At 41.9% G+C, this 71642-nt stretch overlaps 1 protein-coding gene and 1 non-coding gene across 5 annotated transcripts; one reads left to right on the top strand and one right to left on the bottom strand.

Annotated features, from left to right (window-relative positions):
• Positions 1-34753: 34753 nt before the first annotated feature.
• DDX6 (DEAD-box helicase 6) lies at positions 34754-71348 on the top strand. 4 transcript variants are annotated; one of them, XM_019811379.3, is made up of 14 exons: positions 34754-34777; positions 38133-38606; positions 42987-43050; positions 44379-44483; positions 52698-52827; positions 54470-54616; positions 55726-55820; positions 57735-57857; positions 58343-58471; positions 59957-60073; positions 61456-61519; positions 64620-64721; positions 65498-65707; positions 66943-71348. In XM_019811379.3, the coding sequence occupies exons 2-13, from the start codon at positions 38407-38409 to the stop codon at positions 65671-65673; spliced, it is 1452 nt and encodes a 483-aa protein (XP_019666938.1). In that variant the 5' UTR covers positions 34754-34777; positions 38133-38406; the 3' UTR covers positions 65674-65707; positions 66943-71348. The 4 variants fall into 4 exon arrangements, with proteins under 4 accessions (XP_019666938.1, XP_044894320.1, XP_023094941.1 ...); XM_045038385.1 differs by having other exon boundaries at positions 34755-34777; positions 65498-65680; XM_023239173.2 differs by lacking the exon at positions 34754-34777 and adding an exon at positions 35235-35321.
• Positions 62414-62498, bottom strand: TRNAR-GCG. Its single transcript has one exon. It is a non-coding gene; the product is annotated as a tRNA-Arg (tRNA).
• Positions 71349-71642: the final 294 nt, after the last annotated feature.

The following is a 71642-nucleotide window of genomic DNA, read 5'->3' as shown; positions in this document are numbered from 1 at the left end:
TAATAGATATGTCCTAATAGAGAATGGGATGGGCTAAGTAATTTGGATTCCAGCTAGTCCATGGAAGGTGATGTAAGGTGAAAATGTATGATCTCATGGGGCCATGACATCATCCAGCCATTTCTGAATTAGACAAGCCCATTAACATGCAGGGATTCTGGGTATGAGTGGGAATCCCATAAAAGTCACACTACAGGCCTGAAGGTACGTGGGGGAATACCAGACCGGAACTTGACATTTCATACAGCATCCCAGGCAGGACCTTTTCAAAGAAACAAGAACTGAAATGTATCTTGAACGAGCATGCAAAGCAGGCCGCTATTTCAGTCTGAATCATGAGCAGAGGCCACAGTGGGCCATCTGAAACTGAGTGGCAAAAGAAAACTGAACGCTAAGGCATAAGCTGCATGTAATAAAGAATTGAAACTCTCCAGGCAACTGGTCAGTTCCAGGCATTAGCTGTGCTGGGAACCAGGCCAGGAAGCTGAATTTTAAAGCATTTTCTTCCTGGCTAGGGCCCTGCAACAGTGATATTCTACCTCCTCACCCCACCCCCACCCTTGGATTCCTGCAGTCCCCTGGCCTGTCAAAGGACTACAGGACAACGCGGCTCTTCCCACGGCTTTGCCTTGTACTGCAGTGTCCTCCCGTCACCTGCTGCTCTGCCCCTCCCCCGCAGCCCAGGGTCACAGCAGCCAGCAGCACTGACAAGGAGCCAGCATCGCCAGGACCCAGACGGCAGAGGTGTGGGTGAGGTGGCCGGCCACGTCATCTGTGACCGGAGGGTTTGTGTTCTCTGCAGTCCGGCAATGCAGGGACCTGCCAGTGACCCTCAAGTATGTCCTGCGTTCTTTGGCCTTTGGGAAGTCAACGGCTGTCGTGAAAACAAAGCAAAGCCATTTCTGATGGGAAATCATTTCCGGCTTCCTTCTCTCCTGCCTTGTTTCTACCTGGTCATCTTCCTCCCGTCCCTCATAACTCCTGTGTGTCTCTGCTTCTGGAAAGGCCTTTCTGAACCCTTAAGACCCACTTCTTCAGGCTTCAGGTCATCTCTGCTATGATCGCCAAATAATTCTCACTCAGGGCTCAGCTTTCTCCTAACCAGGGAAGCCGAAGGAGTGTTTAGGGAAAGTAAATAGCATTTAATATTAGCTTAAGTCACACATAGGTCTTCCGTACATGGTAGATGCTCTGTACAGAATGTATTTAACTTAATTGAAATCAAATATAAAATGCCACCACACTTGAGAGCCAAAGCAACTTTAATTCTTTTCTAAGGTTTATTTATTTATTTTGAGAGAGAGAGAGAGAGAGAGAGAGAGAGAGCGAGAGAGCATGAGCAGTGGAACGGCAGAGAACTGAGAGAGAGAGAGAGAGAGAGAGAGAGAGAGAGAGAATCCCAAGCAGGCTCCAGGCTCCACACTGTGAGTGCAGAGCCTGGCTTGGAGCTCAGTCTCATGAAACGTGAGATCGTGATCTGAGCCCAAATCAAGAGTTGGACACTTAACCGACTGAGCCACCCAGGCGCCCCTAATTTTTAAATGATGTATGCACACATAACTGACAACATCTCAGGATCTTGGTTTAGACAGATCTAAGCGAAAGGCGGGCTTTACCACTTACTAGTTGTGACCATGGACAAGTCACCGCACTTCTCTGAATTGCCTTATTTTCTAAAATGAATACAACAATAACAACATGTCCCACAGGGCTTTTGAGCGGATTAAATGTGACACTCTGTGTAAATGAGCCCTTTGTTCGTGCTCATGAACAGTGAAGAGAGGGCAGCATTCTGCGTGTGCATGTTCTTTCCTAGGCTCTCTCTCTGAGCCTCTGCTTTTTGACCATGATCTCCGTGAGGGTGGGGCCAGGATGCACCCCCTGAAGGAGTGTGGTTGGCCAGCTGACTGATCCTATGTGCATAATCCCAAGAGAGCTCACATACCGTCTCATGGTGTTTAGGACAGACTTGCGAGAAGGGCCTGGATCCCTAATTCTGAGTCAGAGGATTAATATCTGCGGAATGAACCAAGCATGATACGTCAGGCCATGATGCGTAGTCGTGAAGCTTTAGGAAACTCGTTCATTTATTTATTTGTTTATTCACCCTAACATTTACGGCACCTCTATTGTGTCTGAGGCTACAGTGTTGAAACACATGCATGGTCTCTTTCCACCTAAGCTTACGGTTTAATGATTTAACCTAATCACTAATGGGCGATCAATAATGAGGCAATTAATTAGCATTCATTGAAAACCCATTCAATTCAACTGTGCGAAGGAACATTGTATTTTATAAAGCAAAATCACGACCCCTAAAGCTTAGCTCTTGGAGGAGAATATCTAGAGAGGAAGAACTGGCTGACCACACACACCTGCACCTGTCCTAGGTTCCCCTGTATTCAGGTTTCCTGTCTTTGCTGTCCCCTCACCAATCCTCTAGCCCAAACATAGATTTTAAAATGTTTGTTTGTAGATGAAATGAGATGGAGTCCTCAACAAAAGATTTGACTAAAAATAAGGGAGACATCGTTGAAAGCAGTATGAAGCAATGCTGTGGCTTGGGAAATTGACAGTACCTACTAAAGCTCATCATAATCACATATATATGGGATGACCCAGCAACGCTGTTCCCAGGAACACACCCCATGTGCATTTTTTTGTATACATCTGTTCACTAAAACCATATGCTAGGGTGTTAATAGCAGAGGTATCTGTAGCAGCCAAATATTAGAAACAACCTAAACGTCCATTTGCAATAGAATAGATAAATTAGGGTATCTTCACGTGAGGGAACACTTAGTATACAGCACAAAGATGGGTAGTACATGCAGCAAATGGGTGCATCTCAGCAACACAATGTTCAGCGAGAGAAAACCAGACACAGTAGGGGATATACTGTACGGTTCTACTCATCGAAAGTTCCAAATTAGGCGACGCTAATCAATGGTGTTTGAAATCAAGATAGTAACTGTCTTTGAGGCTAGCGACTAGAAGGGGCGCAGGGACTCCTGGGGTACTAGTCGTGTTCTATTTCTTTGATTTGGATGCTGGTTGCGTGGATGGAAATTCATCAAGGTATACACTTGGGATTTGTGCACTCTTCTATACGTGTACTATGCTTCAACAAAATGTTTTTTTAGAAAATAGTATAGAAAGGTCTGATCTCCTGATTGTCCTATAGCTGACTTACTCACAAGCTTGGTCTGAATGCTCTATAGCCCACTCTTGGACTGGACAAGTGCCCAAGCACTTTGCATATATATGTCCTGTTTTCTCAAGCCTTTGAACACATATTGGGAGCAGGTGTGGTCTTATCTTCCACCACCCAAGAGCTAATGTCTAGACAGCTTTCTCCTCTTGGTGGCTAAGCTTACTGTCTCCCTGGGTCTTCCAACCAGTTCCTGTGTCCCAACCGAGAGATATTCCAGAACCCAGAAGATTGGTAAGACTGGGGAATAGGCGTATCTTTTGGGTGAGACCCCAGCCTCTGTAACTAAGAGAGGCACTGCCCCCAGCATAAACCCAATAATGAAATAATACGTTAGTAAAACAATAGTGATGGCGTTCATTCCGTAAGTTCTCTTCCCCGCCCCACCCCACCCTCACCCGCCCCTGAGAAAATAAGCTTCTCGAGAACAGGGATTTGGTTTTATCCATAGTTTAATTGTGTTTGACTCATGGCTGCTGTAGTCCCAGCACCCAGAACAGTCCCTGGCACATAACAGGCACTCAGTAAATATTTCTTGAATGAAATAACTATTTTCAAGGAAAAGCAGCATAGCGCAGAGGATAAAAGCGTGTATTCTAGAATTAGATTGCTTAGGTCCAAATTCCAGCTCTGCCACTTGCTAGCTGTGAGGTGTCGGACGGACGATTTAATCTAGCCATGCCTCAGTTTCCTCACCTGTAAAATGGAAATAATGCTAGTGTCTTCCTCTTAGGGTTACTGTGAAGTCCAAAGAACACATGTAAAGATAAATATGGAACAGTTTGGTGAACAGTATGTCGACAGTGGGCTTGTCTTATCTACACAGGAAAATTGAAGTCTTCTGTGACATACAATAGATTAAGTAACAAGAAGAGATGTTAAGAAAAACAAAATACATTAAATGAAGAAGACATTTTTTATTATTTATTTATTTATTTATTTATTTTTATTTATTTTTGGGACAGAGAGAGACAGAGCATGAACGGGGGAGGGGCAGAGAGAGGGAGACACAGAGTCGGAAACAGGCTCCCGGCTCCGAGCCATCAGCCCAGAGCCTGACGCGGGGCTCGAACTCACGGACCGCGAGATCGTGACCTGGCTGAAGTCGGACGCTTAACCGACTGCGCCACCCAGGCGCCCCAAGAAGACATTTTTTAAATGTTAACTTATTCTTGAGAGAGAGAGAGAGAGAGAAACAGAGTGTTAGTGGGGTAGGGGCAGAGAGAGAGGGAGAGAGAGAATCCCAAGCAGGCTCTGCAATGTCAGCACAGAGCCTGACATGGGGCTTGAACTCATGAACTCATGACCTGAGCCGAAATCAAGATTGCTTAACTGACTGAGCCACCCAGGTGCCCCTAAATGAAGAAGACTTATAAAATTATTAAAATTTGAGATCCCAGAAAGATGTTTTGTAGGTATAGACAGGCTGATTCTAAAATTGTATGAAAAGGCAAAGGAGTTAGAATCGCTAAAACATTTTTAAAAAAGAAGAAAGTGGGAGGAATCATTCTATCTCATGTTAAAGCTTATAGTATAGCTACAGATTCACTGCAAAGCTACAGTAATCAACACAGCATGGACTGATAGACACATAGATCAATGGAACAGATGAGAGAACCCAGGAAGAGACTCCTACAAATATGGCCATACGAGTTTTCACAAAGAGACAAAAGCAATTCAAAAGAGGAATGACGGATGGGGCACCTGGGCAGCTCAGTCAGTTAAGCATCTGACTCTTGATTTCGGCTCACGTCATGATCTCATGGTTCATGAGTTTGAGCCCCCTGCCGGGCTCTGAGCTGACAGTGTGGAGCCTGCTTCGGGGGTTCTATCTGTCTTCCTCTCTCTTTGCCCCTTACCTGCTCTCACTCTCTCTCAAAATAAATATAAAGAAACTTAAAAGAAAAAGAAGAATGATTTTTTTTTTTTAACAAATGGCACTGGAGAAATTAGACATCCATAAGCACCAGAAGAAAAAAAAAAAACTTGACCTAAACCTCACATCGTGTGCAAAAGGTAATTCAAAATGGATCGTGAATTTATAAGTAATACGTGAGAAAAGTCAACCACTGAATGATGCCATTTGCATGACATTCTCAAAATGACGAAACTATAGAGATGGAGAAGTGGCGTTAGAGGACAGAGACTCTGTGTGTGTGTGTGTGTGTGTGTGTGTGCATGCACGCGTGCATGTGTTGCTCACAAATGTAAGGGATAGCACAAGGGAATTCTGTTATGATAGAATAGTGCTTGGTCCTGATTGTGGTAGTGGTTCCACGAATCTGTACACGATTTAAAATTACATGGGACCTCACACACACAAGTGAATGCATGCAAAAAATGGCAAAAAAATGAATAAGGTCTGTGGTCTAGTTAAAAATATTGTTCCAGACCTGGGTAGCTCAGTCAGTTGAGCATCTGACTTCGGCTCAGGTCAGGATCTCACAACTCAGGAGTTCCAGCCCCATGTCGGGCTCTGTGCTGACAGCTGAGAGCCTGGAGCCTGCTTCAGATTCTGTCTCTCCCCTCTCTCTGCCCCTCTCCTGCTCGCACTCTGTCTCTCTCCCTCTCAAAAATAAACATTAAAAAAGTTTTTAAAAAGTATTGTTCCAATGTCAATTTCTTGGCCACGTATTGCGCTACAATTAGATAAGATGTTACTATTAGGGGAGGTTGGGTGAAGGGCAAACAGAACTCTGTGAACTGTTGTTTCAGGTTTCTGTGAGTCTGTAACTATTTCAAAATAAAAAGTTTTTTTTAAATGTAGATCATTTCTCATAGCACTTGATACATAGTAAGTGCTCAGTAAACATTAACCATTATTCTTTTTCTTTTTTTTTTTTAATGTTTTATTTATTTTTGAGACAGAGAGAGACAGAGCGTGAGCAGGGGAGGGGCAGAGAGAGAGAGTGAGACACAGAATCCGAAGCAGGCTCCAGGCTCTGAGCTGTCAGCACAGAGCCCGATGCGCGGCTCGAACCCACAAACCGGGAGATCATGACCTGAGCTGAAGTTGGACGCTTCACCGACTGAGCCACCCAGGTGCCCCTGAAGCATTAAATCTACAAGTGATGCCTGGGGCGCCTGGGTGGCTCAGTTGACTGTTGATTTCAGCTAAGGTCACGATCTCATGGTTGTGAGTTGGAGCCCCGTGTCAGCTCTGTGCTGGGCATGGAGCCTGCTTAAGAGTCTCTCTCTGCCCCTCCCCCTTCTTTCTCTCAAAAAAAAAAAAAAAAAAAAAAAGAAAGAAAGAAAGAAAGAAAGAAGGAAAGAAAGATAGAAAAAAAAATCACAAAAAACCCAAGTGATTTCTATAAAGCTAGTTCAAAGAAACTCTGTAACCAGCCCCCCTAAAGTCCAGTAAAGGATGTTATAATTCAGAGATTTGCATTTCTCTTTATTTCTCCACCTGGCCTATTTCCTGTTTCTAAGGTACTTTGGTTGCCATGAAGACATAAACACAGCTAGTTTCCTCTAGATGGACTGCTGAATCCCACCCTGGGCTCTACCCCTCTGGTTTCCCTCATGACCATTCCCCCCTACATCACGGTTAGCCAGTTGCCTTTTGCCGCTAACCTGCCCGCTTCCTCCACTCCCAACTTTCTCTCCCAATCTCCCCATCCTGGTGAGTCGCACACTTTAGTGTGTGTATAGCTATGGGTATTTGCCCTCCCGATTTATAAATTCTGTGCGCAAACTCACCTCTCGCCACCGGGATTGACTCCTGCAAAGACTGTTTTTACTGAAGTATATTGATAAATGATAGATATAATAGATATTGATCTAAATTGGCCCAGTGTATATTGACTGGAATTAGGAACACCTCGGATATTGACATTTTGTTTCCTATTAAATAGCTGCATAAGGAAATAGTAATAAATTTTTATGAGTAGGAATATAAATAACACAGAGCGTCAAGGAAGTGGTAAGATGTTTACAAGTTGGTACAAAATAATGATCCAAAACAATGAGTGACTTGGGTAAGATTAAGAATTGGGCTACTCTTGGGGTACCTGGGTGGCTCTGTAGGTTAAGCGTCCAGCTCTTGGTTCTGGCTCAGGTCACCATCTCGCAGTTCATGGTTTCGAACCCCGCATCATGCTCTGTGCTGACAGCAAGGAGCCTGCTTGGGATTCTCTCTCTCTCCTTCTCTCTCTGCCCTCTGCTGCTCCCACTCTCCTCTCCCTCTTAAAATAAATAAATTTTAAAAACTTAAAAAAAGAATTAGGTTACTCTGTAGCCCAAATACAAAGGAAATAGATTGAGGGGAACATACATAGTCTGGAAAACTCAGAAATGAGCTATGTATTAACCATTCCTTTTCTTTCTTTCTCCTTCTCTCTCTTCTTCTTCAGCTAGTCATAACTTGGGGACGATAGGTGATCACACACACTGCATGAAGTGCGGCATTCCTAATAGTATTCAGCAGCAGTACAGATCAACTGGGGAAGAGATTTCATTCTCTGTGCAGAAGCTCCTGGAATGTCCTGAAGCAGCAGGTGGATGTAATGTCAGAGCCATTTGTGAAGTGGGAAAAGGGGTAAAACGTTTCATCGACCGTGATAAGCGCTATCAGCATGAAAATCCCTGTGTGGAGCACCTGCTTCTGCCTTGTGCTGCCAGGAGCAAATTCCACCAACAGGTGCCCTACGAATGATGAAATGGCAGACGAGAACTCAAAAGATTAAGCACAGATCTGCAGTGAGATGTGTTTACATCCTATATATAGGTAGAGCGAGTATATTTTTAGGGTAGCAAGTTCTGGCCAAATGAGCTGAACATGAAAACATGAGTATTGCTCTACTTCAGCAGACCCACCCAATGTAATATTTCATCTCTGAGAGTGGAACTGAAAACTTAATTATTATGTAGAGCTTTCTACATAAAGCTCTAATGTATGACTAATTTAGTTTTCATTGTATGCTGTCTTGTAATAAATCTATACCATCTTCCCTACTGGATTGACTTTCCACTAGGACAGAGTCCCTGTTAAATCACCAGCTATCTGGGAACTTTGGGAAAAGTCACATTGGAGAGACAAGCTAAACACGGAGGCAAGCACTAACTTTTGTAAGTACGTAAAATTTTTCTAAATGGCCAAAAATGGGGTATAATAAAATGTGTCAAACTATTTGTACACTAAATGTCTCAGAATGCTGCACTTCTAAAGTTTTTTTATGTAGGATTTTTCCAGTTTTTCCTGTTAGTTTCTCTGTTACCGGCTCCCACTCTCTTTGCTCTTAGGATAGAGCTTACTTAGCACAGACCCTCTTCTCTTCTAACAGTTTCTTTCTTCTTTTTTTTTAATGTTTATTTTATTTTTGAGAGGAAAAGAGAGAGGGAGAGAGAGATGGAGCCCCAGCTGGAGAGGGGCAGAGAGAGAGGGAGACACAGAATCCAAAGCAGGCTCCCAGATGTCAGCTCAGAGCCTGACTCCAGGCTTGAACTCACGAACCTCAAGATCATGCCCTGAGCCAAAGTCAAATGCTTAACCAACCGAGCCTCCCAGATGCCCCCCCCACCCCAACAGTTTTTAATTGGCTTTGGGCAGATGATAAGTATTACTTACATGTGTACCACATTTCACCAATTATAAAGTGCTCATCCAGGGGCACCTGGGTGGCTCAGTCAGTTGAACGCTGACTCTTGGTTTTGGCTCAGGTCATGATCTCACTGTTCATGGCTTTGAGCCCCTTGTCGAGCTCTGCACTGACATCGAGGAGCCTGCTTGGGATTCTCTCTCTCAGCCCGCTCTCTCTCTGCCCCTCCCCCACTCATGTGCACATGCACACACGCTCTCTGTCTTTCTCTCAAAATAAACACACACACAAAATAAAACCTTAAAATAGTTTCAGTTGAATGTCTGTCATTTGTAACCGAAAGAGCTCTGCCAAATATAAACTTCACACAACACTTTGAGGTAATAGGAATATTATTACTGGCTTTACAGGTTGAAAAACTAATGACTGACTCCGTAAATGAATATACCTCATTATATACAGAAAAAGAACTTCAACTCAGGCCTCACATTTTCTTAATCTAGAGCTTTTTTGGCTGCAATTCATTGTTTTTCTTTCTTTTTTCTTTTTCGTTCTTTTCTTCCTTTCTTTTCTTTCTTTCTTTCTTTCTTTCTTTTTTTTTTTTTTTTTTTTTTTTTGAGAAACAGAGGGAGACAGAGCATGAGCAGGGGAGGGGCAGAGAGAGATAGAGGGAGACACAGAATCCGAAGCAGGCTCCAGGCTCTGAGCTGTCAGCACAGAGCTCAGCCCCACGAACTGTGAGACCATGACCTGAGCCAAAGTTGGACACCCAACCGACTGAGCCACCCAGGTACCTGTCTATAATTCATTGCTTTTCAAATAACCAAATGTATTAAAATGGCATATAAAGCAAGGGCTCTGAGAAAGGGCCCGCAGGTAAGACATCGTGTCTCAATAAATATTCAATGCTTCATGAGCGTTTGGGGAACAGATTGGCTGAGGTCAGACTCCGCCCTCTGCACCCCACAGCATGCCAGAAAGTTTCAACATTCAATGAAAGATTCCAGCCAGCAGGGGCCCCAAGAGTGCACTGGGGGACAGATTTTCTAAAACAAAGACCTTCAAAACAAGTTTCAACAGTTTCAATTTGAACATCTTTGCCCCAACGGGTAAAAGTTTGTCTTTCCTTCTTTCCTTCCTTCCTTCCTTCCTTCCTTCCTTCCTTCCTTCCTTCCTTAATTCTTTCTTCCCTTTTTTCTATGTTTAAAAAGTCTACAAGACCTTACAAAAAAACAAAAATAGTAGTCTCTTGCTTCCTCTGCATTTCACTGCCTCATTTTTCTACTCTTTTAATTGATTCCTTTATGTTTTCCAGCAGACCTTGAAAACACACTTCTGTTACTTACTAACTTTTCCGTTTTGGATATTATCTATTGGCTTCTCCATTACAGAAGATGAAAATGTATCTCTCTTTCATACACATCACCACCACCCATTTGTATGTCTCATCTCCCATTCCCCAATATAATTATATCCTAATTTTGGTTATTTAGTCTTAGGAAGGTCATTACGTCATTAAGACCATGTAAACGCTATTCACAACTGAGTCATGGTGAACTAGAATGCACTGTGATTGCTTTTCCTTTCTTGGAGAACTGACAGCTTCCCCAAAGTTTACACTCAGTTTGTTTGAATGCTTAGTTGTCTATGTACTCATTAATTCAGCCCCAAACTCTCCTCCAACTATGAAATCCTGACTCAAAACACTAGGTACTTTGGGTGTCCTCTTGCTTTCATTCTGGAGACATCTCTCCAGGAGCCATCTGCCCCACTCTGGTCTGGACTGGCTGCTCTGGCCCCGATGCACAGCTGTCTTCCTGGGACCTCCATCCACTGTCACGCGGAGATTCCCTCCCTCCACCTCTCCCTGTGTTGCATAGTCTCATCCCATGTTGTTCTCCTTGGTCTGCTTCTTCATATCTAGTGAAAGATGGCCCTCAGCAGCTTCCTGAATAAAACGTAGTTGGGAAATAAATTTTTACAGAACTTGCATGCTTGGAAATGTCTTTGCTTTTTTTTTTTTTTTTAATTTTTTTTCAACTTTTATTTATTTTTGGGACAGAGAGAGAGAGAGAGCATGAACAGGGGAGGGGCAGAGAGAGAGGGAGACACAGAATCGGAAACAGGCTCCAGGCTCTGAGCCATCAGCCCAGAGCCTGACGCGGGGCTCGAACTCACGGACCGTGAGATTGTGACCTGGCTGAAGTCGGACGCTTAACCGACTGCGCCACCCAGGCGCCCCCTTTTTTTTTTTTTTAAGACTTTATTTTTAAGTAATCTCTACATCCAACATGGGGCTCAAACTTAGGACCCCAAGATCAACAGTCACATGTTCCACCAACTGAAGCCAGCCCGGTGCCCCCAAAATGTCTTTTCTTTCATACCTCATTGACAGTTTGGTTATATTGGGGTTTCATTGACAGTTTGGTTATATTGGGCAGAGAGAGAAGGAGACACAGAATCTGAAGCAGGCTCCAGATGGGGTTTCCATCAGAATCTTTTTTTTTAGTTTATTTATTTTGAGAGAGAGTGCTCATGCACAAGTGGGGGAGGGGCAGAGAGAGAGAGAGAGAGAGAGAGAGAGAGAGAATCCCAAGCAGGCTCTGTGCTGCCAACTGCTAACGCAGAGCCAGACATGAGGCTCGAACCCACAAACCATGAGATCATGACCTGAGTCCGAGATCGAGAGTCAAGACATCTAACCCACTGAGCCACCCAGGATCAGAATCTCAAAGGTTAAAGGTGTCCCTTCATTGTTTTTATAGCTTCCGGTGTGGCTGCTAACTGATCTAAAGTCATTTTGATTCAGGGTGCCTGAGTGGCTCAGTCAATTGAGCGTCAGGTCAGGTCATGATCTCATGGCTTGTGAGTTCAAGCCCCTCATTGGGCTCTGTGCTGACATCTCAGGGCCTGGAGCCTGCTTCGGATTCTGTGTCTCCCTCTCTCTGCCCCTCCCCTGCTCACTCTCTCTCTCTCTCTCTCTCTCTCAAAAATAAACGTTAAAAAAATTTTTTTTTTAAAAGTCATTTTGATTCTTAAGCCTCTCTTTGTGGCCTACTTTAGATTAGTTTTGTTTTTCCCTTTCCAGGACCTCTTCTCTCTGCCCGTTTTCTTCCTTGATGATGTGCCTTCTTGTGAGTCTGTTTTCATTCACTGTTGTTGGCATACTAGATGGGACGTTTCAGTCTGAAAACTCACATCCTTTAATTGTAGGGAATGTTCTTTAATTATTCATCTGGTGATTTCCTCCCCTCTGATTTTTCTGTTCCTTTTTTTTCTTGAGTACCTTTTATTTACAATGCTGGATCTCCTGGTCCAATCTAATTATCTTAGGACTTAGTTTGTTTTGTTTCCCCCCTCTATTTTCTATCTTTGCCTTTTCTCGCTGTAAGAGTTCCTCAACTTTGTCCTGCAAACTTTTCTCTTGAGTATTTTTTTTTCAAGGTCTCCCCCACTGGGGCCTTTCTTCACGAGGATCTCCCAGATCCCTCTAAATTCCCACTCGAGGCTCAGCCCCCAGCGCCCCACCACTTGGCCTCCCGCGGGCTCTTAACTGGGGATGTCTGGAACAATCCGAATTAGCAGTTCCTCCCCACCCCCCACCCCACCCCCCTTCTCTGCATCTCCGGACAAAGGTTGTCACTCCGGGGAGCGCTCTGTTTTTTTCCTCATCGGCTCCAGCATCTCCAGTGGTCTTGGCCTCTGGAGTAGGTTGGGGGGGGGGGGGGGGTGGTTGCCAGGAACTTCCATTTCCCACTGGCAGCTGTCCCTGTCTTGCTGATGCCGCATCTGTTCCTGGATGGCTTGTTCTAACAAGTGTGGGTTCATTCCTTCCACACAAGTCGGCTGTCACCCCAGAGCCGTAGTCCTTCTGGTGCCGGAGCTCCCCAAGGACAAGGTACGGGGAGTGTACCTGGGCTTGGAAGGGCTCCACCAACTTGGCACAGACCAGGATCTGGGACTCGTCAGGTCAGATCCACGCTGAGTCCTCAGAGTCACTCCAGACTGAGTCATGTCATAGAGGACAACCTGCCCAACATTCTCAGCGTGCCTCAGAATTTGGTGGCACTGACTTCCCAGAAGTAAGAGATCCCACCTGGGCAGCATCCCAAATAATTGAGATGGATTTTTGAAGATCCCTGTCCAGGCGCAGTGTAGGCCTTGGGTCCCTGCTTTCTACCCGGCGGGATCACGTGTCGAGGGAGGGACAGGTTACCGATGGCCTTATTCCCCACTCCTACCTTCCCCACCCCCCCACCCCCACCAAATCACCCTTCTGCCTACCTGCTGTAGTCTTTGAAATCTTTATCATGTTTTTGTTTGTAATTTTTATTTATTTAAAAAAAAATTTTTTTTACATTGATTTATTTTTGAGAAACAGGGTGAGACAAAGTGTGAGCAGGGGAGGGGCAGAGAGAAGGAGACACAGAATCTGAAGCAGGCTCCAGGCTCTGAGCAAGCGGTCAGCACAGAGCCTGATGCGGGGCTCAAACTCACGAACTGTGAGATCATGACCTGAGCCGAAGTCGGACGCTCAACCGACTGAGCCACCCAGGCGCCCCTCATTTTTATTTATTTTGAGACAGAGAGAGCAAGCGGGGGAGGGGCAGATAGAGAGAGGGAGACAGAATCCCAAGCAGGCTCCATGATGTCAGCACAGAGCTCCATGTGGGGCTTGAACCCACGAACGGTGAGATCACGACTTGAGGTGAAATCAAGAGTTGGAACTTAACCGACCGAGCCCCCAGGTGCCCCTATCCTGTTTCTAGTTTGTAAGAGTTCTTTCTTGTTTGCAAGTGTTTTCTTTTTATAGTGCCTTGTTCTTGTTTCATTAATTTGATAGTTTCTCTTATCTCTGAGCTTTTTGGTGGTACTTTTTTTTTTTTTTTTTTTTTTGAGGGAGACAGTGTGACTAGGCTGGGTGAGAGGGACAGAAAGAGAGAGAGAGAGAGAGAGAGAGAGAGAGAGAGAGAGAGAATCTTAAGGATACACAGGGCTTGATTCCACAACTCTGGGATCATGACCTGAACCAAAATAAAGAGTCAAACGCTCAACCGACTGAGCCACCCAGGTGTCCCATTAATGATAGATTTTTAATTTTTCTTTTTATTATGAAAGAAGTTTAAATTTCCAGATGATTCCAAGAAAAGTGAACTTTTTTCCATAATCATTTGAGAGTAAATTGCCAACACAATACCCATCATCTCCAGGACTAGTGCGTGTTTTCTCAAAAAGGGACATTCTTCTACCTAATAAAATCACTAAAATTGACAAATTAATACTGACACATGACTGCCATCTAATCCACAGACCCCAGTCACATTTCTCCAATTGTCCCAGTACTGTCCTTCATAATAACAGGATCCAATCCAGGACCATACTTCGCATTTGTTGTCATGTCTCTTTAGCCTCTTTCAATCTGGAACAATTATTCCTGCGTTTCTTCAACTTTCGTGACCTTGACACTTTTTTTTTACAGGCCAATTATTTTGTAGAATGTCCCTCAGTTTGAGTTTCCTCGTGACTGAATTCAGGTTATGCAATTTTTAAAATTTTATTTATGTATTTTGAGAGAGAGAGCGCGCGAGCAGGGGAAGGGCAGAGAGAAAGAGAGAGGGAATCCCAAGCAGGCTCCTCATTGTCAGTGCAGAGCTTGATGCGGGGCTCGAACCCACGAACCAGGAGATCATGATCTGAGCTGAATTCAAGAGTCAGCCGCTTAACGTACTGAGCCACTCAGGCGCCCCAGGTTATGCAATTTTTTTGTGAGGAATAGCAGAGAAGTGATGCTGTGTGTTTTTTATGGCCTCCTCTCAAGTGGTAACTGATTTCAATTTGCCCCATCATTGAGAATGCTAACTTTGATCACATGACTAAAGTGGTATTTGCTAGGTTTTTCCATTGTGAGGTCACTTTTTTGCCCTTTGTAATTAGTAAGAATTTTGCAGGGAGGTACTTTGAGACTATGCTTATATCCTGTTCCTCATCAAACTTTTACTCATTAATCTTAGTTTTTCTTGACTGAATGAATTTTTACCATGATGGTTGCCAAATGGTGATTTGTATTAGTTGTCATTCTACCGTAAGGAAACGATTTTCTCCCCATTTGTTGATTCATTTATTTATATAAGTATGGAATACAGTTTCCTATTTTGTTCAATGGATTATAAGCATTGACTATCATTCTTTATTTTGATGCTCAGATTTGGTTAGTGGTTAGCCCCTTCTGCATCATTTTGACATGTCTCCGCCATTCTTTGAGCACCTCTTTACTTTCTGGCAAAGAAAGATGGTCCGGGTTTATTTTGCACTTTCCCCATCGCAGTCCTGGAATCCATTATTTCTCCGAGGATCCCTGGTTGCTTTTGTGGAGAATGGTATTTAGAGACCAAGGTTTGGACACTAGGGGTGTTTAATCACTGGTGGAGTATTGCTGTCTCCAAGTTCTCTTGGCAGATAAACCTAGAGAATATGTGTACATGTGCACATAGTACATACAAGCATATACACACATTTGCATCTCTATTTATTTCTCCGCCCAACACTACAGTTTTTTACCTTTCCATGTTGGCAAATTTCTTCCTGTTCAGTGAAGGGAGGAAGGAAGACAGAGGGGAGGTGTTGGCTTATTGTTTGGTCACTTTACCGATCCGGCGAGGCTGTTTTGTGGAGGAAATGTCTAAAAGCAGTAACTTTAGATCTCCTCTGTTTTACTTGCTCGGGAAACTAGACTTCCAGCTTTCTGCTGGGCTGAGGGATGAGCAGGTCTGGAGAGAGGTTCTGGGCACCTACATGCATAGTAAGCAGACTTTGAACCAATCTCTTGTTTGCAGTCCCTTCGCCCCATGACTTCCCAAGGTTCCTGTGCCCTCAGCTCCTGAGCCTTTGGGAGCTCTGTGGTGAAAATCAAGTTGCTTCTTGGTTTTCTCTCGGACAGTTTGGGATACAGATTCCCTGGTTCTGCTAACACAGTTAACATTCATCCCCTCTCCTGTTCCCTTTGTCCTTTTTCTGTCATCTCAGTGGAGCTTTGAAAGGGTGGGGAATTAAATGCCCATTTAATCTGGCAATTTACAGGAACTCCCATTCAAACTTCCAGGCTTCTAATGGCCTCCATGACTCTCTGCATCCAGGGCCAAAGACCCAGATGCAATTCTTTTCAGTCGCATATTCTTTTAATCCCTCATCCTTTCCTTCCCTTTGGTTCCTCTTATCATTCATTGACCTCCGGGCCATCTCTTTCACGGTGTCCTGTGGAATCCTCCTTGCAATAACAGCAATAACAATCATAATAAGGAAATCTTGACTTCTCCCTTGGCCTCACATCAAATTTATGCCCCAGGCCTATCGACCCTCCCTCCGGAAACTCTCGAGAGTCTGCCACTGTCCCTCCACATCTGACCCCAGCTCACACCTTCACTTCTCACCCGGATCCCCTTCTGGTCGTCCTGCCTCTAGTCTAGCTCCATTCCACATATTCCAGTTTCTTTTTATGAATGTGACCGTGGCTCTCTGCTGCATAAAATCCTTTCCCAAGTTCACGGTTTTAAAATTTGGATTGAATCCTTTCAGGTGAGTGAGTACTCTTGAAGTCTTTGCAGGTCCGCCACACCCTCTTGTCTCACATTCTTTTAGGGCACCTGCCCTCCCCTGAAGGCATCGGGGCTTTTAAGCCCTTGCTTTAATGACTTCCCACTGGTCTGGGGGAAAGTACAAACTCTTTAGCTGTCCCTTAAGACCCTTCAGGATCTGGCCCCTGTGTCCTCTATTCTCCAGCCAACCTATTCAACTCCATCATACCTCAGGTTTTTTTGTGTGTGCTCTTCTCACTCTCCCCTCCCCATTCATCTGGCTATTTCTGACCCAGGTCTCAACTTAGGCATAATTGCCTTTGGGAAACCATGCCAGTTCTATGCCCCTCCTGCTGGCTCTCCTTGGGGACTCTATCTATTTCCTCTGTAAGTGCACTTTATCACACGATATTATAATTATTTATTTATTGTTTTATTGTCGTAAGCCCAGAACGTATTTGACACCTACAGACCTTTGATAAATATTTCTTTTAAATATTTTCTAATTAATAAGTGCATCTGGGGTGCCGGGGTGGCTCAGTCAGCTGAGCATCTGACTTCGGCTCAGGTCATGATCTCACAGTTTGTGGGTTCGAGCCCCGTGTCAGGCTCTGCGCTGGCAGCTCAGAGCCTGGAGCCTGCTTCGGATTCTGTGTCTCCCTGTCTCTCTCTGCGCCTCCCCCACTCGTGCTCTATCTCCCTCTCTTTCTGAAAATAGACGTTAAAAAAGTAAAAATAAATAAATAAATGCATTTTTTTTTTAATGTGGCTTAGGATGAGTTAACCCTGGGGTAAGCTTTTATAGATACATTATCTTGTCTTCACAACAGCTTTAGACATAGGTACTGTTGTCATAACCCTACTTGTCAATGTGAGGAATCAAATCTCAGAAATATAAAGTGGGGGCACCTGAATGGCCCAGTTGGTAGAGCACGCGATTCTTAGGGTCGTGAGTTCGAACTTCACGTTGGGCATGGAACCTACTTAAAAAGAATAAATACATTTTTAAAAATTAAAAAAAAAAAAAAAGAAATACAAAGCAACTTGCCCCAAATCATATAATTATTAAATGATCCAGGTCAAATACAGGTCTGTCTAACCCTGAGATCTGTGCTACCAATTATTTAGGTCACTACTACTTTAACCTAGTTCAGGAAGCAACCATCCTGTCCTTCTGGACTGAGACCTGGCCCCCCCCCCCCCCCCCCCCAGGCGCTTGTTCTCTCATAGTGCCCATGCCAGACCATTCGTTCTTTATTCTTTTTCATTTTAAGTAGGCTCCAAGCCCAACATGGGACTCAAACTCACAATCCTGAGATTAAGAGTCATGCGCTCTACCAACTGAGACAGACAGGTGTCCCACAGACCATTCATTCTTTAATGCCCAGGTGTGCACATATTCAGAGGCTGGACAGCATTCTTGTGGTACCCCACAGCTTCTCCTTGGTAGGATTGGCAGAGTTAGCAAACAGGGGTGCCTGGGTGGCTCAGTTGGTTAAGTGTCCAACTCTTTTTTTTTTTTTTTTTTACATTTTTTTAAATGTTTATTTATTCTTGAGACAGAGACGGAGCGTGAACAGGGGAGGGGCGGAGACAGAGGGAGACACAGAATCTGAAACAGGCTCCAGGCTCCGAGCCATCAGCACAGAGCCCGACGCGGGGCTCAAACCCACGATCTGTGAGATCACGACCTGAGCCGAAGTCGGACGCCTAACCGACTGGGCCACCCAGGTGCCCACGTGTCCAACTCTTGGTTTCAGCCGAAGTCATAATCTCACAGTTTGTGGGTTCGAGCCCGATGGTCAGCATGGAGCCTGCTTGGGGTTTCTCTCTGCCCCTCCCCTGCTCATGCTCTCTCTCTCTCTTTCTCTTAAAGAAACATTTAAAAAGAGATTTAGGAAATAAAAATACAGGGAAGCCCGTTAAACTTGAATTTCAGATACACAACAAATTATTTTCTTGTACAAGTATGTCCCAATGCAATATTTTGAGGCATACTTATGCTAAACATTATTCTTTGTTTATCTAAAAGTCTACTTTAGTTGTGTATCATGTATTTTATTTGGCAACCCTGCACCACTGCTATTCCACCTCCTTTGAAAGGTCCCCTACTTTCAAAACATCCTACTTAGTGTCATCTGTTGATTCATTCATTCAACACATACCGAAAAGGCAGAGACTACGGGATGTGCTATGATACAACACATTCCCTGCAGGAAAGACAGAAATCGCTTCCTTACAGGTTGTTAGTCCTTTTGCTACTTTTTTTATGCATACTACCCTGAGCACATAAGCACACTCTAGCCTTTCATGCCTTTAAAATAATTGTCAACCCTGCTGTCCCTTCTCCGAATCACCCTATTTTTCTCCTCTACTCAGCCAAAATTCTTCTGTCTCCGCTCCCTTGCTTGCCATTCATTCGAAAGGTGGGGTAAAGCTTAGTGATTAAGAGTACAGATTTTGTTGTCAGAACGCCTAGGTTTACATCCAAGCTGACTCTTGCTATTAGTAACCCAAAGGGCTTCATTTCTTTAAGCATCAATTTCCTTTCCTGTAAAAAGAGACAATTGCCTACCTCACTTCAGAGGGTTGCTGTGAGCATTAAATTAGATTATTCGCATGAAACGCTTTGCACATGCCTGGCACATAATAAGCATTCAATAAACATTCATATTATGTCACTAAAATCTATATTCCGCCTGGTTTGCTACTGGAAATGCCCTGGCCAAGGTTAGCGATGATCTTGAAGTTGCCACACCCAAAGGGTAGTTTTCAGTCTTCATCTTACTGGACTCTTGTGACTCTTGACACGACTTCTTCCTTGACATTCCCTCTCCCTGTGGTTGCTGGATCCCCACTTTCTCCTTGCTGTCCCCGACCCGTCTCTTCTAGGCCTTCTTTGCCGCATCCTCTTCCTCCGCCTGACTCCCCCAGCGTGCTCTTCCTTGAGTTTATCTTTTCTCCTCCTGCCTCAATTCCACTCACCTTTCCTGGGAGGTGATGTCCATCCTGTTGTTGAACTGCCATTTCTGTGAAGAATACATCTTTCCTATCTCCACTTCTGACCTCTCCCCTGACCTCCAGTTCCACATCTCCAGGTGGATGCCTACAATATGCTGAATATTTGTGTCCCCCCCCCCCAAATTCATATGTTGCAACTCCCAATGTGATGGTATTTGGGTGGGGGGACCTTTGGAAGGTCATTAGGTCTTGGGGTTAGAGCTTCATGAATGGGATTAGTGCCCTTCCTTAGAAAAAGATGCTAGGGAGCTAGATGGCTTTCTTTCCACCATGTGAGAAGTCAATGAGAAGTCAACTGTTGTCACAACCAGGAGGAGAGCTCTCACCAAAACCTGACTATGCCGGCACCCTGATCTCAGACTTCTGGCCTCCAGACTGTGAGAAAGAAATTTCTGTGGCTGATGAGTCACCCAGTCTATGGCATTTTGTATTATAGCAGCCTGAACTGATTAAGACAATGCCCAAGAGGTACCTCAAATTCAGCACTCAACTTAACCATCTCTGAAGGTATTACTTACCATCTCCACCATGAAATTTGATCTGCTTCTTAGATTCCAACAGTGGCCGTCGCCTCGAACCTCATCAAGTCCACAGACCTAGAAACCTAGACATCGTTCTTTCTCCTTTGTTCACCCTTCTTTCCCAAATCCAACCCATCTCCATGTTTTGTCACTTAAGTTACTACTGATCTCCCAAACCTGTCTTCTCTTCCTAAGCCCTCATGCTTGGGTGGAGGATGGGTTAGAGGGACCAAGGAGATAGTTAGCAGGTGTTTTCAACCATGTAAGTGAGTGACGATGTGGAACTTCCTAAGTGATCTTCTTGGTCCCTCCAAAATCCATCCCTATTTGGTTATCAGAGTAATATTCCTAATCTCCCCATAAATCACCTTCATCTTCAAAATCCTCAATGGCTCCCCTTCACGTATAGGATAATATAAACACTTCAATGCCTAATATAAGGACTGTTTATAGACTGACTCCCGACCGGCTCTCCAGCCTCAGCTATTGCCACATCTTTCCCCCCTACACATGTATACACCGAGGCTACTTGGGGTTTCCCACTCCCCACCCTAGTTCACTTGCTATTGATGGTGCCGGTAACCCTCTTCCATCTTGTCCCCTCTGACCAATCCCTACTCAACCTTCAAAATCCTGCTCTGAATTTCATCTTGAAACCTTTTCTGAAATACTGCACTCCTGCCTGCTTGCAGAGTTCTTTATTCCCTCCTCAGTACTCCTTCCAGACTTAGTACATTTCTTCTTCTCCTTCTCCTTCTCCTCCTCCTCCCCCTCCTCCTCCTCCTTCTCCTCCTTCTCCTCCTCCTCCTCCTCCTCCTTCTTCTTCTTCTTCTTCTCCTTCCTCTTCACAGAAGCTTCATACATGTTTTCATTAGAACCCATCATTATATTATTCTGTTCATATGTCTATATTTGCTACTACTAGAGTGTAAACTCCTTGAGGTCACCTATCTGCCTTCATTCATATTCACTCCCCAGAGTCAAGTATAACTACTAGCACATGGTGGATGTCCAGTTAATGTTTATTAAACCAAGCTGCAATTCTTCATCGGTGAGGCATGAAGGAGGAGGGAGAGAGGATATGAAGAGAGAAGGAAGGCGGGAGCTAAGTCTGGAGAGGTTGGGAGAAGAAGGCACCTTGTGTGCCGATCTATGAAATTTAGATTTCACTCTGTGGAAAACCAGAACTAGCAGGGTCTTCAGGCTGGGGAGGGATTTGGACTTAAGAAGCCATTTCTAAGAGCAATGTGAAGGGGGGAGGACGGGCATATGAGAGGACTTTCTGAAGGCTACTGCAGTAATGCAGGTAATAGGTAATAAATGTGTACATCAAGATAATGGCAGTGGGTATAGACAAAAGAGCTAAGTTATAAATGGTATTTCTGAAGTAAGGTCATCGATTTAATTCAGAGGAGTAAGATAAGGTGAGGAATGAGGGATAAGACCTCTAAGTTTCTGGCTTAGATGACTGGTGATACCGTTAAAAAAAAATATACGAGACAACAGGGGCAAAAGGGTTTGGGCAAAAGGGTTCAGACAGAATGAAGGGCTAGTGAGACAAACAGAATAATACATAGTCACCAAACGGTGGCACAAGGCTAGGGGCCACGTATCTGAGTGATTGCCAACACACTACAGCCTGGGGGCCTCATGATTACGGGTGAGATAGTCTCCAAAGGAAGAAAGAGAATTAGGAAAAGTACAGTCCTGGGGGCCAAGAAAGGAAAATATGGAGAAATAGTGGGTATGCGACAATATCAAACGCCAAAAAGCAACACGTGCTAGTGTGTGTTTTGTAAAAGCCCTCAGGAGGTTGGGTGGTATTCTGCTGGGAGTGAGAGAACAAAGAGAGGTATGGGCGATCCAGTTGGAAAGACTGCGTGTTAAACAAATTTGAATAAATTTCTTCTGTTCAGGATTTTACATTTAAGATGTGAATCCACCTTGTAATTTCCCAAAGGGAAACATTTTCCTTTATTCACTTCGGTAAAAATGAAACATCTTTCATGTGCTGGAATTATGGGGCTGCCACAGTAACAGAACAGACAGGATTCCTGTCCTCCAGAACTCACATTCCTGGGGTGCCTGGGTGGCTTAGTCAGTTTAGCTGCCGGCTCTTGATTTCGGCTCAGGTCACGACCTCACGGTTCGAGACGTTGAGCCCCACAGTCGGGTTCGGTGCTGACAGCATAGAGCTTGCTTGGGATTCTCTCTCTCCCTCTCCCTCTCCCTCTGCCCCTCCCCTGCTCATGCTTTCTCTCTCTCAAAATAAAAACAAAAATAAAGGGCGCCTGGGTGGCGCAGTCGGTTAAGCGTCCGACTTCAGCCAGGTCACGGTCTCGCGGTCCGTGAGTTCGAGCCCCGCGTCGGGCTCTGGGCTCATGGCTCAGAGCCTGGAGCCTGTTTCCGATTCTGTGTCTCCCTCTCTCTCTGCCCCTCCCCCGTTCATGCTCTGTCTCTCTCTGTCCCAAAAATAAATAAACGTTGAAAAAAAAATTAAAAAAAAAAAACACAAAAATAAAGAACTCACATTCCTCTGGACAGTCAGACATTAATTGAACAAATTAATTAACTGCCAGCGTGCTAAACGCTGCGGAGCTGAAGCACAGGGTACTTCCTACAAAAGCGTCTAATAGGACGAAGGTGACACACGTGTTCGCCAGGGGAGTTCAAGGAACTCGCGTTTCGCAGAACAAAATTGAGGAAATGTGGCCGCGGAGAGGTCAAGTAGGCTGGGAACCAGAGCATACGTCCTTGGATTTAACGATGAAAAGGAGTCATTGATGATGCTACTGAGAGCCATTTCATACAGTGGGAGTTGATGAAGCCTCGACAGACGATCTACTCTTTGGCAGCCTAGGGGAAGAAGAATAGGGCAGCAGCTGTAGGCAGAAGACTAAGTCGAGGGCAGGCCGTCTTTAGTCTGGGGAGTCTTCCACCAACTTGCAAGTTGAAAGAAAGGAATCAGAAGAACTAGACAGTTTGCAGTTAAAGATAATGAGGACACATGTTCGTGTGTTTGCTTGTAAATATTTGTTTGCTGTATCCTTTGCTCCGGGGACTTAGACACGTATGGCACAGTGGCGAACAAAATACACATGATCCCTGCTCTCCTGAAGCTTATATTCTTTTTTTAAAAAAGTTTATTTATTTATTTTGGAGAGAGAGAGCGAGAGCATGTGCATACAAGCGGGGAAGAGGCAGAGAGAGAACCCCAGGCAGGCTCCGTGCTGATAGCTGGACCCCACGAACCACGAGATCATGACCTGAGCTGAAATCACTCAGTGAGTCTGACACTTCACCAACTGAGCCACCCAGGTGCCCCTGAAGCTTATATACTAACAAATAGTAAACAAGTCAGCCGATGAAGATCTAATCATTAGAGCTACAAGGGGTGCCTGCCTGGCTCGGTTGGTTGAGCAGCGGACTCTTAACATCGGCTCAGGTTGTGGTCTTGCTATCGTGGGATCGAGCCCTGACTCAGGCTCTGCACTGAGTGTGGCGCCTGCCTTCCCTCTCCTTCTGCTCTGCCCCCCCCCCCCCAGTAGATAAATGGTCATTTAAAAAAATCGGGAGGGAAATAAATCAGGTCCCGTGATGGAGGTCGGGGTGTGTGTGAGGGGACGGAGGTCTTTAAGGAATGCCATTTGCTTGGAGCTATGAAGAATAAGGAGCCAACTGTGTGAGGAGGGGTGAGGGGAGTGCTTTCGATAGAGACGATAGTAAGTACAAAAGCTTTGAGGTGGGAAAGAGGTTTGGGTGATCCAAGAACTTCCGAGGGCCACTGCAGCTGCTGCAAGGTGAGCTGATGTAGGAGGGGTAGGCAGGATTCAGATCATGTAGGTCCTTGTCGACCAGGGCAGGGAATTCGGAGTGCACCTTCAGCTCATCGGGAAGCTACTGATAATTGACGGTAGTGATGCAGAGTAGGGTCAGGCAAGAGGGAATAGAGAAGGAGTCCGGGCGAGGCGCTTACAGCAGTCAACAGGTCAACGAAAGACAACCCTGTGGCTGAGGGTGGAGGCAATGGGGTAATAAGGAGTAGACAGATACAGGAAATATTTCAAAGGTTGAACCCATAGGCCTTGGGGATGGATTGGATATGGGAGATGAGGGGAAGATTGAGATAATATGCAGGCCTTCTGGAAGGATTATTTTTTTTTTATTATTTTTTTTAACGTTTATTTATTTTTGAGACAGAGAGAGACAGAACATGAACAGGGAGGGGCAGAGAGAGAGGGAGACACAGAATCTGAAACGGGCTCCAGGCTCTGAGCTGTCAGCACAGAGCCCGACACGGGGCTCGAACTCACGGACTGCGAGATCATGACCTGAGCCGAAGTCAGACGCTTAACCGACTGAGCCACCCAGGTGCCCCTGGAAGGATTATTTTTGAAGAGGAGACAAAAGGGAAAGTGCAGTTGACTCAAGAGCCCATTTAATAAACATTTACTGAGTGCCTTCCAAATGCCAGGCCACGTGCTGGGTGTTGGACATGCGGAGGAGACAAAGGCATGGGTAGAGCCAGTCCTTGTGGAAAGGCAAACCTACAACCAAACGAACTCTGATGCCACCTGATTTGCACAGTAAGAGAAATTTGCACAGTCGTGGCACAGAGGTGGGAGTGCTTCACGCTGCCTGGGGTACTGGAGGGAAGAGGCGTCAGGGAAGAAGGTAAGGCTAGGTTCTGTGGAAGGTGAGTGTAGAGGTGGGGAAGGGAAACTAAGGAATCCCAAGCTCTATGACCTTGATTTTTTTTGCATGAAGAAGGAGACAGTCTTTTGCTACGCGTAGGCACTAGAAGACCTAAGAACTGCTGTATATTCTTGGCTGTGTTCTCCAGAGGTGGGGTGGCTGGATTTGTAGCTTCAGCATCCATCGTGATGCCTTGGTTCTAGTCACAGGGCATTTCATCATCCAGAGGTATGACTGAGGGCATGGGCATATTCCGCCCCCCCACCCCAATCTTAGTTTCCCCCAAGTTACTTCTTATTATTCTATTATTCATTCAGCAGCATTTAATAAGCGTTTACTGTGTACCTGGCATAGAATAAATGAATGAATAATGAATGAATGAATGCACAAAAGAATAAACGGTTAAATGAATGAACAAGAATTATAGTTTATCATTGACAGTAGGAACAAGATGTAACTGAAAATTTGAAAACAATTATATTTTTAGCCACCCTACCTTTAGCACTGAAACAGGTTTTGAAGCTGCCTAGATTACGCACTATAAAAATAGCTGTTGTTTATTGAGACTTGCAATGAGTCAGGCCCTATGCTAAACATTTTACATATGTTTCTCCTTCGCTCTTCTTACAATCACCCCAGAGGCAGATGTATCATCCTGATTATACAGATGAGAAAACAGGTTTCGGGAGGCTGAATGGCTTAATGGCTTACGCATTCAAACCCAGGTCTAATTATTCCAAAGTCAGATCTCAACACTATGCATAGTTTTCATTCTTCCCCTACTTTTAAAAGACACTATGCTTTTGTATGAACATTACTTGAGCATTTGAACCTGTGCCCTTTTAGTTCCTGAAAATGTTAAGAGTGGAGATATCAAAAGCTCCTACTTTTGCTGGCTGGAAGAAGAGACGTGCATCCACAAATGGGGACAGTGATCTTTGATTCTAGTGTCACTGACTGTGGTCACCTACCCAATGTTTTCTACCATTGCCATCATTTCACTCTTTCCTGAAAATTAATTGCACCAGTGAGTACCGAGCATGTCAATATCAAGCAATTTATACAGATGATTAGTTCATAGTTCTGCTATGTGTACTGGAGAGTTATAAGACATGACACTTGCCTTCGGAGAGTTTCCAATTTAGCAAAAATCAGAGATAAGACCACAAAAACTCAAAGACAACTAGCCAGTGTGTCCTTGGGGACTGAATTGTGTGTCTATAAACAAAGAATTTGGAAGACACGACATTTGGCGTCATGTGGAACAAAGAAAAGTAAGATCTGTTGAGTCTTTTTTTAACCTAACACATTACGTGTTAGATATTATGTTACATTCTTCACATACATGATCTCATTTTAACGTATCATCCAATCCTAGTCAATAAACACTTCCTGAGCTTCTACTACATTTACGCAAAATACCAGGGGCGCCAGGGTGGCTCAGTCAGTTGAGGGTTCTGACTCATGATCTCAGCTCAGGGTCATGAGTTCAAGCCCTGCGTTGGGCTCCATGCTGGGCATGAAGCCTACAAAAATCAATAAATAAACAGGGGCACCTGGGCAGCTCCTCGGTTAACATCCAACTCTTGATTTTGCCTTAGGTCATGATCTCATGGTTCCTAAGTTCAAGCCCCACATCAGCTTCTGAGCACAGAGGCTGCTTGAGATTCTCTGTCTCTCTCTCTCTCTCTCTATCTCTCTCTCTGCCCCTCCTGCATGTGCTCTCTAAATAAATAAATAAGTAAATAAACACACTTTATAAAAAAAAAATAAACCCAAATCAAAATACCTTACTAGGTGTTACTGGTGAAAGAAATATGAACATGACTTTGTTCCTGTCCTCGATGAATTCAGAAAATAGACATGTATACAAATACAAATGGCTCTGATACAGGGCTATAAATACAGTGATTATATAATTTATTGGGCCACTTTTGAGAATCAACAGGATATTAATAATTACTGAAGACAAACCCAAGCATAAACCCAAACTGTTCTGAACAAACCAGGTCGTATCACCTTACAAATGAAAGAGCTTAAAGTGAGGGGCGCCTGGGTGACTCAGTCGGTTGGGCGGTGGGCTTTGGCCCAGGTCATGGTTTCACAGCTCGTGGGTTTGAGCCCTATGTCGGGCTCTGTGCTGCCAGCTCAGAGCCTGCCTAAGGTCTGCTTTGGATTCTGTGTCTCCCTCTCTCTCTCTGTCCTTCCCCCGCTCGTGTTCTGTCTCTGTCTCTCTCAAAAATAAAAACGTTAAAAAAAAATTTTTTTTTATAAATTTTTTTTTTCAACGTTTATTTATTTTTGGGACAGAGAGAGACAGATCGTGAACGGGGGAGGGTCAGAGAGAGAGGGAGACACAGAATCGGAAACAGGCTCCAGGCTCTGAGCCATCAGCCCAGAGCCCGACGCGGGGCTCGAACTCACGGACCGCGAGATCGTGACCTGGCCGAAGTCGGACGCCCAACCGACTGTGCCACCCAGGCGCCCCCAAAAAAATTTTTTTTAAAGGAAAGTTTAAAAAAGAAAGAAAGAAAGAAAGGAAAGAAAGAAAGAGCTTGAAGTGGTAGGAAGACAAAGGAGCAGTTGGGATGAATCAGGGAAGCCCGGGGACAGAAGTGGATTTGAGCTGGGCTTGCTGCAGGGGACAGCATAGGCAATAGGCATGTAAACAAAGTAATTTCCAGTACCTTAAGGGTAAACAGTGAGGCGGGGGTGGAGAGGAGGACTAAGGCATCTCAGAGGAGGTAACATTTAAGCTGACACTTGAATGATAAGAAGGATCAAGAAATTCAACGACAAAAGAAAAACAAGTCACAAGAACAGTCTTATCCCAGCAGTGATCTTCAAGGTCAGTAGGGCCAGCCTCCCACTCATGGGGTTTGGTAATAACGAAGAAGCAGAAGTGGAAGGAAGTGATACCCCAGAGCAAGAATGGATGTCACCTAGCATAACGCCTGTTCCTAGGAGGCCCTCAGTAAATGCTTGTTCCTCCCTCCTCTCCCACTCAGCAGGTAATGAGAGTGAGAGAAGATTGTTTTTGTTTGTTGTTTAGAATGGAGAAAATGTTGGGCATGAACCCAGGTTATGGGGAAGAACCGGCAGCGAGGGAGATATTAAAAATGTAAAGGAGGGGCAGGCTCCGTCTATTGAACATCTGGGATTCCTGATTTCGGGTGGGATCATGGTCCCGGGTCCTGGGATCAAGCCCCGCGTAGGCTCCACGCTTAGTGTGGAGCCTGCTTAAGATTCTCTCCCTCTGCCCCTCTCCCACACTAGTGCGCCCACTCTCTCTCTCTAAAAAAAAAAAAAATAATAATAAAGTAAAAAAAAAGAAAAAAGAAAAGGAAAGGTGGTAACCAATGGGATATTTTATTTAAAAAGGATGGATGTCAGGGCCATGTTAGCCTTAGATAGGAGGCATGATACTTCATTGTCCTGGGTAGGAACAAATAGAAGTCTGCATGTGGGAGGTGGAAAGTTAATGAAACTTCTATGGTAAGGCTTTGATTTGAAGGTGGGCTTATGGATAGAAGGACAGATTTGGAATGCTGCTGTGGGGAAAAAAAAAATACCCTTTAAGAACAGTGGTTGGTTCTCATCCTTGACTGCATATTAGGATCTTCTTGGGAGACTTCAAAAATGATGCTGGGTGCCCAACCCCAAGGATTCTGATATAATTCCTCTGGGATGGGGCCCAGGCACCAGTGTTTTTATCAAGTGGCTGTGTTGACGCTAATGAACAGCCGTGATTGAGAACCACCAGTAAGAGGCTTGCAGAGGGCTCAGCTGAGGTGTGGGAACAGGAATTTGTTGTTGAGCCAACAATCAGCTTGGTTACACGCCTCTCTCCAGCACCAACTATTCCTGGAGCAGAAGCTGTGAAATTAGAGCGTGGCACTTGTTTGAGGTTGGTAAGACGCTAAGCTGAAGAAGTGCGTGAGGATAGAGACCGGGGAAAAGAATTGAACTGGCCAACCATAGGCTCTAATCTGATAGAATAAGAATAGATTCAGACGTGGGGCGCCTGGGTGGCGCAGTCGGTTAAGCGTCCGACTTCAGCCAGGTCACGATCTCACGGTCCGGGAGTTCGAGCCCCGCGTCGGGCTCTGGGCTGATGGCTCAGAGCCTGGAGCCTGTTTCCGATTCTGTGTCTCCCTCTCTCTCTGCCCCTCCCCCGTTCATGCTCTGTCTCTCTCTGTCCCAAAAATAAATAAATGTTGAAGAATAGATTCAGACAAAATCTAATAAAATAATAATAGCGATACCAAGCAATTTTTTTAAGTGCCACCTACCAACTACTAAAATAAGGGATTTATACAAATTCTCATTTACTCTCATACAGCTGTGGCTCCCATCATCCCCACTTTATACATGGGAAGGTGAAGCATAGAAGTTTCCCAGGGGAACTTGGCTGGCTCAGTCAGAAGAGCATGAGACTCTTGATCTCAGGGTTGTGAGTTCAAACCCATGTTGGGTGTAGAAATTACATAAATAAATAGACATTAAAAAAAAAAAAAAAGGAAACGTTCCCAAGTGTATAGAGTTAGTAAGTGTCAGAACTGGGATTTGAAACCGTATCTGACTGACTCCGGAGCCTGAACTCTGGTTGGGCAGGAGCAACAAAGTGGGAAACTTGGGAGGACGGGAGCTTGTGACAATCTAGTGGGTTCTGAATGGGACTTAGACCCAGAGGAAAGAAAATGAGAGGGTTTCCAAGGGGAACAATGAAAAGTGAGGGGATGGGTCTCCTATCAAGAGACCGAGGCCCCTGACGTATCGGAGGAAGAATGGGAAACCAAATTGGATGGGCACATTGGCAGTCTCAATCTGTCAATGGCATATCTCCAGGTGATAAAAAGAATCTAGGAGACACTAAAGGGTTATGTAGGGGATGGTTGACATGATAAAGAGCAATGTTTAAATTTCATCAACCAGATGAAGAGCTAGAAGGTCACTGGGGAGACTTCTGCACTGAAATATTGTTTTCTCCCCGTGTTCCTTGTCTTGTCCTGGTAGCCAGAGATGTTACTTACTCCAAACTTGGCACTCAGGGCTGAAGACATTGCCCACTCTTTAGCTATAAGATACCTTCCCAGGGCTCATACCTAAGATCACAGTCTATTTTCAAAGACCAATAAAAGGCTCTGCAAATTGACTAGTGTTAGGAAATCAGGGTGGGACACTTGTCACAAATGTTGCTACCCCTGTAAGAGAAGGTTATTCAGAAATACAATTTTGTTATAAGGTCCTGGGTACAAAGGAGGCATGGTACACATACCAATACCATGACAATCCCACAAGTTCGTCATGGACCCCCATCAACGTCACCTGTCAACAACCAACCGCCCCTGAACTAATTCAAAAAGTACCCAAGGGGACCAACGCGTCACAGATGGGGATGGTGTAGGTTCTTTCTTGATCTGATTAGACCAAATGAAATGTATACCTAAAGAACGAATTTTCAGACTTTCGTGTCTGCCCAGCCACACATTATTTTCAAATTAGTGAATAAGTTCAAATTGTTGGTGCACAGTAATTTTAGGAGAACCGAAGAGGCAAAACAAATAGGTAGGATTCTCTGGGTGATGACCAAAACAATGCTGGGACCTGAGGCACCTGGGTGGCTCACTGAAGCGTCTGACTTTGGCTCAGGTTATGATCTCGTGGTTCATGGGTTCGAGCCCCACGTCGGTCTCTGTGCTGACAGCACAGAGCCTAGTAGGCTTTGGGTTCTGTGTCTCTCTCTCTCTTCCCTTTCCCCGCTCATACTCTGTCTGTCTCTCTCAAAAATAAATAAACATTAAAAAAAAATGTTGGGACCTGATGAGGCCGCAAGAAACCTGGTGAGCTGAGCTAGCTGGTTATGGTACCCTGGGAACAGGGAGATTTTTTTTCTGTCAGAGGGAATATGAATTCTGCAAACTAAAGCTGGCAGTTTGGGGGAAATGTGTTTAACCCACTCACTTCCCTCTCTGGTTGTCATCTTGCTTACCTACTTTTCAACTTAAGTTTATCCTGGAAGTGAAGCATTTATCCCAACAAAATGTGCCTGGTGTGGTCTCTCAGTGATTAAAGACACCTGCTTAGTTTGCATTAACGTCTATGCGGTGCCTGGACCTCTCTGAGGGTATCTTTGCTAAGCATGTCGGAGGCTGATACTGCTTCATTTTCCTCGGGTGTATAAACTGAAGAAGCAATTTTTACCGGCTATGAGGCCAAAGAAAATGGGCCCATTAGCCTTTAGTCTTAGTTAGCCACTACCAGATGCTGCTTGAGCATATTTCAAGAAGAACTTTATCTGTTGAACCTTCTTTTGGAAAAATCAAAATATTAGCCCACAAACCATGTAAGAGGGAAAATACTGTACTATAGAGCTTAGGCATGTGTGATATAATCATTTTATCGAGACTATGGTATGGGCAAACATTTTTTCTTCTAAGTAATGAAGTAGCTTGAGTTAAAAAAAAAAGCCACATTTCATTAAAAAAAAAACTTATGGAAAGCTAAAATCATGAAATTTGTTTTAGCATGTTGAAAACATTTGGAGTTTTTTTTAAGGGGGGGGGTGCCTGGCTGGCCCAGTCGGAGGAGCACGTGTGACTCTTGATCTCCACGTAGTGAGTTTGAGCCCCAAGATGGGTGTAAAGATTACTTAAATCAATAAACAAATAAACTTTTTTTAAAAAAAGGAAACATTTGGGGTTTTTAAGAGGGCATCACAGATGTATATCTTCCAGGTTGAAATTACTTGGAATTCTAGATTCTAAATATTTTAAATTGAAGTCAAAATGAAATCATGTATAGGGGCGCCAGGGTGGCTCAGTCGGTTGGGCGTCCGACTTCGGCTCAGGTCACGATCTCACGGTCCCTGAGTTCGAGCCCCGCCTCGGGCTCTGGGCTGACCGCTCAGAGCCTGGAGCCTGTTTCCAATTCTGTGTCTCCCTCTCTCTCTGCCCCTCCCCCGTTCATGCTCTGTCTCTCTCTGTCTCAAAAATAAATAAACGTTAAAAAAAAAATTAAAAAAAAATGAAATCATGTATAAATTAACCTGGGATTTTTTTTTTTTCCTTCTAGGTATTTTTAGGTAAATAAATGAGGACAGGACATGAGACTGGCAAAGAATATTTGCTGGGAGGATCCATTATGGTGATCAAATTCCAAGTAGCATTTTCTAGTTGTAGCTTATGACTTACAAAAAAAAAAAAAATTCTGTGTTTTTTTTTTTTTATTTTTTTTTTAACGTTTATTTATTTTTGAGACAGAGAGAGACAGAGCATGAATGGGGGACGGTCAGAGAGAGAGGGAGACACAGAATCTGAAACAGGCTCTAGGCTCTGAGCTGTCAGCACAGAGCCCAATGTGGGGCTCGAACTCATGGACCGCGAGATCGTGACCTGAGCTGAAGTCAGCCGCTTAACCGACTGAGCCACCCAGGCGCCCCAAGAATTCTGTGTTTTAAACAGAGATGATGAAAACCTCAACTTTGTTTATGAATCTTTTTCTTTTTAAAAATATCTTTCCTACAGACCAGTTCTCTAGGAGCCCGCCAACAAAGCAGGCCTAACACTTTAGCTAATGGTTTCATAGTTCGAAAGCCAATAAGTAGGGTATGGGGAAAACAAATGGAAATGGCCAAGACATCTTGGGAAGCACTTTGCTACAATTAATAAGTGACCTCATTGGGGACAACTTACCCTCCAGAACCCATATTTACCTCAGATCACCCAAACTATTATATTCAATAGTAACTAAAAGTCCCAAGGACTAGATTTGTGTGTTATTTTTATTTTATTGTTTTTAAGTTTATTTTTATTTATTATGAGAGAAAGATAGAGAGCAATCAGGGGAGGAGCAGAGAGAGAGAGAGAGAGAGAGAGAGAGAGAGAGAGAATCCCAAGCAGGCTTCACACTGTCAGCACAAAGCCTGACATGGGGCTTGAACTCATGAACCGTGAGATCACGCTGAGCTGAAATCAAGAGTTTCAGTTGCTTAACCAGTTGAATCACCCGGGTGCCCCTTAAATACAATTTATAAATATAAGGATACTGTGTACATTATCATATAATTCATCTCTATTCCTAAAGTGTCACATTTTCACTAATCTGTTTGAACTGGGGAGAAAAAAAAATATATATATATATATGGAGACAGCGAGACTGGACCTACCAAACACTGAAATGGAACCCAGAAGAAGATCCAAGGACTCGTAACTTAATTCTGCACCATCTATGCTTCTTACCAGAAAACTGCAAAGGGCTGACATAAGTAAGTTGTAAGGATATCTGAGTATCTTACAAGAACATTATGCAGAATCATTAAAGGTTTTAGCCCTGGCAGGATTCCTAGGTGAGAAAAGGCAGCTATTTCATATTCCCTCCTCACTTTGGTTTTTTGTCATGACCTCAGCCAGACTCCTTTTGAAAGTAATCACTTATTTGTGAACACAAAACCTTTTCCTTTGCCTGGTCTCATTTCTTTTTTTCTTTCTTTCTTTCTTTCTTTCTTTCTTTCTTTCTTTCTTTCTTTCTTTCTTTCTTTCTTTCTTTCTTTCATTTCTTTGGTTTTGAGAGAGATACAGAGTGCAAGCAGGATAGGGTCAGAGAGAGAGGGAGACAGAACCTGAAGTGGGCTTCAGGCTCTGAGCTGTCAGCACAGAGCCTGATGCGGGGCTCAGACGCAGGAACGGTGAGATCATGACCTGACCTGAAGTCAGAGGCTTAAATGACTGAGCCATCCAGGCGCCCCTGGTCTCATTTCTTGAGTGGCCTGGGCAAAGAGACCCACCAGCAAGCAGTGGCCGGTTTTAAATTCTTAGGCTGCTCTCCCTCCCACTTATTTTTGCCCTCCTTCCCTTCACATTCCTGCTACTTGGAAAGGCAGTGAGGCAAACAAGGCCTCACGCTTTAATATTTTATTAAGGAACAGGGGCACCTGGGTGGCTCAGTTCGTTAAGCGACCGTCTCTTGGTTTGGGCTCAGATCGTGATCTCACTGGTTCCTGAGATCCAGCCTCCACATCCCTGCTCTGCGCTGACCGAGCTGAGCCTGCTTGGGATGCTCTCTGTGTCCCTTTCTTTGTCCCTCCCCCAATTGTGCCACTCCCTCTCTCTCAAAATAAATAAATAAACATAAAAAAAAAAAAAAAGGAACAACTTAGCCATCCTCTCTCTAGGACGGACACAAGGTGCAGGGTTATTCCCTTGTATGAGTGGATGTTTTAAAATCTGGGTGGGAGATGACATTCTAAATTTAAATTTATAACAAAAAAGTTGTAAGGGGAACTTTCTTCGTGATCTCAAGAATAGGCTCTTTACACTTCTGTACTACCTTTCCATTGGCTGTGTGAAAATAAACAAAGACGACCAAAGGAGAACAGGCTATTTATTCACTGCTTGCTAAGCGAGGGAGCCGGCCACCTTCACTTAGTTTGGTACTCAACCGCAGGCAGGGAAAACGGGGAGGCTTGAGGTGTGCTCTGATTGGAGGTTGTTGGCCTGAGAAGCCGGAGGCAGGCTAACCGGAAGAGGCGCTGTTCTGTGATTGGTTTGGGGAACATATTTGGCTTTCTCTGATTGGCCCCGGCTTGGAAGCAGGGGCAAAAACCGGGGAAGCTGGCAGTCGGTGACCAAGCGCTGCTCGTTCTGGGCCCGTCACTGCGGAGGCTGTGGTCTGGCTTCCCAAGCCGGTTGCTGCAGAGGTGGAGGGTCGGAGTTCTGTTGTCGCACACGGTCTGGCCACTGTCCTGTACTGTCTCTCGGCTGGGGGAGACCCCGGTTTTTCTCTTCTCTTGACCTAGGAAGCTTCCCAGCTTCAAATTTTTGTTTTAGCTGGGACAAAATAGCGCTCCCGACGCATCAGGACACGACAAGTATTTATGGGCACAAATACTGGAATAGCTTCCTAGGGAGAGTCAGGCCTGGGGGAGAATCGCCCTCCGCCTTCTGGTTCCTACTTCCACCAGAAGTGACTCCTCGGCAGCTCTCCCTTCCCCTCGGGACAGGCCGGCTCCCCCCGCCGCGTCTCCCGGCCTGGCCTCCCGGGGCCAGGCAGGTCGCAGCCCCGGGCCCCCGCGTGCCCCTTCCGGTCCCCACTCCCGGGCGCGCGCCGACACCTCCGGGCCACTAGTTCCGCGCGTTCCTGGATGGAGGCGCGCCCGGAGGGGCTCGGACGCGACACCCCGGTCCTGCAGCAGCCTCCGCGGCCCGCGGGGGACGTCAGGTCAGCTCTCCTGTCCCCCAGCCGCGGCCCGGACGGCTCGTTCTCGGAACGAGTCCTTGCTCAGGAACAAGCAGCTCCTCCTCTGGTCACAACCCCCGATTTCCACTGCCAAGGGGCGAAGACAGGGTGGACTCTCTTCCCGGCCACCGTGTCCCCCTCGTTTCTCCTCAGCTGTGGAAAAAGCCAGCCCCGCTTCCCGCTCAGAAAGGAACCCGTATTGCCCCCTCGAGTCTCCGTCCTCGGGGCCCCCATCTGTGTGAGAGCACGGCCGTCCATTTTCTCCTCAGGGAGGTTCCCCGGCCCGCGTTCCTCCGGCCGCGAAGCCGGGAGGCCGCGACTCGGAGGCTGGCGCGGCGGTGGCGGAGCTCTCGCCATCTTGTCTGTAGGAGGAGCCGCGGCCGCCGCCGCCGCCATGCGGACAGGCAGGGGGAGGGGGAGGCGAGGGGGAGGGGGCGGCGGGCGGGCGGGGGAGGGGCAGAGCAGCCGAGTTAGCTCAGCCCGGGCGGCGACTCTGGCGGCGCCATGAGAGCGGGCAGCGGCGGAGGTAGGGCTGGGCGGCCGGAGAGCCGGCGGGCGCGGGCGGCCCTGCGGAGCGGCCCCCGGAGCGGGGCGGGGGCGGGGGCGGGGGCGGGAGGAGGAGGCAGCGGCGAGGGGCCGAGTGGGGGCGGGCGGAGGTTTCCGAGGAGGAAGGAGCCGCCGCCATTTTGGGAGCTTCGAGTCAACAATAAAGGACCGAGGGTGCCGAGCGGGAGTGGCCTCGGTGGTAGGACTCGGGCCCGAGCCGCGGGGAGTGGGGTGAGGTGGTGGGGTCGAGGTCGGCGGTGCGGTCGGGGCCGCGAGAAGCCCCTCGGCTGGCGTGGGGGGCGCTCTGAGGCGGAGGCCTGAGGCCTGGCCGGGCCCCGGGGAGGAAGGCGGGCGGCGGACGGCTGCCGTGTGGGGTGGGGGCGCCTGAGAGGAGTCGAATATGGGAATGTCGTGCGCGGCGGGGTCCGGAGAGGGAGCGGGCGGAGTACGCGGAGGAGCTTTATGGAAGTCGAGGGGATGTGGGACCACAGGGGCGGCAAGGACTTAGGGGGATGGTGGAGGTTATAGGGTACGAGGCGGCCCTATAGGGGGCGGCAGGGATATGCAGTGTCGGAGGGCTCGCTTTGGAAGAGGACCCGCTGCTGTTTGGTTGGAATAAGGCCTCGTAGGTCGGTAACAAGAGACCCGATTGTGGAGCCCCCGAGTCGTGGAGGAAAAGAGGGGCTTTCTGACTTTAAGGGTTTCTCTTTGGGGCCTTACAGGGGGAATCCCTATTGTTTTCTGTCCGCGGAGTTGGTTCCCTGCTCTTGTGGCGCAGATGCGATTACAGGGCCCCAACCCCTTTGTGTTGATGGTCACAGGGGGCTCACTTGAAGTGTGTGAGGATTTTTTGGGGGCGGGGGAGGCGTACGGGGGGAGCGAGAAATTATTGCCCCACTATTACGGGGCTCAAATCACTGGCTTGTTTCTTTCCCTTAGCGCTCCCCCCCTTTTCTCTTCCACGGTCCCCTCTTCCCCTCAGAATAAAACAGTCACTCCAACTTGCAGACCAAGCTTAGAGAAACTGCGCCGCATTTGCAAACAAAAGCTCTTGTCTGAGATGACGATACTGTTTTGGGTGTGAAACTGTCAATTGCTAACTACAATCTGGGAAGCGCTGTAATTAACTCGGCAAGGGGCTCCTCCCAGCTAGTCTACGTTTCGTTCGTATTTTTGAAAATGTAGAATGTAACTTGCAAGGCTAAATTGGGAAGGGGTAGGAGGATTATTTCCTTCTGTGAGACATAAAGCTGCAGTGCAGGTTTTGGTTCAAGTAAGAAGGGAGTACTAGTTACATTTTGGATCTAGGGAGATAGGAGGTCTTACGTGCTGGAGGGACAATAATGGTATCTTTTAATCTTTAGAGGCTGCCCTCTTCATCCTCTTACTGCTTCGCAAGCGAACAAGTCTTGTGTGAACTCCGTGATATTGTTGATCATAATATAAACCTGTCAATACAGGAAACTGCTTAATGCCTTGAAATGCTATTAACCACGGTCTGCATAAGGGATCAGATTCTAAGAGACTTAGAATAGACAGCTTTGTATATGTAATAATCAGGATTTGCTTGTCAGCAACTTTATTTACAATTTTTAAAAAAGACATAACCAGTTGTCTTTTAGAAAAGTTCTATTGTTTTTGAATCCTTGGTGTTTGGCCAGAAAATCAACACCAATCAATAAGCTGGTGTATTTTTGGTAAGAAATATGAAGGAGTTTAAAAAGAACCCAAGAGAGTAGTCCTTTATTTTCTGGCCTTTGTAAATTGTTTTATTTACTACATTGTAAAATAAGAGTTCGATTTGGGAAATAATTAAAAATGGCAGTTTGGCCAGTTCTTTTTTAAAACAACTATTAATTAGTACTCTGGATTTCTTGGAAAGTTGGTTAAAGTTACTAGTGTATTTTAGTTTTTACCACATTTTTTTCAACAGGCAATTTCCTTTTTGTGTTTTTATAGATAAGTATATTTAATAACAAAGGAAATATTTCAAGTTAGGATATACTTTTTGAAAAGTGTTATTGGCAATGTATGTGGCTAATAGTTTTTTAGTATTCAAATTTTATTAAGCTGGCTAAAGATTTTCTTGGCTCTTTCTCAAGCAAAAGATTGTGACATACAGACGTGTATCTCTTGACTACTTCAGCTATAGTTTTAAAGGGCAAAACCTAAGAGAAAAAAGAAAATTTATTTTTCTTCATGAAGTTCAACTTCTGTGGTTGAAATTCATAAAGGCACAAATGTGGGGTTTTCTTCCTGAAAGCATAAAGTTAAGTCAAAAGCTCAATTTCAAGAATTCTCAGTTGCTGTCAGAAGTAGGGGAAAAAAATTAATACATTGTCTTGCCTTGTTCTAAGATGTGTATTGTAAATTTTACTAATTTTACAATTAGCAAAATTGTGTGATACTTCTTTGAGTTGTAATGCAATTAAGTGTAATGAATCATTGACTTTTAGAGGTGTCAGGGACTTTTAAAGAATTCATGAGGGAGGAAACTGAAGGGAAGATATTATCATTTGACAACTAATGCTAATTTAATCACAGTGTCTTTTTACCTAATCATCTTTGGGTTGCCTTGAACTGACAATTTAAGATGTTTGAGATTGGTCTCATTTGGCCTGGTTTTTGAGGCAGTTAATCTTTGTGTGTCTCTCGTAGCATGGTTAGTTTTGGTCTAAGTAGATCTATATTTTTAATTCTTTAATAGAGTGATTTCCTCTAAAGGGGTTGTTTAAAAGGGAAAGTTTCTAACTTTCCTGTGTTTGCTAATTAAACTTTCTCTTTGTTTCAGATTGAAGTGAGTGAATTCAGATACATAACTCAACCTTGTTAGAGGGCTTTTTAAAAAATAAAAAGTTGATTCGGTGCATGAGAGCAAGTTACTGCTGCTTACCGTTCAGAGACTTACAGGTGCTTGCCTGCATTGCAATAAAGGACTCATATATTGAGCAAGACTTATATTTATCTCTTCGTTTTGGAGAGCCTAATAAACTGTTATTACAGTTTCTCTACTGACTTTCAAAAGTTTTGAAGTTTGAAAGAGACACCTTTACAATTAATACAGCATGAGCACGGCCAGAACAGAGAACCCTGTTATAATGGGTCTTTCCAGTCAAAATGGTCAGCTGAGGGGCCCTGTGAAGCCCAGTGGTGGCCCCGGAGGAGGGGGCACACAGACACAGCAACAGATGAACCAGCTGAAAAATACCAACACAATCAATAATGGCACTCAGCAGCAAGCACAGAGTATGACCACCACTATTAAGTAAGTGTTAGAATAAATCAACACACTTGGGAGACCAAGGAGATTTCTTTTTGTTACTTTGTTGACTACTTTATACCTTATTTAACCATTTTGATTGCAAATAGAGGACAGATGGCTTTGTATTATGGGCAGTGGGTATTTGCAATGGAATAATGTATTTTTGTCGTAATTAATACAGGCTTGTTAAATAACAGACACAGATGATATATATTAATTTTGTATACATTACTTTTTGAAACATTTCTGGCTTTCATAATTAGCTCAGATTCATCTTGTTTTTGCCAGTATGGCTTTTTCCCTAGTGTTGTAACTGTACCTTACCCTAGATGAAGTGGCAGTTAGAGCCAATTTCAAGTTTTAAATTTAAAGACTTATCCAGCCTTCTGAGTCATACTTACTGAGAGGAAATTTATCCATAACTTTTTTTTTTAAGATAATGTTACTTTATTTTTTTTTTAAGGTTATGGTACCTGTAGTTTAGTTTTGTTTTATAAGCTTTCTCGTTTTACACATATACAGTATTACAAGCTGTTATGTATCATAGGGAACTCAAGATTTTGAACTAATGGAAATGTACATCTCTGAATAGTCCCAATTCCCTTTGTTGACTCTTAAAAACTTAGGAGCCTCATCTTCCCACAGAATAATTTTTTCTTTTAAATCTGCTATTTGTCATCTAAGTGTACACTTTAAATTATTTGAATGATAACTATCACTCTAGAGATTCAGTTAATAGACTAGAGATTCAGTTAGTTCGACTCTTGACCCCACTTCATGTTTGGCTTTATTAAGATTCTAGTCGTAGAGATTGATTTACTCTTGAAATCTTCATATGATGAAACTGCTTCACTGAACTAAAGTGTATATATTACTACAACCTAGATCTTCTCCGTACCTAAGAAGCACTTCTAAAGAAAAGTAGCCCTTGAATATCATAGAGATGGTTACTGGTATGTGATTTGCTAGTGACCTGTAGAAATTAACTTCCAATGGAATTGATTTGGTCATTGAGAGAATTGGCATCAATACATGTTGTTATTTCTTGTGCATATTTTATGATTTTTAAGGTGAATGCTTTAGTATAGAAATCAAAAATATTTTCTAAATTGTAGTTTCTCTTGACAAAATAAGAATAGGTTAGCAAAATTTAGGACATCTTTAAAAAAAATTTTTTTAATGTTTATTTTTGAGAGAGAGGGAGACAGCATGAGTTGTGGAGGAGCAGAGAGGGAGACACAGCACTTGAAGCAGGTTCCAGATTCTGAGCTGTCAGCACAGAGCCCGACGTGGGGCTCGAACTCACGAACTTTCGTGACCTGAGCTGAAGTCAGGCGCTTAACCAGCTGAGCCACCCAGGAGCTCCTAGGCTATTTTTAAACATAAAGCTGTGTTATTTCATTATTTTCTACTTAAATTCTGTCTTGAGACAACAGTAGATTTTGCTTTCTCTCTTTTGCTCATCCTGGGATTAATGGTTTCTTTTTAATTCTGGGTTCTTTTTTTTTTTTTTTTTTAATTTTTTTTTAATGTTTTTTTTTTTTTTTTTTTTAAGAGAGAGAGAGCCGGGGGAGGGGCAGAGAGAGAGGGAGACACAGAATCCGAAACAGGCCCCAGGCTCTGAACTGTCAGCACAGAGCCTGACGCGGAGCTCAAACTCAAGAACCACAAGTTCATGACCTGACCTGAAGTAGAAAGCTTAACCGACTGAGCCACCCAGGCGCCCCTAATGTTTGTTTGTTTTTGAGAGTGAGTGAGCAGGAGAGGGGCAGAGAGGAAGGGGGGAGACAGAGGATCTAGAGGATCTGAAGCAGGCTCCCGTGACAATAGAGAGCCCAGTATGGGGCTCAAACTCAAGAACTATGAGATCATGACCTGAGCCGAAGTTGGATGCTTAACCAACTAGCCACCCAGGTGCCCCTAATTCTTTAGGTTCCTTAAATCTCAGTTTGTCCTCTTCCTGTGAAGCTTTCTAGATCCCATCACTATCTTCAGAAATTTTCTAATACTTTATCACTTATTTTCTTTTTTTAAATAGTTTGGGTTTTTTCTCTCCTAAGATTATAAGTTCCATGTGGTAAGATTTTCCATTGTATTTCTGCATTTTTATTCACTTTATATTGAATTTGACAGCGGCAAGTTAGCCTACTAGGATGTACAACTAAATTTTTTGTTCAAAAACCTTGGTGTGTTTTGTAGGCAGAGGTGAAAGACTTTGGTACCCTTGGAATTAGTAGCAAATAGTTACCTGTGTTACAGTATCTTAAATTACATGGGACCTAGCTTTAAGGAAAATGGCTCATCTTTCTAAATCAAGACTCTTGAGATGTTTTGAGGGCTCTGATTATATAAGAATTGCTGTAATGAAATCAGTGAAAACTTTTGTTTATTTTATAAAGATGACACAGTAGAAAGCATTGTCTGCTTTACTGACATTTTTTTTCCCTATTAGATGCTTTGGGTGTAATTTGAAGTTTTCACCTGAGCAAAAGGGAAATTTGTTTTACATGTTTCTCTTTCATGATTTCAAACATTCTCAGTAAAATAGATTGGGAGTTGTTCATTAACAGCTAACACTGACTTATTTTGCCAGGCACTGTGCTGAGTGCTTTGTATAAATTATTTGCTATAATTATTATTATTTTTAATGTTTATTTATTTTTGAGAGAGAGACAGACAGAACATGAGCAGGAGAGGAGCAGAGAGAGAGAGGGAAACACAGAATCCGAAACAACCTCTAGGCTCTGAGCTATCAGCACAGAGCCCAACGCGGGGCTTGAACTCACAAACCGTGAGGTCATGACCTGAGCCAAAGCCGGGCGCTCAGCCAACTGAGCCACTCAGGCGCCCCATAATTTTTTTTTCTTTTTGATGGTTATTTTGAGAGCGCATGCAGGAGTGGGGAAGGGCAGAGAGAGAGGGAGAGAGAGAATCCCAAGCAGGCTCTGCACTGTCAGCGCAAGCCAGACGCAGGGCTTGATCTGAGGAGCCATGAGATCATGACCTGAGCTGAAATCAAGAGTCTGAGACTTACCCGACTGAGCCACCCAGGCATCCCCTATTTGATATAATTCGTAACCCACTTTATATAGGAGAGAATTAGAGACTTAGAAAGGTAACTGCTGCAAATCACAGAAATAATAAATAGTAGAGTCAGCGCTTGACCTGGTTTGAAACCTAAAGTTTTGAAACTTTAGAGCCCTTAGTTTTAACTAGTCGTCAGAAGTTAGAAACTCAGATGCTAACTTACAGGAGACTGTGCCAAATGAGAGGGTACTTACTTGTTCTGACTAAAGGAGTCTGCTGCTTGATTTAAACTCCCAGTTATTAAGCTCTTTCAAACTGTTGACATGCAGAAGTTTGGAACTAGTGTTGATGAAGCTTCCAGTTTTTTCAAGAAAAGCCAGAATGTGGACTTTTATATGAAATCTTTTAATGTTTAAATGTTGGCAACTAATTTAAATGAAAACACACTATGTACATCAAACAAAACACATGGGTTACCAGTTTTGAGAACAGTTGTACTGTATATTACACTGCTGCTCTTAAGAGGATGGATGCCCAGGGGTGCCTGGGTGGCTCAGTATATTAAGCATCTGACTCTTGATTTCGGCCCAGGTTACGATTCTGGAATCATGGAATTGAGCCCTGCTTTGGGCTTTGCGCTCAAGTGTGGAGCCTGCTCAGGATTCTCTCTTTCTCTCCCTCCCTCTGTCCATCTCCCTGGCCCGGGTACTCTCTGTCCAAAAAAAGTGGGGGTGGGGGGGTGGTTAAGTGCCTTATTCCCTTCTTTTTATTTATTTATTTATTTTATTTTTTAGGTTTTATTCATTTAACTAATCTCTATACCCAACTTGGGGCTCAAACTTATGACCCTGAGATCAAAGAGTCACATGTCCTTCCAGCTGAGCCACCCACGGTGCCCCTGCCTGTTCCCTTCTATTTTTGATTTTTTTTAAATCCTCTCTAGATTGTTGTTCTTTTGTAAGAAGAGCGGTTTTTCTAAAGCTATTTATGTCTGTTAACCGTATTCTGAAGTAAATAGCAATACATTAAACTTACTGTTTATTATAATTATGGTGAATCATCTTTGTATTATTAGAAGAGTGATGCTGTGGGGGCGCCTGGGTGGCTCAGTTGGTTGAGTGTCCGACTTCGCCTCAGGTGATGATCTCGCAGTTCGTGAGTTCGAGCCCCACGTTGCGCTCTGTGCTGACAGCTCAGAGCCTGGAGCCTGCTTCAGATTCTGTGTCTCCCTCCCTCTGCCCCTTCCCTGCTCATGCTCTGTCTCTCAAAAATGAATAAACGTTAAAAAAAAAAATTAAAAAAGAAAAGAGTGATGCTGTGAATTCTCATGCTTCAATTTTACTGTATTCTCTGTAGACCTGGTGATGACTGGAAAAAGACTTTAAAACTCCCTCCAAAGGATCTAAGAATCAAAACTTCGGTAAGTTGGTTGTAAAATTCAAGTGGAAAAATGGTGTGGAAACTCTAAAAATGAGGTAGTTACTTAACAATAGGCATTGTGTATTTACTCTGAAATAGGTTGAAATGGTTGAAATTATATAGATTATATATGATAAATTGCCAAAATTTTTCACTGTTTGGAGGAATTCTATTAATACAGTAATGTGTGTCTGTATATTAAATACTGTGTTTACACGTGTGTATTTTATCTAACTTACAGAGTACTTTCATGATTTGCAAGGCATTTTCTCAAAATTCTCTTTTGCTCCCACCGACATAGTAAGATTCAGGTTAGGTATTAATCCTGTTTAGTGGATGAGAACAAGGAAGGTTGAAAGGTTAGTTCTGTTAGCACAGTATTCCCAGCTAGGGGTGATTTTTGTCCCTTAGGGGTCATTTAGCAGTAGCTAGAGACATTTTTGGTTAACTCAGCTGGTTAAACTCAACTGGGGGGATGCTACAGGACATCCCCTTACAACAGAGAATTTTCTGGCCCAAATGTCAATAGTGCTAAGTGTGAGAAACCTTTATTTAGGATAGGATATTTGTAGGCAGCAAGTGGGAGTTAGGGTTTGACTTCACATCTTGTGATTTGTAAAAATAACAGTATTCTACCAGTCCTCAGAAGAATATGACCGTAGGGTGGCCTTTCCCCAAAACAATTTATTTTATTTTTTAAATGGTTATGTCTTTATTTTGAGAGAGAGAGAGCATGAATCCCAAGCAGGCTCTGCGCTGTCAGTGCTGAGCCTGACACAGGGGCCGAACTCATGAACCTGTGAGATCATGACTTGAGCTGAAATCAAGAGTTAGCTGCTTAACCCACTGAGCTATCCAAGCACCACTCCCCAAAACAATTTTCATTTTATTTTATTCTTTAAATTTAATGTTTATTCTTGAGAGAGAGAGAGCATGAGTTGGGGGGTGGGGGTGCAAAGAGAGAGGAAGACACAGAATCTGAAGCAGGCTCCAGGCTCTGACATGGGGCTAGAGGAACCGTGAGATCATGACCTGAGCCAAAGTCAGCCGCTTAACCAACTGAGCCACCCGGGCACCCCCCACCCCGAAACAATTTTTAAACGATTTGTGTGTGTGTTAAAGAGTAGTTATTTATTCTTTAGGAATTATTCTTTAGGAATACTTGAAATATAGATCGAGACAAGCAATTTGCATATATTTATATTTTAAATGGGGTAGATAAAAAATTAGTCCCTGAAACAAATTTTCTCAAGCATACTAGCTACCTAAGGAACACAGTTGTACTTTATTATTTTGTTGTTGTTTTATTTCTTTTGTTTGTCTGAGTAGGATGTGACCTCCACAAAAGGAAATGAGTTTGAAGATTACTGTTTGAAACGGGAGTTACTGATGGGAATTTTTGAAATGGGCTGGGAAAAGCCATCTCCTATTCAGGTATGTTTCTTGTTTTTATCCATATAAAATATTGAGAGTTAAGCAATCCATACTTTTTGATCTGTGTGGGTGATACAGTTATCCAACACTTTTGTGTGTGTATACACATAGGCACTTTTTCTGAACCTTTTAAGGATAAGTCACAGAATCATGGCCCATTGCCTCTAAATATTCCAGTGTGTATTTCCTGAGAATAGGACTTTTTTTTTTTTTTAAATAAGCTCTGTGCCCAGCGTGCAGCTTAAACTCACAACCCTGAGATGAAGAGTAACCTGTTTACCAACTGTGCCAGCCAGGCGCCCCTAGGTGCCTGTGAGTAACCGTAGTATACTTACCTTTGGTCAGTTTAATGCAGTATTTTTATCTCATCTGTCATTTGTATTCTGATTTTTAATTGACTCTAAAATATCCTTTATAGGATTTTTTTTCTTTTCTGTACAGGATGCATCCTAGGATCAGGTTTTTCATATTATGAACCTGTATTACATATAGTTAGTTACATTTCTTTAACGTTTTACAGTTGTGAGCATTTCCCTAGTCTTTTTTTTTTTTTTTAATGTAGAACATTCCTCATTTGGGGTTTGTCTCCTGTCTGTATGTGATGAGACTCAAGCTATGCATTCTTAGACAGGGGACTGTAGAAGTCACGTTGTAGCCTTCTCGAGCTACCTCATTGGGAGGTATATACAGTGTCCATCTGTTTCTCAATGGTGAATTTAATTTTGGTTACCCTCTCAAGGTGGTGCCTGATTTTTTTTTTTTTAAAGTTTTTATTTTGAGAGAGAGAGAGTGTGTGCACATGCGTGAGCAGGGAAGGGGCACAGAGAGGAGAGAGAGAATCCCAAGCAGGCTCCATGCTGTGAGTGTGGAGCCCAATACAGGGCTCAGTCTCACTGTGAGATCATGACTTGAGCAGAAATCAAGTTGGACGCTTAACTGACTGAGCCACCCAGGCACCCCTAATTAACTGTTTTTTCCCCCTTCCCTTAAAACTAATAAGCAGTCTATGGGGAGCCTTTAAGACCATGCAGGTATCTTACTCTTCCATCAAAATTTCCTCTTAGTCTTAGTATTCATTGTTGATTCTTGCATACTTTAATCTTTACTCTGGTGGGTAATGATGGATTTCCAATGGTAGTGCTCCTTGCACGTTTGGCCTTGTGAAGAAGAGCCTTCCCATATCTTTTCATGTAGCTATATGTTATCAGTGTGGATGCATGAATTTTTTTTCCCCTGGTGGTACTTTTGTGGCCAAATTGTCCCATATTTGGCTATGGTGAGCTCCTTCAACCTGGTTTCTGTGTTTTTGTAATATTCCCCCACTCCCCCCCCCCCCCCGCTTTTTTTCTGATAGACTATCTTTTAGAGCAATTTTAAGTTCATAGCAATTGAGCAGAAGAGGTATTTCCCATAAACCCTGGTCCCTACTCATGCATAACCTCTCATTTTCAACATCCCTCACATGAGTGATATATTTATTATAACTAAGGAACCTCTCTTAACCTTACCTGAAGTTTGTAGTGTGTTTATAGTATGCTGTACAAATGTATGCTGACATGTACCCATCATTGTAGTATCACACATAGTAGTTTTACTGCCCTAAAAATCCTCTGTGCTCTGCCTGTCCACTCCTCACTATCCCCTCTTTTTCCTTGAGTACTTCCTTTTTGGTATATCATGGTGTCAAGCTTATCTGCACCTATGCTATCCCAGCCTTGGAATCAGTCATTTCTCCAGGGAACCCTGATTGTCAGTGAGACAGCAGTATTAGAGACTTACATCTGAGTACTGAGTGCACTGTTTGCTCCTTGACTCTTTAGGTGGAAATGTGTATGTGCACACACATACATGTAGGCCTAAACATGCATGTTAATTGACAGTGTTGGTTCCAGGCTGTAGTAAGGACAAACCCTGTGACAATGAGCACTTTTTCGTTGAGCAAACATGTACTGAGTGACCCAGAAAATGTTAGACACTGGAGATACTGTGATGAACAAGACAGATAGGGTTCCTGCCCTCACAGCCAGGTGGATGAGACTACTAACTGTACAGATAATTTCAGTGTGCTGTGATGAGCCCTCTTCTAGTTGAAATTGTGTATATGTGTAGCCATTAAAAGAAGATGGAATGACCTGGAAGAAGTGATCCATATTCTAAGCCAGAGACACTGGGATAGCGATTGCCTAGAGATTCTAAACTTTGTGTGCCTTTGTGGACGAACTAAAGAGGTTTATTATGGTTGGAGAAAGTATCAAGATAAGGTTATATATCATCAGACAATTTGAGTACATACATTAAAAATACTTCGGAATTTATTTTGATATAATGTAGTTCATGTTAATCCATTTTATCTACAGGGACGAAAGTTTTATGAGTCTTCTGTTATAGGGACTGTATCATTCAACTTTGTATCTCCAGTATTCAGGTGCATGGCAGGAAATGGGCCTTCTGATACTCAGTAGTATTTATTTAGAATGTTGTGAAATTATGGTTGACATGTCCACATGCAACCTTGGTCTGTAGAACTATTGAACAGCACTAGCTTTGCAGTCAGACTGTCCAGGTTGAATTCCCAACTTACCTCCTTTCTAAGTTGATTATTTGAGGTATCTCTCTAATCATCAGTTTCCTGGCCTGTAAAATTGATATAACAGTATATATGATATATATTATAGAGTTGTTGTGAAGGTTAAGTGAGGTCATTCATGTTAGTATGCTTGGTATAGTGCCTCGTAGATGTTGAATGCTCTATAATTGGTATGGGTTGTTATTCCATAGACTTGTTTTATGAACAAAGGAAATGGGGGGAGGCAGGAAGGCATAAATGCCCCTGCCTTCCTCAAAAAGAAAAAAAAAGAGACAGTGGTTCATTTAGGAGACTGAATTCTTAATGGAGTCTTGCTGGCTCCTGTTTCCCACCTAATGCAGGGCTTGATCTCACAAACCGTGAGATCATGACCTGAGCGGAAATCAAGAGTTGGATACTAAACCAACTGAGCCACCGAGGCACCCCTAAAATTGACATTGTTGTTCACGTCTGAGTATTAATATAACATAGAGATAGTTATCTCTCTAGCCACTTAACTAGTCTCACATCTAGCTTTCTCTGTAAAATAAAAATAAGTAATCTTCCTCACAGGGTTTTTGTGAGAATCAAATGCAATTTGTAAACAAAATATATATTTTTTAATGTTTATTTATTTTGGGGAGATAGAGTGGGGGAGGGGTATAGGGAGAGGTAGACACAGAATCTGAAGCAGGCTCCAGGCTCTGAGCTGTCAGCACAGAGCCCCACGTGGGACTCGAACCCACAAAGCGTGGGATCGTGACCTGGGCCCAAGTAAGACACTCAACTGACTAAGCCACCCAGGTACCCCTGTAAACAAACTATTTTGACATAGCAAAGCAGTGTACAAAGTATTATTTTAGATACCTGGGACCACCATTCCCATTGTCCTTTTCTTCACTATTTTGCCTGAGAATCTGTGGAAAATACAAGATGGTCCTTAGAATTAATTCAGTTTAACAAACCATAAATATTAAGATTTTGAAACAAAGAAATTTAGAAACCCTCTAGTAAAATCTAACCTCATGACTGGATGTCTTCTATTCATTCTGTTCTTACCTACTTTTCTCTCCTTGTTTTCCAGTTGTTTTTAAGGTGTTCTATAATACTTAGTTTTACAATGTTGTCCAGACATTTTTTCCCCAAATACAAAAAGCCTTTTGGATCAGATGGGTGTCATCTGCATTTGAATCTTTTTTTAAGAGATGGAGACTTTGTTGGCTGTAAGATTATTGGACAATGAAGCACTTAAAATTACATCCTCAAAAAAGATTGTACCCTGACAGTCTGGAACCATATATACTACAGATTGCTTCCACACATCTTTCTTTGGTGCAACCATCTGTGACTCTAGTTCTAGTTCTGAATGCTATCCCCCAGAGCTAGCATAACTATGCCTTTCTAAAGGCATAGCTTTATAGGAGCACAGACTTCTTTGGAAGGCCTAAGAATCTACTGTTTTATTCTGCTTAACATCGTGAAGCCTTACAGAGTCAACTCTTGAACAACAAGGGTTTGAACTGCATGGATCCACTGATACACAGATTTTTTTTCAGTATTGTAAATGTGTTTTCCTTAGAACTTTCGTAGTATTTTCTCTAGCTTACTTTATTTATTTACATATAACGTACAAAATGTGTTGATTGTTTACCTTACCAATATCAGGCTTCCAGTCAACGGTAGGCTGTTCGTAGTTGTAGAGGAGTCAAAAGTTATTTATACATGGATTTTTGAGTCTGCCGCGGTGCAGAGGGGTGGAACGGGAGGGAGGGTAACAGTGCCTGTAATTCCCTCGTTCAAGGGTCAACTGTTTACTTCGAGATGGTTGAAAATGACAGCTCTTACTGCTTCCAGACCCTACGTACAACCTTTGAAGACTTTTTAGGTAATGACGAGATGGCAAGTAGTCCATTACTGAGGGAAACATGGAAGTTCCTTATTGTTGGCAACAAAATTTCTCAACTATTTTGAGAAATTATTTTGTCAACCAGGTCTAATAAAAATTGATAGTTTATTGTTGATAGCTAGGAATTATAGCATCCTTAATCCTTTGCAAATCATTCCTTTTGCTAATGTAGATTTCTTATGACTCTAGGAATTGGTTTCCTAACTTTGCAGAAAAGTGTTTAAAAGTATTTCCTCATTGGTTACGGTGGCAAAATTGGAGTGTGTTCCTAAGTTAGAGATATTTTTGAAATTACTATCTTCCATATCCTTTTTTTGGATAGCACTAGATACCTATGAGAACCATTGCCGTTGTCTATGGCCATACCACCCTGAACATGCCTGATCTCATCTGATTTCAGAAGCTAAGCAGGTTTGGGCCTGGTTAGTACTTGGATGGGAGAACCATTGCCATCTTCTCCACCATAGTCATACTGTCTTTTCCCCTGAGATTAATATTGTTAAGGCTCCCTAGCACTAGGAGGTAAAAAGAAGCAGCTACTCCAAAAGCAGCTAATTGGGCAATTTTCAGTTTTTAGGTAAGACACTTTTGTCAAATGCCTCTCAGTATTAGGAAATTGGGAAGTATACTGTGCTTTGGTTGTAGGCAACAGAAACCAACTTGGGCTAACTTAAGCAAAGGGAAGTTTCTTGAAAGAGTATCAGAGGAGTTCATAAGAGTGAGAAAAATCTGGAGAAACACACTTGGAATAGACCAAGAACTAAGGCAGCTGTGAAGGGCTTAGAAAGCTACAAATTGTTATAGGATGTACTTTAACAATTTAAATTCTAAGAAGGGAGCATGGAGCTGGTCTGGCTTCAGTTGATGTCTCCTCTTTGGCTAGAGTGTCCGGTGGGGAGTTGCAGTTCCTCAGATGGAAGTTAGGGTGCTACTGGGAAAGGGAAAATGAATCCTAGGGTAACCAAAACACAACGAATACTTAGTGGATAAGTCCCTAGACCTTACAGTGGAACATGGACTTGGGGAGATAAGGTGGCAAAATCAGACCTCAGATTGTAGGGTTGTCATGGGTTTTTTGATAACTTGATTGAGATACAAATCCCATATCACAGAATTCACACATTTAAAGCATATAATTCAGTGGGTTAGTATATTCACAGTTGTGCAACTGTTACTGCAATCAATTTTAGAAAATTTTCATCACCTCAAAAAGAAGCTGCTTTAGCAGTCTGCCTTCATTTTCCCCTAGCCCTAACCAGCCACTAATCTTAGTGTCTCCATGGATTTGCCTGTTCCCCACATTTCATCTAGATGGAATCCTAGCATATATGGTTTTTTGTGAGTGGCTTCTTTGACTTAGCATTTTTTAGGGTTCATCTATGTTGTAACATGTATCAGTCTTTGCCTTTGTATTGCTGAATAATAATTCTGTTGTATGGCTATACTATATTTGGTTTATCAGTCGACAGGGTTTTTTTCTATTAGCTATTTTGAATAATGCTACTGTGAACATTCATGGACACGTTTTTGTGTGGAGAGGTTTTCATTATAAAACAAAGTACCTAACTTGAAAGGATATAAATAATATAAAGTATCTGAGTGCTGGACACACAGTAAGTTTTTAAAGTTTTTTGTTTCCTTCCTTCTTTGTTTTCTCCCTGGTAGCTCCCATGATTTCCTCTTTGGTTTCAAAGCTGTCTGAACCTGACTTGAATTCTCTTTCTTCATATTACCTAATCTTCCTAGGAAACAGTGGTGAGAGACGGTGTGGATGTATTGAATTCCCTGCTTGCTAATCATAATGGTTACCATATGGGGCAAATATATGTGTATCTTAAAGACTAGTTTACTTGGTTTAAAAAACAAAAAAACTTTAAACAGTTTCTGTAGACTATAAGCCCTTATCAGAGAGTGCAGGGGAACAGAAGTCAGTGCCTTAATCCAAGTTAAAAGGTGAACCCAAAATGGGAATTAGGATACCCCTAAGCTAATTCTGAGCTGCCTCACTTTATTAAAAGTTTTATTCTTTTAAAGAACCTGACTCCAGGGCTGCTTGGGTGGTTTGGGTCAGTTAAGTGTCCAACTCTTGATCTCAGCTCAGGTCTTGATCTTAGGGTCATGAATTCAAGCTCCGTGTTGGGCTCAGGGCTGGGTGTGAAGCCTGCTTAAACAAATAAAATAATAAAGAAAAATAAAGAATCTGACTCAGGATGTCACTGGGAGACCCTTTTATCCTGCTCTAGAACTGAGTAGTGTGCACGTAGCCTATTTAAAAACTAGAAGATAGGGCACCTGACTGGCTCAGTTGGAGAGCGTGCATCTCTTGATTTCGGGGTTGTGAGTTCGAGCCCCATATTAGGGGTAGAGATTAAATAAATAAATAAATGAATGAATGAATGAATGAATGAATGAATGAATGAATGAACGAACGAACCATGGAGGTAATAGGCCTCCAGAGCAACTGAAGATTAACAGAGTTGACTCAAAGTAGGAGGAGATTAAGACCAAAGAGTCAAAGCCAAGGATTTTTCTTTGACCTGCTTTACTGTGATAAGCAGAGTGCTTAATGCTGGTTGTAGGAAGAGAGGGTAACAGAGTATTGTCATTGGACCATTTTTTACGTTGTTTTGGCAGCTGTGTTTCTTTTTCTGATAATATGGAACCCATCTGACTCCTGTGATGGGTTCTAGGTAGAATGAGTACCACAGTGGAAAAAAATGCAAGTAATGATGTTTATTAGTTAAATGTTTGTATAATAACTTTAAAGTGCTAGAGATACTTCTTTTGGTTATTAGCTCAGGCATAGAAACTGTTAAAGTGGTAATAAATCTCTTTCCTAATTTATTTTCCTAATTTTTTGGTTTTAGAAATTAAAATTTTTAGTTTTAGAAATGGAAGTGTTCTGCTTCCTCCCTGTTGATACCTATTCTCATTTTTAAATTTCTCTCTGTATATGAATAATTTTCAGTAATTTTGGGGAGGCCTTTGCTATTTAGGTGATTTGTCCAAATAGGAAATGTTATCTTTACAAAATACACTTGACACAGTAAGCTAAATGTGAAAGTGAAAAGTCAGTCTCTGATGTGACCATCGATGGAGATAACTGGAATAGAATTGGGCCTCCAGTTGAGCACGCTTCAGGACAGAGAAGTTGCATGTGAAAACATTGACATTGACATTGTGAACTTATGTAATAAAATCGAATAGGAACTAAAGTTAAACTTTCTAGCTGATTCCTATTTTTTGCAAGGATGGGCTGCCCAAGGCACAATTTTTCATTGTGTTTAAATTTAAATTGGCTTCCTAGTCTCAAAACGTACAGTCTTACCTTTGTATTCTTTGTATCACTTCTTCTCCAGTTTTTAATTGTGAGATGTCCTTTGCTTTTTTTCTGTTTATTCAAGTCTTATTTGTGTGTCAGCCCAGGTTCCTCCTTTTCATTTGTTGTTTTCTTTGTTTAGATGCCCAGCTTCCTTAGGCATACACATTCTTGCACGTACAAATTCACATATACAGTTTGTATTACATTGGGATACAGTTTATACTGTACGCAGTTCTGATCAGTATTGGTTGGCAATGTTGATGACATTGGCTGGTAATTTACCTCTGCCTATTCTTGTAAAATGCAAATGTGAGACACTTTAAAGTTGTACCAAAGAGGTATACCTTCAGTGCATTTAAAGAATAATTTCCTTATTTATTGTTTTTATTCATGAGTAATTTTCATTTTCTTGTCTCTTAGGAGGAGAGCATTCCCATTGCTTTATCTGGTAGGGATATCTTAGCTAGAGCAAAAAATGGAACAGGCAAGAGCGGTGCCTACCTCATTCCCTTACTTGAACGGCTAGACCTGAAGAAGGACAATATACAAGGTTAGTTTTTTTTTTTTTTTTTTTAAGTTTATTTATTTATTTTGAGAGAGAGCACAAGCTGGGGAGGAACAGAGAGGGAGAAAGAGCGAATCCCAAGCAGGTTCTGCACTGCCAGCGCACAGCCCAATGAGGGGCTCAAAAGTCATAAAGTGTGAGATCATGACCTGAGCGGAAATCAAGAGCTGGAGGCTCAACTGACTGAGCCACCCAGGTGTCCCAGTTAGTTGTTTGTTTAAACTAAAAATGCAGTTTGCACCTTGGAGCTATGTGGAAGATGTTACCATCTTTTTTTTAGTCAGAATTTATATAATCTGGAGTTAGTATTTACCTATCCTTTCACAGCTTGGGGCTCAGTTGTCTTACAAAATATCCAGCTTTTGGAAAGATTTCTAGTTTTCAGAAGAGTTTTACATATTACACAGTTTTGATAACATTCCAGTGAAATAGGCAAAATAAGCATTACTGCCTTATAGATAGGAAAGCTAAGATCATGAGAAGTTAGCTGACATTGCTGCTTAGAAATTATGGAACTGAGTTGTTTCTTGTGGCACCTGTGTGTCTGCAAGAGCTCATGAACTTTTTCTTCTGTATAAAGCCTTGTGGTTTTGGAATTTTAAGAGCTTAGGAAGTAGAGAAGAAAGAAATTTCCATAGTTGTACGCAGAGCAAGCTAATAGAGTTAATTTTTTTTTTAAGTTTATTTTTTTTTTAATTTTTTTTTTTTCAACGTTTATTTATTTTTGGGACAGAGAGAGACAGAGCATGAACGGGGGAGGGGCAGAGAGAGAGGGAGACACAGAATCGGAAACAGGCTCCAGGCTCTGAGCCATCAGCCCAGAGCCCGATGCGGGGCGATGCGGGGCTCGAACTCACGGACCGAACTCACGGACCGCGAGATCGTGACCCGGCTGAAGTCGGACGCTTAACCGACTGCGCCACCTAGGCGCCCCATTAAGTTTATTTTTAAGAGAAACAGAACGCAAGTGGGGGAGGGGCAGAGAGAGATGGAGACACAGAATCCAAACCAGGCTCCAGGCTCTGAGCTGTCAGCACAGAGCCGGATGCAGGACTCGAATTTACAAGCCATGAGATGATGACGTGAGCCGAAGTCAGACACTCCACCAACTGAGCCACCCAGGCATCCCATAATTTTTGACCTCTAAAGCTTTTTCTTAAATTTTCATAAATTGGTCTTGATCTATAATGATCATTTCTTCCATTTTCCCTTTACCTACTTTCATGTGATTTAAATGGAACCTGGGCAGCAAGAGTTTTCTATTCAGGTGTTTAGACTAGTGAATCTTTTAGTGAAAAATTAATAAATGTTGGGCTAGTTTTTACCAACTCAAAGAACCCTTTAAAGGTTTGTAACTAAGGAGTACCAGGTTTATATAGCAGTGCTGCTGAGGAAAAGTCTGAATCTGCAATACTATAATAGGTGGGTTTTTTTGGTTGTTTTTTTTGTTTGTTTTGTTTTTTGTTTGTTTTTTTGGTAAAGGAAATTTACTTACTTGACTTTTCAGAATCAGGCCTATTATGATTCAGTTTTCTAAAATGTCCTGAGTATCTAGATTGCAAGGGGCAGTATTTCTGTAGCTTATTAAAAACTCTTAAAATATGTTTTCTTTTTTTCTGTTTTCCAGCAATGGTGATTGTTCCCACTAGAGAACTTGCTCTACAGGTCAGTCAAATTTGCATCCAGGTCAGCAAACACATGGGAGGGGCCAAAGTGATGGCAACCACAGGAGGAACCAATTTACGGGATGACATAATGAGGCTTGATGACACAGGTAGGAAATGATTGCTCTAAGGTGGCCTGGCTCTAAGTGGAATTACAGACACAGGTGTTTCCTTTTAAACTTACTAAAAATTGTTTTTGAGAATTAAGGACCAGAAACATTGCAGTAGAAAAATGAGTAAAGGAAATGACCATTTCATTCGAGAAAAAAGACAAATTGATATTAATTGGAAGGATATTCAGCCTTCCTGGTAATTTTTTTAATGTAAATGAAAACAGCAATTTGATACCATGCCTATCCAGTTGGCAAGACTAAGAAATAGTAGTAACCAATAATAAAAGTTTGAGAAGAAACAGGCTATCTTGTAGCATGGGGGTATAAATTGATACAGTCTTTATGGTGAGCAGTTTGTGATTATGTTTTGAAATTAGGAGTGTATATATTCAAGAATCTTTCCTGAAGAAATAGGCAAATGCAGGGTCAGGTTAGTGCAGTATGGTTTGTAGTACTAAAAAAATTGGAACATCCTAAACGTTAGTGGAGATTGGCTAAATACATCGGGGTGTAGTCTGAATGGAATTCCCCAAAGCTGTTAAGAAATTAAGCTGAACTGTATTCATTTTCATTAAGAGTTCTCCAGGATACATCATTAAGCGAAAAAAGATAACAAAACACCAAGCATGAAATTAACTTATATAAAATTATACATAAAGTTTGAGTCAGAATCTTATATATGGTTGTCATCTGGTAAATTACTTACCATGTGCTTCATACTGCACAGTTACTTAAAATGATTGTCTCATTTCATCTTTGTAATAATCTTCTGAAGGCCATTCCTCTAGATTAGAGGGAAGCAACTGTACCAAAAGCCTGGTGTGCCTTTGTTATTCATTGGGGATTGTTTTAATACAAGTATGCCCCTTATTTGGAGCAGGTGATTTGGGAATCTGTTAGCTCACCCCACGTAGAAGTGAAACAAGTATTTTCTGGCCAACCTAAGATGAAATGAAAATCCATATCCTAAAACACGTCTTTGCCTGTTTGTATTATTCCTACCTTTACAACAGTGTTTCTGATAAAATATGTATGATAAATCTTTATTGTATCATGTTTGCCTAAGCTAAAATTAATGAGAATACATATTTTCTAATTTTGTGTAGTGCATGTGGTGATAGCTACCCCTGGAAGAATCCTGGATCTTATCAAGAAAGGAGTAGCAAAAGTTGATCATGTCCAGATGATAGTGTTGGATGAGGTAATGTCTCTTTATTTGGAAAGTATTATTTTGTGCTTTGTTTAGAACTGTCAGTGAATGAAGCAAAAGCTCTTTGTGTTTGTGAACCTTTAATAAATGCATGACTCTTGTCAATTCAAACTAATTTGCTTATAAAACCCATTTAACTTTTTAAAGGCAGTAGGTGATAGGTATTTATAGGAAAAGTTCAGCCTTGGGTCTTTTTCTTAGGGATGCCAGATAGTTTATAAGTTTTGTTTTTATTTTTCCAGAAAAGTAATTGTTGAATACCTTAAAGCCAAATTCATTCTAAGTCTCTTTCCAATCAGTAATACGTCTTAAAAGACACGTAATGGGGCGCCTGGGTGGCTCAGTCGGTTAAGCGGCCGACTTCAGCTCAGGTCATGATCTCATGGTCCGTGAGTTCGGGCCCCACATCGGGCTCTGTGCTGACAGCTCAGAGCCTGGAGCCTGTTTCAGATTCTGTGTCTCCCTCTCTCTGACCCTTCCCCGTTCATGCTTTGTCTCTGTTTCAAAAATAAATAAACGTTAAAAAAAAAAAAAAAAAAAGACATGTAATGTCTCTCACCCCTCGTTTAGTATGTCTTCTTTTTTCTTTTCTTTTCTTTTCTTTTCTTTTCTTTTCTTTTCTTTTCTTTTCTTTTCTCTTCTCTTCTCTTCTCTTCTCTTCTCTTCTCTTCTCTTCTCTTCTCTTCTCTTCCCTTCCCTTCCCTTCCCTTCCCTTCCCTTCCCTTCCCTTCCCTTCCCTTCCCTTTTCTTCTTTTCTTTTCTTTTCTTTTCTTTTCTTTTCTTTTCTTTTCTTTTCTTTTCTTTTCTTTTCTTTTCTTTTCTTTTCTTTTCTTTTCTTTTCTTTTCTTTCTTTTCAAGTTTATCTATTTTGAGAAAGAGCAAGTGAGAGTCCCAAGCAGGCTCCGTGCAGGGCTCAATCTCACAAACCGTGAGATCAGTCAAGATGCTTAACTGACTGAACTACCCAGATGCCCCTAGTATGTCCTTTGTACTGTTTGGTTTTTCATCTCCAGTATATGTGTTATCTCACCAGGTTGTAAGTGCCTTTTAAGAACTTACTCTGGCTCTGCATTTGTGGGATCTAGCAGTGTTTTTGTATATAAAGTCTATGGGTGTTAATGTTTTTGAAATAAAGTTGCTTTCCTATTTGATTTGTGTCTTAGATAACTAGATCACGTTATTGTAGTCTATCAGACAGGTTTTTTTTATCTTTGAGTAAGGAGAGAGAATGTTTATTAATGACTATTGGCTAGCAATAAGTACTGAACATGTTTCTTCATTTACTTTTTACACCAACCCTGTAAGGTAGGTATCCTATAAAGTAGTTAACAATAAGTGAAATTTCTAATTTTAAAGTTGTGGACTGAAGTATTGGGTGTAAATAACCTGCCAACATAGCTAAAAAGTCAAAGAGACTAGATTTCAACTCAGGTAATTTGACTCTGCAGATTGTACTCTCAGCCATGTACTGTCTCTCATGGAAATCACATTAAAATTCTGTTATGGGGGACGCTTAGGTGGCTCAGCATCTGGCTTTTGATTTTGGCTTAAGTCATGACCTCACAGTGAGACAGAGCCCCAAGTGGGGCTCTGCACTGAGCACGGAGCCTGCTTGGGATTCTCTTGCTGCCCCTCCCACGCATGAACATTTTTCTCTCTCACTGTCTCTCAAACTAAATTAAAATTCTGTTCTAGGATTTTTTTGCCTGTCTAGAATATGGTATTATAGATTATCCACCTTCTGAATCCCTGGGACTGTGTCTTGGTGCCATCAGACTGGATGATGTTAGAGAACTTACTGTTTTACAACCAGGAGTATTACATGAATGCTCTTGGATGATGCCTTACTAACCAAAGACCTTAAACACTAATTGTTTTTGAAATTGTCTTTTCTTTGTACTGCAGGCAGATAAGTTGCTGTCACAGGATTTTGTGCAGATAATGGAGGATATTATTCTCACGCTACCTAAAAACAGACAGATTTTATTATACTCCGCTACTTTTCCTCTTAGTGTACAGAAGTTCATGGTGAGTATAAATCTACATGGAAGCAGTGCCATTCTGTTGCCCACAAGTATACCTTTATTCATAATTACATCCTGTAATCAGTCTCTACGTTATGCTGATTGTTTCAAGTTGTTGGCTTTTTCGTCAGCTGATCAGTTAAGATTTGTTGTGCATAAATTAACTTATTTTTTTAGTTGTAATAGTAATTTGATTAAATTATTCACTTAGTGTTTGGTGTCAGGCTGACATATAATCATTGATACTGGATAAATTGATTATAGTGTGATCCTATATACAAAGCACAAAATAGGAACTTAGCTACATATCTGAATGTTAGATCTTCCATTATATGGTAACTTGTTTCCATCATAGATTATGTATACTTTGAAGAGAAGAGATCTGCATCCCTTTAAAGCGATAGTTTTATCAGAAAATTGTAGGGTATATTTTGAGTTCCAGAGATACACTCTGCTTTCATTGAATTATATGACTCTTCTTTTTTTCAGAATTCCCATTTGCAGAAACCCTATGAGATTAACCTGATGGAGGAACTAACTTTGAAGGGAGTAACCCAGTACTATGCCTATGTAACTGAGCGCCAAAAAGTACACTGCCTCAACACACTTTTCTCCAGGGTAAGTAATGGGCTTCAGCTACTGAATATTATAACCCCAATTAAACAGTTGTGTCTATTTTTCCTACCATTTTCAATGTAAAAAACAGTCCACAGCTTTTTCTTAAAAGGTAGTTTGGGTTGTTGATCTGAAGTTGATACAGTATGATGTCAAAGGTACTTTTAATTAAATCCTAAAATAATTTGACCTTGATTTTATAGTTGCTCTCATTATCTGCATATTCTGTATTTGCAAATTTGGCTGCTCCCCAAAATTTATTTGTAACTTGTGATCAATACGCACGTGCTACTGAAGTCATTTGTGAGGGGCGCCTGGGTGGCGCAGTCGGTTAAGCGTCCGACTTCAGCCAGGTCACGATCTCGTGGTCCGTGAGTTCGAGCCCCGCATCGGGCTCTGGGCTGATGGCTCAGAGCCTGGAGCCTGTTTCCGATTCTGTGTCTCCCTCTCTCTCTGCCCCTCCCCCGTTCATGCTCTGTCTCTCTCTGTCCCAAAAAAAATAAACGTTGGAAAAAAAAAAATAACATTGAAGTCATTTGTGGATACTAGTAGTACAATGGAAAATAACAGCAGTTGTGCATAATCCCAACTGAGATTGAACAAGGTGACACACTGCCTTCTTATTTCAGCTCTCATACTTGTCTTTCTTGTAGTCTGTGCCACATTAATGCCACATTTTTTGCATTTTAATGTTTTGGTTTTTGTTTATTTCATGGTTTTATTTATTTATTTATTTATTTATTTATTTATTTATTTATTAACATTTATTTATTTTTGAGACAGAGGGAGAAAGAGCATGAACGGGGGAGGGTCAGAGAGAGAGGGAGACACAGAATCTGAAACAGGCTCCAGGCTCTGAGCTGTCAGCACAGAGCCCTACGCGGGGCCTGAACTCACAAACCGCGAGATCGTGACCTGAGCCGAAGTCGGACGCTTAACCGTCTGAGCCACCCAGGCGCCCCTGTTTCACAGTTTTAAATGGCTCCTAAGCTTAGTGCTCTCCGTCGCTCCTAAGCACAAGAAAACTGATGTGCCTTGCAGAGAAAATGTGTATTGGATAAACTCTTTACAGCCAGGCAGGAGTTACACTGTTGGCCATGAGTAAATAAGGGGTCTTTGAATAGCAACACACATAAGATTATCTGTTGATGGATTGGTGAAAAAGATGTGACTAGAGGCTCACAGGAACCTAATCCTTTATCTCTCCTGGGAGCAGTGGTTTTGTATTCACGTGTTCAGTATTTTTGTTTTTTTCACATATCCAGTGTTTGTGGCAACTTTATAGAACATAATTATTGCATATAATGAGAATTGAATGTGTTTTAGTCTTGATGATTTTTACAATTTTCCATCTCTGTTGTGTCATGAGATTCTAAGTCTTAGACCGTATTTTTAACATCTATCGGTCACTATTTTCAAGATTTGGCAAAGTAAAATGAAGGTTTTTGTTTTTCTTTCTTGTATCTTTTTTTTTTTTTTTCCCTTTAGCTTCAGATAAACCAGTCGATCATTTTCTGTAACTCCTCTCAGCGAGTTGAATTGCTAGCCAAGAAGATTTCTCAACTGGGTTATTCTTGCTTCTATATCCATGCTAAAATGAGGCAGGTGAGTATAAAACTGGAACTTGTGTGCAGATTTTTAAAATCTTTTTCTAAGTATTTCTTGGATTCTGTTTTTTGTTTTAATGCTCCTCCATATGTCCTAAACATAAGAATGAATTATTCCTTAGTAAGCAAGGGACCTTTCGTTGTGACCTCCGTGGTTCAGTTTTCTGGCTATAAAACATGGTATACACACTCTTCCCTCACAAGGTTGTTAGGAAGATGGAGATAGTTTATAAATGAGTTTATAAATGAGTAACTATTGTAAACTATTGAGCATGATACAAATATGAGATTTTACTCCCTTTCCCAGGTAATGCAGATTTGCACTGTTTAATACAGTAACCACTAGTCACATGTGGCAATTAAAGGAGTTAAAATTAAAGTTTAAAATTTAGTTCCTCTGTCACACTAACCACATTTTAAGTGCCATGTTACATGTGACTAGCAACTACAGTTTTAGAAAGTACAGATATAGAACACTTCCATCATTGCAGAAGGTTCTATTGGATAACACTGCTCTAGATTTTTAATTTATGTACCTCAGCCCTTATGTTTTTCTTCACTGTTTGCCTTAAGGGCACAATCTCTAAATTTTAGAACTAAATCAAGAGTTTAAAGAAACGCAGAACTATAAAAATAAGATTTGTGTGTGTGTGCTAATTAAACATTGTGAAATTTTGTGAAAGAAAGCAGTTCCTGTAGACTAACAGATTAAGAGCTTAAGTTAATCAGCACACATACGGTTTTCAAGGCAGCTTGAAAATGGATCAGCTATCATCATGTGGACCCTAATATTTGAAATTATCACAGGAAATGAATGTATTAAGGTGTAGAGAAGATTTCCAACTGGAAAAATGTTGCTTTGAGTGAAAGGAAAGATGAGTTTGCCAGATGATAGATTTATTTCACTTTTTTTAGAGTCATTATGTATGTGTTTTCATTTTTGTATTTTAATTGAAAAGTAAATTTTTGTTTTTGCATACAGGTAACTCAAAAGACAAGTAGTAGATGTTTAGATCAGGCCAAACTTCTGTCATTTTCTGTTTGAAACATTGAAAAAATAGATACACAAAAACATGGTGAAAATTGTTGCTTAAAACCCAGCAAAAAAAGATTAAAAAATACCCTTAAGAGTTAAGATAAATGGTACATGAAGATACGTATTAAAATATGTTTTAGTTGCTTATTAATTCCCGTGGGAAACTAATATATGGTTAACTTTTTTATCTTTTGTTTTTAACTTAGGGGTTTTGAATTGGCTCCTCTCTCATTTGTGTAAATTTCGGGAATACTAAACTGTTTGGATAGGAGAAATTAATGATAGGAAAATTAGGGTTATGTGTATGAGATTTAAACAAACCAAGTGCATTACTTTGTTCCTAGGAACATCGAAATCGTGTATTTCATGATTTCCGAAATGGCTTATGCCGCAATCTTGTTTGCACTGGTAAGTATTTCCGTATTTACCCCTTGGTTTTCTCTTTAGTTCTGCTCTGCTTTCTCTATCCATATCTTCCATCAGAGTCTGTGACAGAGTTCAGCTCACCCTAATACCATTTCTGGAATTTCTGAAGTTGAAATGAGCTTAATTCCTGAAACTAGTTTCCATATCTGAAACTGCAGAACACTTGTTGGCGCTCATACCTCATCTCTGTCTTTTAAACAGTTGTGGAATTTGTGTGTTTTCTGAATAACCTTAGCATACAGGAATGAGATGTATGTAGTACATGCAAAATAAATTAACATTAAGAAACTATGTTTTGGAAATTATTTACTGTGGCCTCTTAATTTTTTTGCCAGAAACAGACTAGTCTATATTTTGGTGTATATTTAGTGTACTGAACTTCAACTCGGGAGCCAGGTGGATATTCAGAACAGACAATGAGTATCCTTCCATCTCTACACTGGAAGTACAATCTTAGTATTGGTATGAGATTAATCATCTAAACTAGGCTTCTGGGTAGAGAAGAATCTGGATTTAAAAAAAAATTTTTTTTTAGTGCTTAATTTTGAGAGAGAGAGAGACAGCAGGGGAGGGGCAGACAGAGAGGGAGACACAGAATCTGGAGCAGGCTCCAGGCTCCGAGCTAGCAGCACAGAACGTGATGTGGAGCCTGAACCCACAAATCAGAAGCCCAAGGATTTTTTTCTGTAATTGAGGTACACATACACAGAGAAATACAGTAATTGTAAGGATATCATTCAGTGACTTTTTTTTTTACATATAAAAAGTTTTTTTTAATGCTTATTTATTTTAGAGACAGAGCACAAGTGAGGGAGGGGCAGAGAGAGCCAGAGACAGAATCGGAAGCAGGCTGCAGGCTCTGAGCTGTCAGCACAGAGCCCGATGCGGGGCTTGAACCCACGAACCATGAAATCATGATCTGAGCCGCAGTCAGACACTCAACCGACTGAGCCATCCAGGCATCCCTCAGTGACTTTTTGCATATGTATACACTCATGCAACTATCATCCAGATCAAAATGTAGAGTAGTTCACAATTTGAATTTGTTAAAATGCTGCTCTAGAAATAAACTCCAAATTTTTACTAACGGAATATTGAATTTGCTAATCTACAAGAACCAGGTATCCTTGGTGCTTCCAGTTTACCTTTTTCTGTCTTATATCTAACAATACAGCTGTGAATTAATACATGTATGTTTACTTTACCAGCAGTTCTAACCTTTATATTGAAATAAATGGAAAGGATATTAGACTTGTAGAATTTTTATTTTTATTTAAAAAATTTTTTTAATGTTGGTCTGTTTTTGAGAGAGAGAAAGAGAGCGTGAGCAGGGGAGGGGCAGAGAGAGAGGCTGACACAAAATTGAAGCATAGACTTTTAGAATTTTAAGATTAGGGTTCACGTCCTACCCTTTTTAACCTGTAATCATACGACCTTGGACAAGTCATGCTTTTCTTTTATGCCTTTTTTTTAATCTGTAAAATGAGAATGCTTTAAACCAAATTCTGAACAAATATGTGTTTTATTTATTCAAAAATAGTTTTTGATATTCAACCAATATTCTGCCAGGTATTTAGTTAGTTGGTGCTGGAAAAATATTACTCCTCAGTTTTATGTCTATTTTACCATAATTAAAAATTTTCAGATATATACACACATACTCCCTGCCCTTGGGGAACCTATAATGTAGAAAAGGAACTAGTTCACTGGTGAAATGTTGAGAGTTGTTAAGCAAATTCAGCATGTGCAGACAGAAAACAGAAGAGTGTTTAATGTCATTAAATAAGTACTGAATAACGTATGTGTACAAAGTGTGTAAATACATGCGAAGTATCACTCTTTATTTCAAGGACCAATGGTTTAATCAGAGATAAAAAAGATAAACAACCTTGAGAGTCTAAAGCAGGCCCTGCAACCTTTTTCTTTAAAGTGCCAGATAGTAGGTATTTTAGACCTCGTACACCATAAGGTCTCTGAAACAAGTTACTCAGCTCTGCCATTCTAGCTTAAAAACACCCTTAAACAGTACATAAACACACAGGCATGGTCCTGTGGCAGTAAAACTTTATTAAAACAGGCTTCAGGTTGGGTCTACAAGGGGGTAAAGGTAATTTGCAAATGTGAGGTGTGTGTAGGAAAAAAGTCCTAAATTTTCATAGGAAAGGAAATTAATTAGCTGTGGTGATCTGAGAAGAGCTGGAATTTTAACTGGCTTCATAAACTATATAAGTTTTAGACTTGAATAAGGAGTTTTCAGTTAGGGGACTGGTATAAAACATGATCCATAGAGGGCTTCAAGAACATGCATTTAAGGAAAGATAAGTGGATGAATTTCATGGAGGGGGTTTGAGGACATGTGTTAGAGAAGTATGTTAGGATCAACACGTGTAGGGTGGAGGACCTTGTATGTCAATCTTACATTTTATCCAGAGGCAAATTAATGAGTTACAAATTCAAAGCGGTATTTTGGAAACAGTAGTCACCATTGTGGATTATTTTGGAGTGTGGAACTGATAGAAGCCCTAAAACCTAGTTATTAGTCTATTGTAATTGTTTCTACTTGTAGTTTTCATAGCCTAAATTAGCGTAGTAATTGGGGAACTAGAAAAGAGAAGGTGTGGCCTTGGCGCTAACCTCAGACTTGTAAATCACTTAGAATGAGATGAATGAATTCTAAAAGTGTAAGTAATTACTCTTAGTGGCTTATCTCTTCTTTTCAAAGTATTCTTGGTTAATCTATTTTGATCTTGGATTGAATACTAAAAATTACTGGTTACTCCTGAGACTCATTTATAATGAGTTTGTAGCTTAACAGTCATTCTGATCTCTTCCTGCATTTGCAGTTACCTTACACCGTTTCAAAAAAAAATTTATGGGACTTAGGAAAAGGTAACTTGGCTAGCAGAAAATTATTTATGATAATGTGCAGTAAAGATAATGCTAGTAATTTGCAAGTACATTTAAAATACCTAATGAATTAGAACTTAGGTTGCACTAGAAAGACATGTTAAAGAGTATTGTGGTACCAAGAAACATGCTTAAATTGAAAGATATAATGGAGATTCTCTCTTTCTTTTTTAAGATTTGTTTACCCGAGGTATTGATATACAAGCTGTGAATGTGGTAATAAACTTTGACTTCCCAAAGCTGGCAGAGACCTATCTCCATCGTATTGGAAGATCAGGTGAGGAAAAGGAAGATGTTCTTCTTCTTCTTCTTTTTTTTTTTTTTTAACGTTTATTTATTTTTGAGACAGAGAGAGACAGAGTATGAACAGGGGAGGGTCAGAGAGAGGGAGACACAGAATCCGAAACAGGCTCCGGGCTCCGAGCTGTCAGCACAGAGCCCAATGCGGGGCTCGAACCCACGGACCGCGAGATCATGACCTGGGCCGAAGTCGGACGCTCAACCGACTGAGCCACCCAGGCACCCCAGGAAGATGTTCTTCATGGAAGTGTTTTGAGAAGTGTAATCACTAAATTCTGTTCTTTTGTGAAATAGAGTATACTAGCAGTGAGAACAGTGAATTAAAATTAATTTAGTTGTTTGATATTTAAAACTGATTTCTATTCTAGAGCATTTAAGAAAAGTTAAAATAACTTTATATGTGCTTAAGGTGAGGGAAAATTTAAGCATATATATATATATATATATATATATATATATATATATATAGCATGAGAGGCATGCTTTTCTCAGGTGGTGCAAACTACTGTTGATGTTTTGTGGCAACTTTTGACATAAATGAGCATCTGTTTTGTCATTTGAAAAAGGTAAATGAGGGTACTACTTAGGGCGTGAAACAAAGTTGTAATGTGTGTATGAGACCATAAGTGGTTTCATACACTCACAGTGGCAGTGAACAAAAACAGTCCTGTATGGTTTTGCCACTGATAGACTTGCGTGCACACATTGATTCTCATATTTAACTCATTTTTATTAAAAACTGTTTTTCTTTAGGTCGCTTTGGTCATCTTGGCTTAGCCATCAACTTGATCACATATGATGATCGCTTCAACCTGAAAAGTATTGAGGAGCAGCTGGGAACAGAAATTAAACCGATCCCAAGCAACATTGACAAGAGTCTGTATGTGGCAGAATACCATAGCGAGCCTGTAGAAGATGAGAAACCTTAACAAGCATGTGCGTACCTGACAGAACAGTAGCTAAGTGAGTGTAATGTTTAAAGAAAAGAAAGAAACCAAAATCCTCTTTCCTGGGGAAAATCTGATGTGGCGCTACATATAATAACAATGATAGAGTAAAACACCGGTTGGCGTAAATAAATAAACTGGGACCTGTTGCTTGGGTGAAGTTGTGGTCTCATTAGAGAATCTGTAAATGCTGTTCTTGAATGCAGTCTTCCTGTGTAATGTGATATATGAGGAGTACTTAAGACAAATCCATACTTCCAAAATAATGGAAGCAAAGAATCTTTTTTAGCGGTTTGAATATGAAAATATTTCTTGTCTTTCCTTTATCACTCAGTCATCTCTCTGTTGTTAGCATCACTCTTAATTTCTACTGGCCACCTTAATAAATCAGGTTAAAAATTTTTTTTTTTATGTTTATTTTTGAGAGAGTGTGTGCATGTGAGCAGGGGAGGGGCAGAGAGAGAGAGGGAGACCCAGAATCTGAGGCAGGCTCCAGGCTGTCAGCACAGAGCCCGACATGGGGCTCAAACTCATGAACCGAGTGAGATCATGACCTGGCCCTAAGTTGGCCGCTTAACTGAGCCACCCAGGCACCTCCTTAATAAATCAGGTTAAATTACCTACACTGCCTCATTGCCAAATGTGTAATCAGGCTGTGAGGATAATTGTCTTTTTTTTTAACTGCCCACTCTGGTTTCCTGCACCATTTCATTTCATTGTTTGATGACTATCAACTATCAGGCTCTAATACTGATGCTCAAAAGAAAGCTCAACATAAAGGAATATAGGCTATTTTGCAGGGTTTTTTGTAAGGAAAATCTGATTTGAGAGATGGTTGTTTCCAAATTAGCAATAAACCTTTTACCTGTTATTTTTAAGTTTCTAAGATCCTCTCTTCGCTTTAGTCTTTCTTTCCCCTCCCCTCCTTAATTGAAATGTCAAACACAAAGCCCTCAGGCAAACCTAAAAGTAGGCAATGTTTGCTGGTGTATTGGTAGGCTGTTGAGTTCGTGGAAGGTTAAAAAAAAAAAAAATCTTGATTTTATTTGTTTTGGATACCAGAGCTTTCAGGCTCTCATTCTATCTCTGGGATCCCTAGCAGAAATTCCTTCATCCTAAATGGATTCTGTGGGAGGCATAGGCTCAGTAGAAGCTACTAAGAGCATTTGGGATGGAGATTGTGAAAAAGTAGGTACCCTAGTTCGTTGCTTTCACAAAAGTTAATTTTAGGTTTCTTCCTTCTTTCTTTAGGCTTTGACAAACTACAGAAGGCTCGTTTGGATCTGTGACACATCGTTTGGGGGGGATGCTCTTCTCTTTGTGGGTTTTTCATCTTCTTTTATTTTGGAACTATGAAGACTTAAAAGAGCTCAGACATTTTTTCTTTTTTTAACTGGTGAAGAGAAAAAGCTGAAAAGAAGGAATTTACCTTTTTTGTTCCACTTGTTTGCACTGTGTGCTGACTGAACATTAGTTGCACTAACTGCTGGTTTTTAAAAAATGTTTTCTGGGGAAGGGGGACAAGGAAGGAGGAGAAAGAAGAGAAGGGGAGAAACCCTAAAAAGAGAAGAATCTTGATGAACACACAAGCTTGTCTACAATTTCAAAATTCTCCAACAGCTGACTCTTGAGTGCATTTCAACTTCTCCCTAATTACTCATCCGTTTTTTAAGCCTGAAGAGCTTATTACTTATTTGTGCGAAGTGCCTTATGCTATGAGACCATTCAGAGTATCATCTTTTAGACACAGCCCAAGGAATCAACATAGTAATTCTTTGCTTTTTTTTCTTTTTTCTTTTTCCTATCTTTTAAAAATTTTTTGTCTTTTCATTTTGGTTTCGAGTTGAAGTCTCTCCCTTCCCTTTTTACCCAGTACTCAAGCCCAGGGCTGGAAGATGAAACATATTAGTAATGTTAAACACCATTTTCTTTTTGTTTATGTGGAGGAGTTGATATGCAACTGCAGTTCATCCGCACTGTAAATACATGTATTTAAAAAAAAAAAAACAATCCCAAGTAAAAATTTCTTCTGGGCTGAGTAGATTCCAACATCATCGCTCCCAAAGGAAAGAGCAGTCTATCATTGCAGGAGCCATATGACACGCCTTTGTGCTCTATAGCAGAACACTAAAGACTGGTTTACATACGCTTCCATTAGCAGTTATGGCACTTGATGTGTAGACATGTCAGAGCCTTGACCCTCTTTCCTCTGTGGCAGAGCGTGTCCCATAGAAAATTGGGTGTGTATACTTGTATAAACTTTGTAAATAAGTTTTTTTCTGGGTTCATATATATATATACATATATATATATTTTTTTTTTGGATGAAGGTTGCTGGGATTAAGGGGATTAGAGTGATTATGGGAGCAGCTAAAGATGAGAGGGGCTCAGTTTTCCGCAACACTAAATTCTAAAAAGTACTTTTGACCTCTTGCTGTAGAGAGCAGACCTCTGTGGGGACCCTGTGTTGGAAGAGGGACCCAGAAGTCTGGGATTCACTGTTTGCTGCCACACTGTATCATCTGATACCTTTGGAGAACACCTGCGAGAGAGAGCAAGGAAACTTCAAAAACCTCTGATTCAAGATGCTAGTTTTGAGAAGCTCTCTCTGATTGTGCTTCTTCCCCCTTCTTAAAAAAAGTTTGAGGAACTTTTCAAGCTCAGCAAAAGGGGACAAAGATTAATCTCCCTTGCAGTGTGGGGATTCAGTTGAGTGGCAGTGTCTGAGCAGTGTATGTACAAAGCATGGATTTGCATTTCAGAATACTAGCCAGTACCAGCTTTGGTAACGTTAGCAGTTCTGGAGCTTACTTTCTGTGGATCACTTCCTATACTCTGTAAGTGTGTTGCCCTCCGCCCACCTTGATACATAAACTTCCAGGAATGGGCAACTCCTGAGAGCTGTTAACTTTCACGCTACAGAAAGCTGCTTGCCATCCTCTTGCTTTGTGACAAGAATTATCTGTCATTTTGCATTGTAAATTGCTGGCAAATGCTTTACAGTTAATAGTGTTGCTTTAAATTGTGCCCCTCCCAACATGCTTGATGTTTGGCCTGATCTCCAGGCAAAAGGAGTGAGATGAATCAAAACCAGTGAACTTTTTTTTTTTTTAATGTTTTTAATTCCCTTTTAACCCAGTGTACTAGGTCAGTCAGGAGGCATCTAGGGTTTTAAAAAAAAGCAAAAAAATAATATGAAAAAAATCTGATTTCCATACTGCATTTTTTTCCAGACCCTAAAATATTACAAGATAAATCCTGCATACGCTTTCATGCTTAACTCATCTGGGTAAAGAAATCAATTATTCAAAGTTGCTTTTTTTTTTTTGACTCTTGCCTAGTTCTAAGCAAAACTATTTGTGACTCACCCAAAACTCCTTAGGATCAAAATCCTGCAGATGCCTCCTGATCAGACATAGCCCTAACTCCTTAAAAAAACTGTAGCAAGAGCTGCACAGTACAAACCCCAAAAAGAATAAGCTCAAATATTTGGTATCCAAGCTATGTTCTTTCCAGCCAATGTTGGTTACTAAATACAAACCCTAATTAAGGAATCCTTTTCTTCCGGGGAGGGGTGGGGGGAGGGAATTTAGAAGGCATCAACTTTTGACCAAAAAATCTTGTCCTTGTACTGATGCAGCTCTCTCTTTCTCCCCCACCTCTGGCGAGATAAGAGGGATCATTTATTATAGAAGAAAAGCTTGTAAATGCAAATTGGTATCTCGCTAGAGAGTGTGTGGGTGACAACAAACCGCGCAGTCTCCTTTGCCATCCTCAGACTGTGCCTGGTGCCACATGCCTGTGGGTCCCTCTTAAAGCACAGACTTAACTGAAAGTATTACTGAAGTATATAGCCTCTGATGAGGAGTGGCACTTAAACTATCTGGGACACCACTATTGGACACAGTCCTGTAGAGGCAGCTGTCCAGTTTTGGTGCTTGACTCTTGAATAGGAATTGCTAAATGGAAAGATGCTCTAAAGACTAGGTCAAAGCCTAGTCTCTTTTTTTTTTTTTTTTTTTTTTTTTTAACACCCCCCCCCCCCCCCCGGGCTATTAAGGGGTATTGTTACTGGAAATTGTTTTTGTGTTCTTTCCAATATTGGCTGTTTTAAGTAATGGCGGTATTTTTTTTCCAGTGGTTTATTTGAATGAGACTTCCCTATTTTTAATACTTAAATTATGTCCATCTCATGGTTTGGCCTGTGGTGTAGTAGTTGTGTAATGGTTTATGGATCGTTACACACCTTGATGCCTCTGGGCCTGTTTAGTTTTTCTCTTCCCGTATATTTTGATGGAGAAACTTTCTTGGCTTTCCTTTGGGAATGGAATAAACTTACTCTAAAATGATCTCCCATGGGAAGAAGTTAAGGGAGAAGGAAATCTAAATATGTCTCTTAATTATTTTCAAGTTGGTCCTAGCATCATCATATGGGTGGGCCCCAGTGGCTGGAGGGAGGGGGGAGGCAATTGGTTATCAATATTATTTTTTTCAGAATGAGATGGGAGCATCTTTCCTTTGCTGTGTGCTTTGTGTTTGATACCATCATGCTTGGGTCAGAACCAGACAATTCAGCACAAAGCCTTGAGTGTAAATTGGTTGGAATCAAAACATCTCATTCTGATCACTTTGTTTAGTTTTTTTTTTTTTCTTTTTCTTTTCTTTTTTTTTTTTAATAGGGGTGGGAGGGAGGTTACTATGCCCCAAAAGGGAGGGTGTCTGCACTAAGGATTTAGAAACACTTTGGAAGCTCATAACCTCATCAGAAATGGCCTTTAGCCACACTCCTGACCTTATAGATGAGTAAAAAAAGATGAAATAATTTTGGGGGAACTAAGCCATGTTATTTTAATTTGCTACTTTTTTCAACGTTCTGTGTATGTTAAAAATTGTTACTGTGGAATCATTTTGTGACAAAACACTTCTGTCCAGCAAAATTTTGGCTTCATGGGAGCTGAAGTCAGTCAACTTTTAGGTGAATTTAAGTGGACTCTGGTGAGCTTGTATCCTACTTTATATCCTTAAGAATTGCTTTTTAAAACTCCCAAAGAAAAATCTCTGGTCTAAAAACTCATCTTTGGGGTAAAGGGTTAAGTGTCCAAAGGTTATAACAGTTCATGAGGTTAGAGGGAGCTAGCCTGGCACCTGGACTCTGCCCCTCCACAGCTGACAGATTCCAGCAGAAGTGTGTTTAAATTCTCCAGTAGACAATACTGGGCAGGGAAAGGGAGGGGGTAGGGGCTGGGTTATTAAGATACAGGCTGCTGTATTTTAACCAGTGGTTGTGTGGGAGGGGTGCCTGGAGAAAACAAAGTCACTTCCCTTTTTTGAAACAAAACTAAAATTTGAAAAAATATTTTTTTGTTCAGTAAAAATGGAATGGAATTCTAATGTCCCTAGCCACAAGGGACCAGTTCCACTGAGAAGTGAACAGTGGGGACTCAAAATTTTGAAAACATTCGGGGAAAGGGAAAATTGGCTTTTTGTTAATTGGCAAATGTTCCAGTGGGACTCTGTTTTTGTTGGGATGTGTTATGTTGTATGTACACATATATGGACCAGAGTCTCTGCTGAGTTTAGAAGGTTCAGAAAAAAATGGTTGATAAAATCTTGGTTTTTGTTAATTTATCTCAATAAAAGCCCACTGGAACTCCAAATGTGTGTGTGTATGTATGTGTGTGTGTGTTTAGGAATGCTTGCATTTGAGAACATTTTACTAAAGTAATTCACATGATGTGGCGTTAAGACATTCCCAGCACTACTTCTGTAAGCCCAGTTGAATAAAATCTGAGTGGGCACCCTCATTCAGCGTAGAAAACGTCTACCATCTTCATTTCAGTTTTTCAGTTCTTCAGTTCTCGTTACCTAAACTGAACCAAGATAGTAACCATTTGGAGAGATGTTAGTCCGGGCTACATGGAAGTGAGGTATCAGATGTTTCAGTAAGCCAG

The sequence above is a fragment of the Felis catus genome, chromosome D1, assembly GCF_018350175.1.
Source record: "Felis catus isolate Fca126 chromosome D1, F.catus_Fca126_mat1.0, whole genome shotgun sequence".
Taxonomy (NCBI): Eukaryota; Metazoa; Chordata; class Mammalia; order Carnivora; family Felidae; genus Felis; species Felis catus.
This window is presented reverse-complemented; position numbering and strand designations above follow the sequence as displayed.

What these genes read in the sequence shown, in the direction of transcription:
- DDX6 (XM_019811379.3), top strand. Translation starts at nt 38,407, where the DNA reads ATGAGCACGGCCAGAACAGAGAACCCTGTTATAATGGGTCTTTCCAGT. An exon ending in AATGAGGCTTGATGACACAG is followed by an intron (nt 54,617 to 55,725) that starts GTAGGAAATGAT and finishes AATTTTGTGTAG; the next exon opens with TGCATGTGGTGATAGCTACC. An exon ending in AGATGATAGTGTTGGATGAG is followed by an intron (nt 55,821 to 57,734) that starts GTAATGTCTCTT and finishes TTTGTACTGCAG; the next exon opens with GCAGATAAGTTGCTGTCACA.